This window comes from Engystomops pustulosus, chromosome 7, assembly GCF_040894005.1.
Source record: "Engystomops pustulosus chromosome 7, aEngPut4.maternal, whole genome shotgun sequence".
NCBI lineage: Eukaryota > Metazoa > Chordata > Amphibia > Anura > Leptodactylidae > Engystomops > Engystomops pustulosus.
Window position 1 is genome coordinate 111,064,491 of NC_092417.1, and position 50,975 is coordinate 111,115,465.

General features: G+C 42.4%; 1 protein-coding gene across 1 annotated transcript; it reads right to left on the reverse strand.

Annotated features, from left to right (window-relative positions):
• Nucleotides 1-4,102: 4,102 nt before the first annotated feature.
• On the reverse strand, nt 4,103-50,392 carry GAN (gigaxonin). Its single transcript, XM_072117550.1, has 11 exons — nt 49,699-50,392; nt 32,972-33,086; nt 32,047-32,397; nt 23,801-24,018; nt 23,591-23,712; nt 17,940-18,052; nt 13,904-14,053; nt 12,351-12,487; nt 12,148-12,276; nt 9,834-9,943; nt 4,103-4,412 (listed from the first exon to the last, which is right to left on the reverse strand). Exons 1-11 carry the CDS (start codon nt 49,872-49,874, stop codon nt 4,231-4,233), a joined length of 1,803 nt encoding a protein of 600 aa, XP_071973651.1. The 5' UTR covers nt 49,875-50,392; the 3' UTR covers nt 4,103-4,230.
• Between the last annotated feature and the right edge of the window lie 583 nt (nt 50,393-50,975).

A 50,975-nucleotide genomic window follows, 5' to 3' on the forward strand; every position in this document is an offset into this window, starting at 1 on the left:
GATCTGTAAAATGCTGTATTTTTGTTAATAACAAATAAGAGAATGTGTATTTTTGTTATCCTTAGAACATTTTAGAAACTCTTCTTCGTGGAAATACCTTAAAAAAAAAAAAGGCTTAAACATTTTGCAAATGAGTCTGAGGGGCTCCAAAATCCATTAACAGCTATGGAACCCAAAGCCCCTCAGGCTCATTTGCATAATAATAAAAAAACAGGGTATAAGAAGATATAAGAAGAGCAGTTCCTGCTAGAAATACCTTTAAATTTCACTTAGAATTCTTCTGGTAAAGATCATGTTTTATGTTCTTTGTGATCTTGTTTATAAAAGACATATAAAAAATGTGTTAGTAAAAATTATTTAAAAAAACAAGCAAAGAAAAAAAAACTTTGACTGGGCCAGTACCAAAAGTTTCAATGACTGCCACGTGACCCACAGGAAATAAAATTTACAATTATCAGAATTGTTGGTTTTCCCCAAATTTAACAAATATTCCTTAAATCTTTTGCCAGGAGACAGAGATCACAAAAAAAAAAAAAAAAATCCTAAAAAACATAAATTACCTAGAAGTGTCTTCTTGCTTAGTAAATACACCCATGGAAGATACCTATACTGAATAAGTATAAGAGCTTAGATAGGTTTTTAGACTGAAGTATGTTATGTCCTCCGCAACAAGAACACATTTTCCACCATATGATGTGCAATTTATACTGTACCTACAGAAAATAGTTCTATCTACACAACATGTACAGTAAAAAACTAAATTACCCCCTAATGTTGTCCTAAAGTATAATGAAACAGCTATTGTTTGATTTCATTTTTTGCAGCTTGGCAAACATTACAAGATTCTCATTGACATTGTAATTCAATGAACGTTTAGTTTGGAAAAGCAAACAGAAAAATTACTCTGGCATATTAACCTAGTATCTTCCAGCTGGCATTTTATATGTTGGTTATGAGGATATTTGGAACAGAAAAAACTAAAAAATATAACTCGCTGATGCCCTAAGCGTCAGGCACCATGTAAACCTGTTTAACTTCTGCTCCAAGAAGATCCAAGAGTAAACCAAAAGGGGTAAAACAGCCTTTGAATTTACATAGAGGATCTGTAGGTTTGTTCTATTGCTGAATTTGTATGCAAGTCACAACTGGTATATTTGTAAATGTAACTCCAAACACAGTGGAGGAGATTTATCAATCTTTTAGTCTGTGCACCAGAAAATGCAATATTGTGGTGCAGTAAACTAGAGCAACTAATAGGAGGTGCAGAGTAGGACTCGCCAGTCTTATACTGCACCAGACTAATCATCCAGCATCAGACAAAGGGATTAATGTGGCGCAGCAGAGAACTGTCTACTTCTACACTCGGCTTGTCGCATAAAAAAAAAATCTCCCCCAGTAGGTAATTTGCCCAGTAACAATAGGATTTTCATAATCTTACAATGTTGCAGGAATTAGGATTAACAAGAAAGCTTCATTGCAGACACTTTTGAGAGGTCATAGTGGCCAGAGAGGTCCATTAGTCTATACAGTAAGCTTAATTATAGACACTTGTTAAATCTAATAGCAATTTCTATAAAGTGGTCACCAATATTTTACCACATTCATTATTACAACAGAATAACGGTCAAGCCTAGATACCTCTCCATAGACCTCTATGAGTCAGTTTAAGAATACTGCAGACATTAGAGCAAAAAGAAAATTGGTGACCCACTTTAAATAGGCTGCACCATGAACATCACTTATCCCCAATCCAGAGAATAGGTGATGTATGCGATTGGTAGGGTCCTATATATTCTAATTCACAAGAATGGGGATCCAGGTCCTTCCATTTTATTGGAAAGAGTTGTGGAATGATTCTCCATACATTTTCTCTGAAACAAGTTAAGTCCAAGGGGTAAAAAAAGGTGTTTACTAAAAGTAGAGATAGAGTAGGGATTTTTAGAAATGCAAAGGAGGGTAAAATAAGATAAGGGAATATATTTTACTTTTCTTTTTATGGGTGTTCAAAGAATTAACAATGATCACTCCTCCACATAATAGGTGATAAATATGTGGGGCCTGGGAAGGAAGGTTTCCAATTGTCCTAGACACACAGGAGGGCATGCCAAGTTTACTATAGCCTATGCCAGAATCCTAGTGGTTACAGCTGAAATCTACACCAAGAAGGCCCTGGTATAGATCTAATTTATGTGATGGAATTAATAAGAGGCTGGAACCTAAATAAATTTGTGCATCATTTAAGGGGTTGGCCACTTAGATGTAGATTTGTAAATTACCTAATATCCTATTAAAAGTTCTTCACCACTTTCTTGATATGTAAAGTGAAGCCTCCTGTCTTTTACCTCATCAGCCAGACATTTCTGACCATAAAATGGCTGCAGAAGGAGGGTCATGTGATCTCTATATGTCCATGAACAATCACCCTACCAGTACCTTATGACAGTATTCATGAAAATAAGACTAAGGTCCTGGCAGGTCAATTGTTCATGGACAGATGGAGATCGCATGACCCTCCACTTCTGGCCAATCAAAGCCATGGCTAGTTGTTAAGATCATTAATATGCCAGACTGGCTTTTCAGCAGCCAATCCAGCAATACCATTACCATTCAGAAAAGTGCCTAAAAATGTTACAAATCCCTCAATAAATGTGGCACAATACATTTCACGTTTTTTTTTCACTCAAGAATACATACCACTGCTGTGTTTCTAACAGTTGATAAAAATTTTCACTAACAATCCCTCCACGAATGTCATGTTTTATGGTTGACTTGTACAGGTGGGCAGCTAAATAAGTACTGCAATATTCTACACTTTTTTTCTTACATGTTTTATGTGAAGTAACAGATATGCAGGGAACCCCTTAAGCTATAGCAGAGGGATTATGGTCTTTGTTACGGAAGACCCTTCCCAAGTTTGATAATATTTTAAAATCTGAAACAGATTCTCTTGGCATGATATTATGGTGAATTTTCACAGAATATGATCATTATCAATTGCACCTTATATTGTCGGAGTGCATCAATGTGGTCCAGTGATCACAATGTGCAAAACCAACCATATTTCACAGAAAGCCATGTAAAAAATGTGTTCTGTAGACATGTTCTCCCCCTTCTACCTGCAAGATTTGTTGTCTCCAAAAGCGACAAACAACTAGATTCTAACTTGCGCGACAATGGATCGTGCCCCTTTTCTCAGATACATTCTTTACTATTGAGGATCACACAGACAGAAATGTGGAATTATATTGCTACACTTAACTTATTTGAGGACTACAAATATTTTACTTATCTGCAGCAAACTTGTAGAAAATGCAATTAAGTAAAAAGAAGTTAATATTAAAAAAAAAATAAAACATTTAAAAAAACCTTATAAACAATATGCAGAAGACGGAGTAACAATAGGATGCAAAGAAATCAAAGTTAAATTCCATTAAAAACAAGAAATAAAATCTAGTCCCTTACAACCAATTTACATTATTTATCGAGCTATGACACAAGTGTAATGCGATTAGGCGCCCATTGCTGTTGTTTGCAATTTATCAGCAATTGCTAGCCAGCCCTTGTGTTATAGCACCCATAATTGTTAAAAGAGAACTCCCATGCCTCCCCTCTGGAAAAAAATAAGCCCACCACCCCATTTTCTGCCCGCTTGTTTAGTTTCCTCAGAGATATCAGGGGTACAACATGTCTTGTATCAAACAACCAAGGTCATACTTTCCTTTTCTTCCATGTGCTAGAAGTATGAAAGAACAGATCTGGGTTGTACTTGGGCCCATTGAGAGATTTCCTTTAAAAACAGATTTAAGACAAAACATGATGCTCTTCTTTAAGGCAAACAATGTATGCATGACCCTAGCCTGATTGTCTTTTCGATTAGTGTCAGAGGCTTTCCTTGCCAGTGTTTTGCATATTAAAGCTTGTTATACTAGTACATTGCCTCATGCTCCAAACCTACTCACCAAACCACAGAAAGCATAGAGCAATGTGATATACAGATATTAATATAGACAGAATGAATACAGATCCCAACACCCCATCATTAGTAGTTTATCATGGAGTTTCTTAGTTTTGTTGTTCTCCAGGCCTACATACTAGCTGTATGTAAAGGCTGCATCATGGCAAGTACCTTTTTTTTTTTTTTTTTTTAACCGATATGTTTTAGTGTTTTTTCCCCATAATAAGGCATGTGGCTTGCCAGGGGTTGCTTGTCATGCAGTCTCTATCACCTGATCATGAAGGCGTGACTCTGATGCGAAAGAGCCCTTGCTGAAGTTGAAGTCGGAAGAGACGGCAGTTTGCAATCCGCAGGGCTGCACATCCTGTGCGTCGGAGGTCTGATGGGAATAATGGCTTGGTATGATGCCAGGTGCCGGTGCTCCTCTTAAATTCTCTTACATAGTCATAACTTGTACCTAACGAAAGAAAAAGCACATGGGTTGTATAGGGGCAGAATGTATTTAAAATGATTCTCTTTTACAGAAACACATTTATAAATCGATAACAATATCCATTGCCAGCTACTCTTTTGAATAGTCATGTTATAGTTTTCTATAGGTCCATATGTATATACCAGACTCTACTGTACTCTATAGACTATACAGGCACACAGCTCTGAATAACACTGTGTAACCTTCTGTTCTACAAAGCATTTTCCTGCTAAAGCTATTACAGTTAGGCTACATTCACACGACCGTTGGGGGGGGGGGGGGGCGTATATACGGCCGCAAGCTTGCGGCTATATAAACGTCCCTCATAGGCTGGCATTGGGCGCATGGAGCTGTACGGTGCAGCACACGTATTACGGCGCCAACGCTCACCCCCTCCTTCACTCCCGGTCACCGCCGTGCTACGGCATGACAGGCACATGTTTGTGTAAATGTAGCTTTAGTCATTGATACAAACCTGACAAAGTATTTGGAAAGAAGCAACTACTTTTCCCCCCAACACTTCATAAATCTGATAATGATAATCTTGATAAATTGATCTCCAATACAGCCTAAACATTGGTGTTTGAGCCACAATTATACTACAGAACTAAGCATAGCTTACAAAGAGTTCTATACAAATCCATAAAGGCTTCAGTGAAACACAGATCTAGCTTATATGGCCATATTACCGACACTAAAATACCGTGTCATAGAAGCCTTCTGAACAATATGGCTAGAGACGATAAATAGTCAATTAACTATACAGCACAGGTCTACAGAATTGTATACCACTAAGCATCTAGGAAAATTAATTTTTAAGCATAAAACACATAAGTAATTTATTTCAGTGCACTTGATGGTGGCCATTTGTGAAGTTGATAACATTCATTTAAATAGGTGGTTGCAATTGATGTGCATCACATGTTTAGGCTGAAAGAAAGAATAGTGTCTTGGGAAAACAGTGATACATAAGATTCTGTAAGTGTGGGCTGTCTGCGCACTCTCAGGTATACATATCCGATTCAATGGCAAGTTTGCTGCACGTTTCCATTTTAGTATAGAGTTTAGAGTTTGGAATTAATTCTTCAGGGATGACTTATAGAGCAGACCTGTACTCACTCAGTTACAGGTTTACATTCTGTATAATAAAAAGACGGAAACATTATTGCTGAAGAGCCAATTTCTTTGTGTATGTCTACATAAAGGGCATACAATTCTTGAAAGATCTACTCAAGTACAATTCCAGGTAAATGGAGGAAAGAACCAGCCCTTACAATGCAAATGAATGGAATAAATGGTTTTATGTGATGAAATGTTATGTATTTATTGTAAATCGTATGGATCATGTAATGCCATAATCCACAAGAAAAAAAAAACCAAAAAACTGTATATTGGTGAATTTATCAGACCCTGCATAAATGGGCCACATTTCACAATTACCGTAAATGATTGCTGATCTTATGTTCTTAAATTTGTTAAGCCTAAGCCTAGGGCTTGGTCAGGAAGGTGAAAACTGGCTTTGGATGAAAGGGGTTAAAGAGACATTATTCATATCATGGCAGCAGGACTCAGGACTTCCTGTGATGACCAGTGTCTTGCTAGCCTACAGAAGATGGCGGGCGGCTATCAAAACCACTCACATATCAGTGGTTGGAGGGGTGTGTGGATGCACTTGGCACATCCCTGCAACCACTGTTTCCCTTACATCCCTCACCCAATCCCTTCTCTTCCTTTGTGGAACTCGATGGCCCAAGGTTTATTTTCAACCATATTGACCATGACACTGACATGGGAGAAGTTATGATAGAGGGGGCATGCAGTAGAAAGCAAATCCACACACTTGAGGTTATATAGGATGCAAAAGAAAATATTATTAGCGACTCCAATTACCGTATATACTCGAGTTCAAGCCGATCCGAATACAAGTCTAGGTAACAAATTTTACCACCAAAAACTTGGAAAACCTATTGACTCAAGTATAAGCCTAGGGTGGGAAATGCATTTGTCACAGTCTCCTAGTATTTAGCCAGCCAACCCGCCCCCTGTAGTATATAGCCAGACAGCTCGCCCCCCGCCCCCTGGTATATAGCCAACCAGTGTACCTCAGCTCAGCTTTCCAACGCCCGACAGACATCATAGTTTGTGCACCTGCCGGGCCGTGCGGACGGACCGGTTGCTGACCTGGAGCTGGCTCACATGAAGTAAGAAGAGCACCTGCCCAGGGCATCGGAAAGGGAGTACTCAGTTGAAATTATTTATATACCCGAGTATATGCCGAGTGGGGAATTTTCAGCACAAAAATTGCTGGAAAACTCTGCTTATACTCTATACCGTAATGAAACATTTCGACCAAAGTGGTCTTCATCAGACACCAATGCCGCAAAAGAGGGATTTCAGGCAGATCTGGATGTTCAGCATTGTAAGAAGTAATAATTAGATTGTAATAGTTTACAATCTAATAAGTGGAGGGTATGTGGAGGCCCTAATGACTGTGCATCCCCCCCACCTCCATCCACCAGAAGATAGCAAGGCACAATTCGTCAGAGAAATTCCCAAGTCCTGCTGTCTTTATATTTGTTTCAAATAAAGTTAATAAACATATGGTACATCTTAACTGACAAAATTATCTACAAAATATAATTCTGCAAGAAGTGGATTAACCCCTCGGCTGCGGCTGTATGGAGAGGGCGCACGAGCCGACATAGAAAAACAACATATACCGTATATACTCGAGTATAAGCCGAGGCTCCTAATTTTACCACAAAAACCTGGGAAATCCTATTGACTTCAGTATAAGCTGAGGGTGGGAAATGCATTGGTCACCCTGCCCCATAGTATACAGCCAGCACCTGCCCCCCTGTATATAGCCTGACAGCCTATATCCCCCAGTATATAGCCAGCAGCAGGGGAAGCCGGAAAGGTGAGTTTTGATATATATTTTTTTACTCGAGTATAAGCAGAGTTTAGGTTTTCAGCAAATTTTTTTTGTGCTGCAAAACTAGGCTTATACTCGAGTATATATGGTATATTGCAACATATAAAAAAAATGTAATAAAGAGTGGTCGAAAAGTTGTACAGTGTGCAAAGTATATAGGTTTTATTGTGTTTAAATACATTAAAAAAGTCTAAGTGTAGTACCCTGTGATTGCACCAACCAAAAGAATGAAGGAGACCTTTCTTTTGGGGCACAGTAAAAGCTGTAAAAACCAAGCCCGCAAGAAAATGGTGCAAATCCGTTTTTTCACCAATTTCACTGCATTTGGCATTTTTTCTCATACAGCTCTTTTTGTGGAAAAAGTTATAATAAATAATAATTCTTTATTTATATAGCGCACACAGATTACGCAGTGCTGCACAAAGCATGTCAAAGCATATTATTATTATATTATAAGTTATAGATTTTTTTTAAAAGGTGGGGAGTTTAACCCCTCAACGCCGAAGCCACTTTTCACCTTCCTGACACGGCCCATTTTTTCAAATCTGCCCTATGTCATTTTAAATGGTTATAACTTTGAAACGCTTTAACATATCCAAGTGGTTTTAAAATTGTTTTCTCGTGACACATTGTACTTCATGTTAGTTGAAAAATTTTGGTGACAAGTTTTGCATTTATTTATGAGAAAATCAGATATCTGGTGAAAATTTTGAAAAAATTTCGAACTTCAAAATGTTCTACTTTTTCCATACATGGTCATAACCGCAAAAAAAACGTAATAACTAACATTCACCGAATGTCTATCCAAGACTGACTGTGCCCGCACCGTTTCTGTTTTTACTTCTGATCTTATTTTTGTAGGATGTTATGAGGCTTTGAACGTTAGGTGCGATTTTTCACATTTTCATAAAAACCGCAAAATCCTGCTATTGAGGGACCAGGTTTCAAATCACTTTGAGAGGCCTAAATAAAAGTAAAACCCCATAAATTATCCCATTATAGAAACTACTCCCCTCAACGTACGTAAAACAACTTTTATGACGTCTGCTAACCCTTTGAAAGTAAAATTTTTTTGGCTAAATGAATGTGTTTTTCGTAAAATGTACAAATTCTCAGTGGATAAAATACCAAAACGCTCCACAAAATTTGATACCCAGTCCCTCCCACGTATAACAATACGCCATATGTGGTGGTAACCTGATGTGTGGGCACACGCCAGGGAATTGAAGGAAAGCTGCGCCATTCAGAGCAGATTATGCATTGTCACTTTTTATTGGCTATACAATCTTTATGTATTTGGCAATTTGGACATATAAGGGCTTATTTTTTGCGACATGAGATGTACTTTACAAATACTTCATTTTAGTGGGTCATTAGCTTATTGATGAGATTTTATTAACTCTTGAATGTATGGAGGAAAAGAAAATTGTAAATTTTTTGGGGGTCATACACTGTACACTAAAATACTATATTATCTTTATTCTACAGATTACTACGATTACAGTGATACCTCATTTATATAGTTTTTCATTTATTTTTACAATTTTACTGGATAAAAACTAATATAGAGGAAATCTCATTTGTTTTTGCATCGCCATCTTTTTGAAGACGTAATTTTAATATTTTTTGGTTGACAGAGCTAGTTTAGGGCTTATTTTTTACATGTTGAGTTGTTTGTTTTTTTTACAGCGTTCACCGAGCGGGTCCAATATTATTTCTGAGTTATTGTACGGATTGTCACGGACGCAGCGATACCAAATATGTGGGTTTTTTTCAGCGATTTTGTTTTTTTTCACTTTATTGCATGTGTATAGGGAATATTTGTGTTTAGAGGACTTAACTTTAATTATTTTTATTACAAAATGTTTTTATTTAATGTTTTTAACTTTTTTTTATTTACTTTTACAGGTTAGCTTGAACAAGCGATCCACTGATCACTTATTCAAGCTCTTCTTCACCTTCATCACAGTGTTATACAGGTATAATGTAACACATGTAATGTAGCTCAGTGTAATGTAACACAGGACCCAGCTCCCGGAAGAGGATCACACAGCCCTGGGCACTGGCAGTCCCGGGGCTGCGATCGGAGCAGCGACCGCGGCCTGTTAGGGGTTAACACCCGCGATCGGAGATTTAGAGGTGTTAGAGGCGTGTGTCGGCTATAATATATAGCCGACACCCGCAGCTTCAGGCGCCGCCTCCGTTCAGGAGCCGGTGCCAGAAGCTTGACGTAATAGTATTATTGCAAATTGAGGGAACGCACCTCACGCGATGCAGTACTATTACGTCAAATGTCGGGAAGGGGTTAAAAAGGGCTTAAGTGGTTAAACTGTCTACCTGTATAGGAATCATGCAACCTTGAAACCTGAAGTGAACGGCAAATACCTTGTGTAAAAACAAATTTCTAAAAAAAAGAAAAATGAAGAAAAACAAAAACAGATGTTAAAACAGTGTTGCTCTTTAATTGTTACCTGTATCAAGATCACCGATGACATAGATACTAGCACCAATGGGCACAGCACCATATACAAAGGAAGAACTTGTTGGAATACACAAGTTCTGATCATTTAGGTAGATCCACCTGCAGACAGAAGCAGTAAAGTGAATACACAAATGTGTAAGTATATTCATGAACACAGACCAGCAAGAACAGACATTTGTTTTCATAAAGCTTAAAGCCTAATCTGTATTTCTCCAGCACTGTAAAAATATAGGCAACAAAACCACAAACCGGCCTGTAAGAGGCTCCATTATCTGTACAGGCAGTCCCCAGGTTACATACAAGTTAGGTTCTGCATGTTTGTTCTTAAGTTGAATTTGTATTTAAGTCGGAACTGTATATTTTATAATTGTATCCCCAGACAAATGTTTTTTGGTCTCTGTGACAATTGCATTTTAAAAATGTTGGGTTGTCATAAGAACCAGGATTGACAATAAAGCTTCATTACAGACACCTGTGATAACTGTTATAGCTGTTTATTGTAGCCTAAGGGCGATGACACACGTAGCGCGCTGTCTGCGTTTGAAAACAAACAAAGCCGCCCACCAGGGCGGGCCTCGGCCTGATCGCATCAGCGTTTCTATAGAAACGCCTGCGATCGGGAACGAGTCGCCGGTGTTTTGCATTAAATTAATGCAAAACACCGGTGGCTCATTCCCGATCGCAGGCGTTTCCATAGAAACGCTGATGCAATCGCACAAGGCCCGGCCCAGTGGGCGCGGCTTTGTCTGCATTTGCGTTTTCAGGCTAAAGTACAGTAAATTACCAACATCCAGAGGTCCGTTTGTAACTAGGGGTTGTCTGTAAGTCGGGTGTTCTTAAGTAGGGGACACACCCCTACTTAAGTATATTGTATAAGAGTGATCAGACCTCCTAGGGTTCAAGGTTTACAATTATTCCTTGCCATGAACTAGGGTTGCACAATGCATCACAATCATGGTACCTATATAACTTTCAATACCACGTTTCTGTTCAAGTGCGGTACTGAATGACATCGGGCAGGGAATCCTTTTGAGAGATGTGTCGGGAGAGCGGCGGAGCAGGGACAAAGTCATCAGGGTAATAATAATTCCTTTATTTATATAGCGCACACAGATTACACAGCGCTGCACAGAGCTTGCCATACAAACTCTTTGCAGATGTTGATCTCTATTTTATTCCATTAAATATTATTTTGCCCAACCCAGGATTTGAACCCACAACCTCCACACTCCACCTGCCATAGAGAGAAAGAGCCTCTATCCACTAAGCTATGGGCTTAGTGGTTGTCTATGGGAGGATTTAATGTAACCAAGAGCTTCACTTTTATTATTATTGAGATTATTATTAAGATTATTATTGAGATGATGATGATTATAATATTTTAATCGTATAATACAGTTAAATTAATTGACAAAAAGACAAAAAATAAGGGGTCATTTAAAAGAGCGTGTCCGCTGCTCATCTGCAAAAATACACATACAGCATCTGGTTTTTCTTCACATATGCAAAAAAAACATCTACTTCTTGTCATGCCCAGTTGATTGCCTAGCAACATACTTTCAAAGGAAAAGCAAATGCAATGAGGCAGAGCCCCGCCCCTGGATGTTTGCATTGCATTTCTAAAAGCGCCCCATGTGACCGCACCCCGAACATTCAGATAACACTTTTTTTCTTTTATTGAAAGTATAGTATCAGTATCGAGTATCACAGTACTTTTCTGGGTATTGGATCGCACTCAAAATTATGGCATCAGTGCAACCCTACCGTGAACTATATAAATTTGGCATCCCCACATTTGTACCTACCTAAAGAAAAAAGGGGAAGGGGTTACCCGAGTAGCACAATGAAAGCACATTAGAAAATGGTGCAAATGTTTTTTCTGCTCATATTAAAGCCCTCATAAACGCTTACAAATGGAAAAAAGATAAAGTGATATGGATTTAGGAAGAGAGGAGTGAAAAATGGAAATGCAAAAAAAAACAAAAAAAAACATCGCCTTGAAGGAGTTAAGGGTACATAAACAGACTGCACATGAGGAACCCATTGACGTTACTGACTTTACATTGACTTTCCGATATTTATTTGCAGCTGGCAAGCCTAACATATTATATGGAACAGGTTTCTAACAGGTAACACTAGATGGCGATATACCACCATTACAAATACTCCCACCTAGTAACTCATAGACCAAATAATACACAACTTAATATGATTGTGTTACTAAATTGTTTGAATAATATCAAGCAAAAATTATGTCACATTACAATACATAAAGAGACGAATAAAACCATATAAAGCCATACCGTTTAAAGTCATCATGGTAGAACTCAGACTTACAGGCCACCATCTCACTGTTCTGTTCATTTTCACGACTTCTAACCCCACCAAAGACATAAAGCTCCATACCCACTCCACACGCAACTGCGCCAAACCTGCAGAGAGAGTTTTGTGTGAGACAGAACACATGCGGAAGTCTGGCACAAAAATCTTTTCAGGACAACCTCACCTTCTCTCTTTCAAGGGGCAGATTGCTGTCCACTGCTGAGTTTTGGGGTCATAGCATTCTACAGACTCAAAAAGTTTCCCATAAGAACCACCTCCCATGGCGTAGATTTTCTTCTTCATTGTTGCATAGCAGCCGATCTGCAATAATCCACAAAGCCCAGGAAAGTCAAAAAGATTGGTGGCTACAAACAAAATACATGTTTATTTCAGATTTTCAATTTCCCAGAAAACTGGAGTTTCTGCAGCATTTCTAGTGCCAGGGCAGATATGGCAAATGTTGAACCAACACTGATGGCAAAAGAATAAGATAGGACGTAATTGTGTGTATTCTTGTGAGATTGGAGTCAGTAGGCAGTGCAGGGAAAAGAATACATAAAATGCAACTAAGCTGAATCAAGTTTAAAGAGAACCTGTCATCAGGATACCTAAAGACAGGTTCCAATAGTCTTTGGCATGTTCATTTAAAAACTGCCTTAGTCAGCATTATGAATAAATTCTGTGCTTTTTAGTTGAGCACAATATATACTCAAGTAGAAGCAGAGTTTTTCAGCACAAAAATTAAGAGTACTCGCTTTCCAACACCCCCCGCATGTCCTCTTCAGGTCCCTGTCCTATGATGCGGCTATGCAGCGGCCAGTGTTGATGCGGGCTGGCATTCTACATAGCGGGGGATACAGGCTGGCATTTTACATAGCGGGGGATACAGGCTGGCATTCTACATAGCGGGGGATACAGGCTGGCATTCTACATAGCGGGGGATACAGGCTGGCATTCTACATAGCGGGGGATATGGGCAGGGGCTTGCTATATACTAGGGGAGCAGGGGCCGGCAGGCTATGGGTTGAGTTGATCAGCCATTTACTGGCTGGAGGCTGTGACCAATGTATATCCCACCCTAGACTTATACTCAAGTTAATAGGTTTTCCCAGTGTTAAAATCAGGTACCTTGTCTTATACTGGGGTCGGCTTATACTTGAGTATATACTTTACATTACATAGCTCCCTGCCAGGAGCTTGTGGCGAGTCTCGTGTAGGGGGTGTGCATATATTATCAGGTGACGGAGCCAAGAAGCGCTCCGGTGCCTTAGGCGGGTGCGTCTCTAGGTCATATGACTATTTTTAAAAAGTCTTTTTAGGAGAATCTAGGAAAACCAATGCCATCCCCTAAACCAGTGGTTCTCAACCTTCCGTTGATGACTATATTGGCTTACTTTAACTGTCAAAGAAGGAAACCATTTATCCAAATGGTGGCCATATTACACTAGCATGAAAAGAGCCCTGTAAACCTCTCGGTCACGGTAAGAAGTAGAAATCCACATTTGAAGGACATTGCTGATATGTGTGCAGTGCCCGGAGCTCTCTGCACTAAATGCTCCCCAATTTCCAATGATGGCTCTGCTTCCATTTAATTCACTGGTCAAAGTATAAACTGGACATTGAATCTGGAATTAATCATCATCCAGAATATGTTTAGGCAGCTTTCTCCATCTTCTATAAAGCATTATAAGCAGACTTAAGGGGTTAAACATTCTGGCCCAATGTCTGGGCACATACCTTTCTGACCATGGTCATGTTCTGTTGCTTGCACCAGGTTTTTGTGCAGATGTCATATGATTCCATGGAAATCAATTCATGATCCTCATCCTCTCCTCCCAGAACATAGATGACACCATCAATTTCCACCACACCAAAACTATGTCTTGCCTAATGGAAAGATATAAAAATGTAAAGAATGTTTAATACTGTATATACTTGAGTATACTCGAGTAAAACCCTAACTCGGCTTATACTCAAGGCTATAAATATATTTTAAAAAAAGTGTACTCACCTTCAGACACCACCCTGGGAGGTCCTCTTCTGTCCAACAATGTTCGGGCTGAGGCTCCCTCTCTCTGTGCGCTGCTGTTGCTCGAGCTGTGACGTCAGCGGCTCACTGACATCACAGTGTGCCGTTGGCTTCGCACAGACTAGAACATCCGCGAGCCGCTGACGTCACAGCTCGAGCAGCGACACCGCACTGAGAGAAGGAGCCGAAGCATCGTTGGACAGAAGAGGACCTCCCGGGGAGGCGTCGGAAGGAGAGTACACTTTTTTTTTCCTTATAGGCTGGGCAGGGGCTGTATACTGGGAGGATCGGGGCGAGCGGACTGTGTGCGACGGGGACCAGGGCGGGCGGGTTGTATACTGGGGATGAGGCTAGGACCAATGCATTTCCTACCCTCGGCTTATACTCAAGTCAATAGTTTTTTTTTTCCCTTTTTTTGTGTTAAAATAGGGTACCTCAGCTTATACTCGGGTCGGCTTATACTCGAGTATATATGGCAAGTCAAAAGTCTTCCCAGATCAAAAAGCTATATACTTCGATCTACGTTTGCTTTAACTTAAGGATACAGCCATTTTATTCAGACCCATTTATTTTTAACCGCGGTAACATGACACTTCATATGGCCATAAATTTTAAACACCAAGTACCTATAATGATTTTGAGATTGTTTTTTTTATCACATGTTGTACTTCACGTTAGTGGTAAATTTTGGTTGATATGTTTTGCATTTATTTACTTGACCATTTAAATTTCAGTTATCGAATTTTCAGACAGACAGTAACTGACATTAACCATAAGTCTGCTTCATCTTTTCATATATTTTTTAAATGTCTTGATACTTTATTTTGAGGTCATGTGGCTTACAAATCGAATATTAGTTTTGTTTTTTCAAAAAGATTTCAGAATTGGGGATCATTTTTGTTTTGAAATATATAAAATATTAGAAACCACCTTTGAATCAAGTTTTTAAATCTGCGCACCTCATCCATTTGTGGATGCACAGTGGGGCGCAGTAGGGAAGGAGAGACATGCAGAAGTCAGTTTTGCCCTACCCCAAGTTATATGTAATCTATGTTATATGGGTCAGAATGATTATGACAATAGAAAATTTCCATTTTTTTTCTTGCATTTTACTAATTTTGTAGAATTAAACCTATGGGGAAAAAAAAAATCTATAACTTTTGCATCACCATTTTCACTTATTATTGCATTTTATTTGGAAAAAATAGCTACAAATAGAATATTTGGCAAAAATATTTTTTTACGCCATTTATTGTGCTGGTTCAATAATGATTTTGTTTTATTGTATGGGCTAAAACAGAGCTCAGAGAAGGGAGAAATAAGATAAATGACCCCTTGTGCGCTTCCCGCAATTTTTGCAGTTTTGTGTAAATCTCTTTAACCCCTTAAGGATTTTCTCTCATTTCTTCCTCTCCACCTTCAAAAATCCATAAAAGTTTTTAATTTTTCTGTGTACAGAGCTGTGTGAGGGATTAAATTTTACTTCTCCGTCACATTATTTAGTATTCCATGCCATGTACTGGGAAGCTGGAAAAAAATTCCAAATGTGGAAAAAAAAAAAAAACATGTTCGCGTCACATTCTTGTGGGCTCAGTTTTTAGGACTTTCGAAGTGTGCTCAAAAATAACAACCCTGCTTTATTCTTTGGTTCGGTATGATCATGATACCAAATTTTTTAGAGGTTTTATTGCATTTTCACAAGTTTTCAAAACTTTAAACAATTGTGTATGAAAAAAGAAAAATTTCGCAATGTTCTGACGCTAATAACTTTTTCATACATTGGTGTACAGAGCGTTAGGTGTCATTTTTTGCTAAATGAGCCGACGTTTTCATTGCTAGCATTTTGAGGTCTGTGCGACATTTTAGTCACTTTTTATGTGATGTAAAATGGTGTAAAAGTGCCGTCTCAGACATTTGGGTGCTATTTTCCGTTATGTGGTTCACCAACGGCAATAACCGTTTTTATAGTTTGATAGATCGGACATTTTGGGACACGTCAATACCTATTGGGACCCCTAATAAATAAGCCCCATTGTGTCTGATTTTTACTGTTTATTAGATTTTAAATCAGTTCTAGGGAAAGGGGGGCGATTTGAACTTTGAGGTTTTTTACTTTTTAATTATTTTTGAAACTTTTTTTTTTTTAACTATTTTTTAGACCCTCTAGGGTACATTAACCCTAGATGGTATGATCGTTCCTACCATATATTGCAATACTACTTTATTTTTTGTCAGTCCCATAAAGATAAATGGAAAAAAAATTGAAAGATTGAGAAAGAATATCTGCTGTTTTCTTCAACCTGAGAGAAACACTACAGACATGGGATACATTTATAAATGGGACAACCTATTTAAAATGTACCATCTGATTCATACCTTATAAAACAGCAACTCTCACTGAAACCACTATGCATTCAGAGGCAGAATTTGGAGTATAATGGGTTTTTAATAGTCTCCTTTTCCTAAAAATACTGCTCCAGGGGGCGTGTTATTGCCTGTGCAGCAGGTAGCTCTGGTGATGTACTTATAGCTTATTAGCATATTTTAAAGACATTGTGTTTACAAATAGGAGACCATAAAAAAAAAAAAAAAAAAAAAAAAAAAAAAGATTTCAAGGCAGATAAGGGTGCAAAGAGGAGTCTGTCAATGATGAAGCTTCATAAAGTATGAATCAGATGGTATACTCCCTTAAACGACGAGCACCATAATAGTACGGCGCATGTCGGGTGCATGGAGAGGGCTCACAGAGCCCTCTCCATAGCCGGTAAGTCTTTGCTCTATATTGCAGAAAAGACTTACCGGTAACACCCGCAACTGGTGCTAGCACCGATCGCAGATGTTATCCTGTCTATCGCTGCCGGGGGCTTCAAAAAGATGGAGGTGCATGGGCACCGCCATCTTGGTGACAATCGTTGGTCCCCGTGAGGAGGAAAATCCCCATAAACTGCCATAATGTAGTATGACAGTATATGGAAGAATCAGACAACCTAGTGTTAAAGTACCATAGGAGCTCTGAAAAATTGTAAAAGTAAAAATTAAAAAAAAGGTCAAAAAAATTATTAATACAAAAACCTAAAAATTTAAATCACCCCCCTTTCCCTAGAACGAATATAAATAAAACAGTAAAAATCATAAACATATTCTGTATCGCCACATCCGAAAAGGGCCGATCTATCAAAATTTTATGTTTTTTTCGGAATGTAGCACCCAAAGTTGAAAATAACACATTTTTGCTATTTTGAATAAAATGCGATCAAAAGTCGCAAAAAAAAATGACAACACCCACAGCACCAAACTATAAAAAAAAGTTATCAGCGCCAGAAGATGGCAAAATCCCCCAGAATTTTTTGTACAGGTTTTAATTTTTGTAAATGTATGAAAACATTATACCTATACAAACTTGTTATCCCTGTGATCGCACCAACCCAAAAAATAAAGTAGACATGTCATTTGGGGCGCACAGTGAAAGCCGTAAAATCCAAGCCCACAAGAAAACGCGTAAATGTGTTTTTTCACCAATTTCACTGCATTAGGATTTTTCTTCCTGCTTCCCAGTGCACGGCATGGAATATTAAATACAGTCACTATGAAGTTTAATTTGTTACGCAGAAAACAAGCCCTCACAGAGCTCTTTATGTGTAAAAATTTAAAAGTTATAGATTTTTGAAGGTGGGGAGTAAAAAATGGAAATGAAAACACAAAAAGCCCAGGTCGTTAAAAAAAAAAAAAAAAAAAAAAGTTTACCTGAAGCATAGGTGGTAGAGGGCTCCATGAGTTGGCATCAGGATCATACTGCTCAGCAGAACTCAACGTCTCACTATTATCATTCTGCCCTCCAAGTACAAACAGGAAGCCCTCTGCAAACATAGAATCGGACTAAATTATAAACAATACATTTTGTTGTCCCAGGGAAGAAACATCTTTAAAATTGCTATTTACATTATCCTACACAGTATAGGAAATAACTCTAGGATTGTTAAGGAATGGGGCATCTACCAATCCTGAACATGGAGGTCACTACCAGAGATCGCATTAACGCATAGACGCATGATGAGGCGCCATTACTCCCCAGAATAATTGCCATGCGTAAAAGTACGCTTGGCAATTATCCCTGGCTGTAGTGTGTGGGCTGAGCGGTCCGGAGCGCACAGCATTAGTGTGCAGGACATGACAATGGCAGCGCGCGGCCCGGCACTGCTCAGCTCACACTACAGCGCTGGTAGCCTCTAGCATGGAGCTGCTCCGAGTAGCCGTGATGTCACGGGAGGGGGTGGAGCCTCCGGGAAAGGGGTGTGGCTTACCACGCAGTCTCCTCACAGGAAGTAGAGCTGTAATGGCTGCCTGCAAGTAGAAGGTGTACAGGTACTGTGTGCATACATGTGTATGGAGGTGAGGGGGCTTGACAGGAGTGGATGTGATAAGGGCAGGGAAGACCTGTATGTTACATGGGACTGCATGGCTTGCAGGTGCTGAGTTGGCATGAGGTGTATTTTACATAGGACTGCATGTCTGACAGGTGCTGAGGTGGCAGGTGTATTTTACATAGGACTGCATGTCTGGCGGGTGCTGAGGTGGCAGGTGTGTGTTACGTGGGACTGCATGTCTGGCGCTGAGGTGGCAGGTGTGTGTTACGTGGGACTGCATGTCTGGTGCTGAGGTGGCATGAGGTATATGTTACATGGGACTGCATGTCTGGTGCTGAGGTGGCATGAGGTATATGTTACGTGGGACTGCGTGTCTGGTGAGTGCTGAGGTGGCATGAGGTGTATGTGAAACAGAACTGCTTAAACAGTAAAAACATGTAAAAAATGACAGACACAAATTCAATTAATAAAAAACCTAAAAAAACGCCTCCCCCCAACACAGACACCAAAAAAAAGAAAACAAAATTTATTTTTAAAAAAAGCATTTTACAAAGCAACCGAATTTGCAGTGTTGGCTGCAGTCTGGCCAATGGGGCTCGGCGGCGGCTGCCACAGTCTGGTCACATGGGGAGAGGGATACAGTGTGTGTTAGCCGCAGTGTGGTGGTGGGAGGTCTCGGCGGGCCGCAGTGTGGTGGTGGGAGGTCTCGGCGGGCCGCAGTGTGGTGGTGGGAGGTCTCGGCGGGCCGCAGTGTGGTGGTGGGAGGTCTCGGCGGGCCGCAGTGTGGTGGTGGGAGGTCTCGGCGGGCCGCAGTGTGGTGGTGGGAGGTCTCGGCGGGCCGCAGTGTGGTGGTGGGAGGTCTCGGCGGGCCGCAGTGTGGTGGTGGGAGGTCTCGGCGGGCCGCAGTGTGGTGGTGGGAGGTCTCGGCGGGCCGCAGTGTGGTGGTGGGAGGTCTCGGCGGGCCGCAGTGTGGTGGTGGGAGGTCTCGGCGGGCCGCAGTGTGGTGGTGGGAGGTCTCGGCGGGCCGCAGTGTGGTGGTGGGAGGTCTCGGCGGGCCGCAGTGTGGTGGTGGGAGGTCTCGGCGGGCCGCAGTGTGGTGGTGGGAGGTCTCGGCGGGCCGCAGTGTGGTGGTGGGAGGTCTCGGCGGGCCGCAGTGTGGTGGTGGGAGGTCTCGGCGGGCCGCAGTGTGGTGGTGGGAGGTCTCGGCGGGCCGCAGTGTGGTGGTGGGAGGTCTCGGCGGGCCGCAGTGTGGTGGTGGGAGGTCTCGGCGGGCCGCAGTGTGGTGGTGGGAGGTCTCGGCGGGCCGCAGTGTGGTGGTGGGAGGTCTCGGCGGGCCGCAGTGTGGTGGTGGGAGGTCTCGGCGGGCCGCAGTGTGGTGGTGGGAGGTCTCGGCGGGCCGCAGTGTGGTGGTGGGAGGTCTCGGCGGGCCGCAGTGTGGTGGTGGGAGGTTTCGGCGGGCCGCAGTGTGGTGGTGGAAGCTCTCTGCGGGTCGCAGTGTGGTGGTGGGAGGTTTCGGCGGGCCGCGGTGTGGTGGTAGAAGCTCTCTGCGGGCCGCAGTGTAGTGGTGGGAGGTTTCGGCGGGCCGCAGTGTGGTGGTGGAAGCTCTCTGCGGGTCGCAGTGTGGTGGTGGGAGGTTTCGGCGGGCCACGGTGTGGTGGTAGAAGCTCTCTGCGGGCCGCAGTGTGGTGGTGGGAGGTCTCGGTGGCCGCAGTGTGGTGGTGGGAGGTTTCGGCGGGCCACAGTCGGGTGGTGGGAGGTTTTCGGCGACTGTGGTTGGGGGGTTGGTGGTGTCAGCTCCAGTCTGGGCAATGCATGATGTAACATCACTATAACTGCCTCAATTTGCTATTTAAACACAGAAGATACTGACACATGATTGTATAAATAGCGTCTATCAACATTATATACAGCTATGAGTTATATACTTGTATTACTAAAAATTTCATACTCCTTCCCGGCTAAAAATACTCCTCAAAAATAGTAAGAGGAGTATTATTACCCTTCTAGAAATATCTTAGTGCGACCTCTGGTCACTACTAAGAACCCCTCTATCTATAAAATCTACTACTCTTATTACAGTCATGACCAAAAGTTTTGAGAATGATACAAATGTTAATTTTTACAAAGTCTACTGCATCAGGTTTTATAATGGCAATTTGCATATACTCCAGAATGTTATAAAGAGTGGTCAGCTTAACAGCAATTAATTGCAAAGTCAGTATTTGCCTAGAAAATGAACTTTTCCCCCCAAAACTTCATTGCAGGCCTGCCTTAAAAAAGGAGCAGCTAACATTGTTTCAGTGATTGCTCCCGTAAGACAGGTGTGGGCGTTGCTGAGGACAAGGCTGGAGATCAATCTGTCATGATTAAGAATCACACCACTGGACACTTTAACCCCTTAGCACTCCGCCGTAGCTTTACGGCACTGGGTCCTGCAAACAGCGTTCAGCGCAGTACAGCTACTGCGCGGAGACGATGCCTGTTCAGCTCTGCACAGGAGCAGAGCCAGCATGGGGGGGGGGGGTCGTGGGATGTCAGCGGTAATCTACCGCTGACATCCCCGGCTAACACCCGCGGTCGAGTGGGCTCCAGCTCCCAGGGGTCTTTCCCCCACGATTGCCCCCCCCCCCCGCGTGCTGTTTTCGGGGGCGCCGATCGTTGCTATGGCATCTATGGCGTCCGATCGGGACCCCAGAGATGCCTGAAGGCAGTGCCTTTAAGATGGCATCTGTGACGTCATCTTAAAGGCACAGTGTCAGATGACACTGCTAATACCCTGGAATACATAAGTATTGTAGAGTGTTACCATGAACAAGCAATCAGATGATTGCTTGTTCATGTCCCATGGTAGAACAAGTTAAAAAAAAAAAAAAAAAAAAAATTCAATAAAAAATAAAAGTTTATATATCACAAAAAATGCCCATAAGCCAAAAAACATATAGAGACATATAACGCTCAAAAAAGTCTAAATCATAACACAAACCCCCCATATATAGTATCACCGCGTCCGTAACAATCCGTAGAATAAAATTAAACTATTGAGCCCGTACGATGCAATAAAAAGTGATCAACAAAACATATGTTCTCCATGATACTGTTGCAAAGTACAACATGTCCCGCAAAAAACAAGCCATCAACCAGCTCCGTAGCCAAAAAAGTAACAATGTTATGCCACTTGGAAGACAACGATGCAAAAATGATACATTTCCCCCCACATTAGTGTTTTATTTGCCAAATTTAGTAAAACATAAGAAAAAAATATTCATGTCTGATATCCCCGTAATCGTATTGAGCCATAGAATAAACATAACATGATTATTAGGCTATACAGTGAACACAAAAAAAAAAAAGTTAAAAATCCAGTACAGAATTGATGCTTTTCTACTCGTGACCAACCCCAAAATGGTAACACTGGAAAAAGCATCTTGTCTAGCAAAAAAAATGCCATCACATGGCCCCAATAACGAAAAAGCTAAAATTTTATAGCCTGCAAAATGGGCCAACGTGGAAACTAAAATCCTGGCAGCTGCAGGTGCCTCCTTCCTTTCTTCGGCTCGCTCCCATAAAACAAGTCACAGACACACGTGGGGGGTCTCTGAAATCGGGAGAAATTTCCTAACAAATTGTATGGTGGGTTTCGATTTTATATGTTTTGGAAATGTATAAATTTTTAGGGCTAAATGAACGTATAACCGACAAAATTTGACCATTCTAGATTTCAGTCATTTTGATTCAATTATTATGAAGATCTCAAGGGGTTAACGATCTTCCTAAAAGCTGTTTCTGATAGTTTGAGGGGTGCAGATTTGAAAATGGGTTGATTATGTGGGTGGTTTTAATGCCAAATATGTAAAATTTCATTCAAAACAGTATTTATTGCCAAAATAATGGAAAATCTATATTCAATTTGTAAGCCGCACGACATCAAAATAAATTATCCAGACATTTAAAAAATGATGAAAATATGAAGTAGACATATGGGAAATGTTATTGAGCAGATTATTTAGGTGGTAAATCTATCTGCCTGAAAATGCAATGATTTCGAATTTCAAAAATGGAATTTTTTTTTTAAAAAAAATCATAATTTTTTTTGGTAAATAAACCCAAAACTTATCAGCCAACGTTTACCACTAAATTAAAGTACAACATGTGAAGAAAAAAAAACACTCTTAACCGATTTGATAAGTAACAGTGTTCAAAAGTTATAATCATATAAAGTGACGCAAGTCAGAATACAAAAAATGGGCTGAGCCTTAAGCTACAAAATGGCTGCGTCCTTAAGGGGTTAAAAATGCCTTTGTCAGCATTCTGAATCATTTCAGTAGTTTATATAAGTTTATTACACATTACCTGGCTCCTCTGTCAGCTGCACCTCCCCAGGGAGGGTCAGCTGCAGCCTCTGTGCCTGTGTCAGTTTTCTCCACACTTATGTTACTCCCTCCCCCTCCCTGTCATGTGGGAGGGAGGAGAATGGGGTGAAGTAGAGGAAGAATGCATGAGGAGACACAGGGGCACAATGCTGCAGCTGCCCTTCCCCCGGGACTCACCACATGCTGCTGGCAGGGAGCTAGGTAATGTAAATTAAACTTGTATAAAATTATTCAGAATGCGTTTTAAATTTAGCATAAGATATACCTGATGCTACAAATGCTATTCCTGGTGACAGGTTCTCTTAGAGTCAGGATAAGGCAATACAAAGAATAAGGATTTTTTAAAGAAAGTTTTCCTTTTTTTAACATAACTAAGTTTATAAATTTGGAATCTCTGTTACTAACCCGAAAAATAACCGAAATGATATAATGAATGAAATCCCTTTTCATCCAATTTCCATTTTTTTATGTCCCCCACATTTTAATAGTAAATATTTACAAGCTTTGATGGCCATTCTGGAGGCCACCAAATCCTGGCCAATCTTTCCAAGAAACCATATAAGCATAATTTACTTTGTCTTTCATTTCCATGTTCACTCTCATGGAGCAAATTGTTATACCTGGTCTAAGATAGTTTTCATCACGTGCATTTATGTCTTACCAGCTGATAAAACTCCATGATTGATCCGTGGTGTGCTGAGTGGTGCCAGTTCAATCCACAGCTGCCTATTTCTGTCATAAAGTGGACACATACAACGAACGTTGGCCAATGGCTTCCTGGACCTATAGAAATATTTTCATTTATTTTACTGAAGGGTTATACAAAAGCTATACTTTCTTATTGCATAGGGATGTTCCAGGCAGGACTTACGCTCTCTCCTCTCCTCCTGCTGTCACAATGCATTCAGAGTAGCCCCTCGGTTTAAAGGATGCCAGGACAGCCTCCCCTTGCTGTGGCTGGCTGAGGGGTATGTTGTTACATTCTCTGACCATCTCTCGTACCAATGGCTCATTTAACATTTGTTCTCGCAGGTAACTGGAATCCAGGCCAGTTACCCACAAGGCTGAAGTTACATCCTTCATATGAACCTGGGGAAAGAAGACTGACATCAGTAATCAATAAGCTTATTTTTATGCCTTTGTGTTTAGTTTTCTTCCAGTGCTTGTTTTGATAACTGTAAATCTATTGAAAAAGATTTCAAACAATGTAATACATGTTTATGAATAAAAGTATATATTAATACACTAAGCAAATGACGCCATTCGGCGCTCCTGGTCCCCTGACACAGGGCCCCTGCGCTTGGTCACTTTCATAACAACGAACGCGCCTTGCGTGCTTGAAACTTCTCCCCCCACCCTTCCTCCTGTGAGCCAATGACATCAACAAGCTCTTGGAAAGCACTGGTGCACGCGCACTGTATCTTCATTTTGCACGGCCGCACTACAAAGTGAACGGCAATGCGTAATGAAGATAAAGTGCACATGTGCCAGTGCTTTCCAAGAGCTCAGTGACGTCACCGGCTCCCAGGAATGAGGGAGGGGGGAGAAGAATAAGTTTCAAGTAAGCAAGGCTCGTGCATTGTTATGATCACGACCAAGCACTGAGCGCCCTATGTCATGGGCCCAGGAGCGCCAAATGGCGTCATCTGCTTAGTGTAAAAATTGATTTTTTGGGGGGGGCGAAACTGCGGACTTATGTGCCTTATCAAGACCACCTCCAGCATCAGCTTACCTACCCCAAGGTAAAGATAGGTTTAGTTCAAAACGACCATTTTGAAATGGTATGTTTCCTTTAACACAATGCTGTTTTTCATCATTCTCCACTGTGAAAAATTTGCTCTTTGCATCTTTTCGGATGATTTAGGAAAATGACAGAAGGTTAAACTATATAAAGAGCTTCTATTCAGTAAATAGATGTGAGGCACATGATCATAACTTGGGCTACAGGCTCAGACATGACTGGGAGAGAGGTAAGCTGCTATTGTGAGTCATACCAGAGAAATGCCGCCCCAGAAGGACTATCCCTTGTGCAGAAATGTTCCAAATGATATAAAGCACTTTAAAGGGACCTTTAAAAACTGTAAAGTATTCTTTCTTTTTGGTGTTGTCTCTGTCTGGATAAGTTTTGAGAATCATTCTGGCTACCACCGATTGGTCTAGATCTATTTTTCTTGAGACATGTAGAATTGTAATATAGGATCCTGTGAGAAGTCACCACCCTAGTGGGTTTTATTGTTGGAGCTTTATTGCTTATTACCCAGCGTTTCCAGAAGAATGCAAAGAGCATTAAAGGACATCTACCACCAGGATCAAGCATTGTAAACCAAGCACACTGACATATTGGCATGTACCACTTCTGGCAGGATCTTCACTTCCCTTATTCCCTGTTTTTGACAAAGGCCTATTGAGGTAGATTGGGTGGTATGTGCCTCTATTGTACGTATTTTTAAGAGCTAATCCTCATGTCCACTGTATCTTTTTACCCCCCTAATATGCTAGTTTTCTAAAGGGGCTACTGGGGGGTGGAGTAGCCGGAACTGAGGCTATACGGCACAGCTACTCCACGCCCCAGCAGCCTCTTTGATCCTCCTGCCAGATATCTTCAGTGCGCAGCTACGAGGAGCAACGCGCACTCGTTCTCGAAGCTGGCGTTCTGCGCATGCGTAGTAGCTCCGGCCTCAAAGCAGTGACCGTGCAGCCACAAGCCTGCTTTCTGCGCAGAATGCTGGCTTCGCGGACAAGGACGTGCAGCTACGAGGCCGAAGATATCTGGTAGGAGGATAAGCCGAAGATATCTAGTAGGAGGATCAAAGAGGCTACTGGGGCATGGAGTAGCCGCGCCATGTAGCCTCATCTCTGGCTACTCCACGTCACAGTAGCCTCTTTAGAAATTTAGCATATTAGGCGAATAAAAGTTATAAAAAGATACAGGGGACGTGAGGATTAGCCATTAAAAGGGCTATCCTCACGTACAATAGAGTTACCTACCACCCAAATCTACCTTAATAGGTAATTCGTGGGGGTAGGTTTCCTTTAAAATGATACAAATGAGCCTGAGGTGCTCCAGGCTCCATAGGGGTTAATGGAGGGGTTAATAGGAGCCCCTCAGTCTCATTGTATCATTTTGAAAGCCTTTTTGTCTTAATAACAAGGGCATAGCAAGCAAAGAAGAGCGGATCTTGCCAGAGGCACACATCAGCAAGCACCTGTTCTTGGCTTACAATGCTTGATGCCGGTGTTCTTGCTAGTCTTGACATGCTGGGATTGCCTAGAAAAAAAGAGCACAGGGACAAATGTCTAGTGTTTCGGGGCTGCTCTCGCACCTCTGCCAAGCTAGGAGGGAGGTGACTAGTATATAAATTCAGAGGTAGTTGGTGGTGCTCGGTAGGATTCTCAGTCCAATTTGACAAGGTATAGGGAACACGGCACAACACCCCTCTTGTGCGATGTCACCTCGTTCTCCAATGCTCCTAGCATTGAAGAGGGGGGTGTGGGGTGCAAAATTAGCAGCCCAGAGCACCGGATATCTTGTCCCCACATTCCGGCCGGGTAATTATTAGTCTTTTTTTTATAGCCAATCCTGGCGGGGCAAAATTAGCGAAGAACACCGCCGAGATGAGGAAAAGAGGAGTGGAGGCGAGTATTTTATAGGTATTTTTTTTAACTGGTTAATTTCCTTTCAATCTATCATTTTGAATGGGTTTTCTGCACCAAAGGACATCAGTCTGTAAATTATCTGTGACATATGAGGTCAGAGTCCGACTGGCCTGCCGGGGTACCAGGGAAATCAACGGGGGGGCCTTAACACCTGTTCATTCTGCTCCCGTCCGGGTCCGCGCTGTGCAGCTTCATCCTGAAGATCGCACAGACACACATTCTCCAGCACTTGTAAGCTGAAGCTGCTGAAGTTTCCTCCCCTCCCAGGCTCCCGCAGACCAGGAAGTGATAGAAATGCAGGGACGGAGCTCATGGAGGAGGAGGTGAGCAGTGAATGTGTAATGACTGTGCTTGCAGCTGCTGCTGCTTTGATGCTCTCCCCTTCAGTTACTGTCCTGTAAGTGTAGTATATTTATGTAAAGTACACAGTGTGATGTACTGTATGCATGTTTATATAGTGTATACTGTAAGTGTATTGTGTGCTGCACTGTGTAAATGTATATATAAAGTATGTTGCATGTGTTCATGTCTATATTTTGTTTCCAGCATGTATTCATGTTTATATAATGTGTATACTGTAAGTGTATTGTGTGCTGTACCATGTATACTATGCATGTGTTAATGTATAAATAGAGTATGCTGCACGTAGTCATGTTTATATAGCGTGTACTGTAAACATTTGTATGAAGGTGTACTTGCATGTAAATAGACTATGATATGTATATACATACGCTATATGTAGATAGAGTGTCAGTGGTGTAATAATCAGGCCTCAGGACAGAAAGGCCCCCCCCCCTTTCAATTGATTATTAGAGTGCGCATGCAGGGGCCCGTCTATACACTCTGCCTCTACACATCGTGTGCCATTATATAGTATGCACCAGGATAGCGCACAGACGTGTATATATACCGCTACTGCATGGGACACCATGAAGAGACTACCAATGGACATGTTAATAGCGAGGCGAGGCCACTGGTGGGACATGTTATTAGTGAGGGGAGGCCACTGGTGGGACATGTTATTAGTGAGGGGAGGCCACTGCTGGGACATGTTATTAGTCAGAGGAGGCCACTGCTGGGACATGTTATTAGTCAGAGGAGGCCACTGCTGGGACATGTTATTAGTGAGGGGAGGCCACTGCTGGGACATGTTATTAGTGAGGGGAGGCCACTGCTGGGACATGTTATTAGTGAGGGGAGGCCACTGCTGGGACATGTTATTAGTGAGGGGAGGCCACTGCTGGGACATGTTATTAGTGAGGGGAGGCCACTGCTGGGACATGTTATTAGTGAGGGGAGGCTGCTGCTGGGACATTTTATTAGTGAGAGGAGGCCACTGTTGGGACATGTTATTAGTGAGGGGAGGCCACTGCCGGGACATGTTATTAATGAGTGGATGGAAGTGCAATTTTAGATGTATGGGGTACCCAATCCAAAGTTCACATCAGGGTTTACTGGTGTCTTGTTAACCAACTGTATGGTGTATAATTAAAACAAAATTTAGTAATGGCAAAAGTAGCTCCAAAAAGACTCCAGTTTAACAATAAAAAAGCAGCACAGTCCAAGTTTGGTCAATGAAAAACATTTTCCATCAGATTTCAATCAGTTTCTGTCAGAGTTTGTTCAGTGTGTCAGTTTTTTTTTTTTTTTTACACACATCCATAATCATTTTAATTTGTGTGGGGGAAAAAAAAAACTGATTTAACCCCTTAAAGACCAGGACCTTTTAGTTTTCGTTTTTTTAACTCCCCACCTGCAAAAAATCCATAAGTTTTTTTTTTTATTTTTACATGTACAGAGCTGTGTGAGGGCTTGTTTTCTACATAACAAATTGCACTTCATAGTGACAATATTTAATATTCCATGCCATGTTCTAAGAAACGGGAAAAAAATTCCAAATGCATTTGCACCATTTTCTTGTTGGCTTGGATTTTACCACTTTCACTGTGTTCCCCAAATGATATGTTTACTTCATTCTTTGGGTCGATGTGATCACGGGGATACCAAATATATATACCGTATTTTCCGGACTATAAGGCGCACTTAAAAGCCTTGGATTTCCTTGGAAATCCAAAGTGCGCCTTATAGTCCGGTGCGCCCTATATGAGGCAGCGGACCCTACTTACATAGGTCCCCGCTACCGGAGACAGCAGATCTCCAGCGGGAACTGCAGACCACGCGGCACGAACAACTTCTGTCGCGTGGTCTGCAGTTCCCGCTGGAGATCTGCTGTCTCCGGTAGCGGGAATCTATGTAAGTATTCTATTCTTTACCTCACCTTCCCCGCTCACCGTTCCGCGTATCGTCTTGGCGTCGCGTCTCGTCCCGTCGGGTCTCCGCCACGCCCCCGGACCCTGCGCCTTATAGTCCGATGCGCCTTATATATGGAATTATTACATATATAAGGCGCATCGGACTAATGCGCCTTATATTCCGGTGCGCCTAATGGCCCGGAAAATACGGTAGGTTTTATAATGTTTTAATAAATTTACAAAAATTAAATCCTCCTGTACAAAAAAAAATAAAAAATTCTTCGTTTTGCCGCCTTCTGGCGCTAATAGTAGTAGTGAAAGGGGGGGGGGGTGTGATTTTAATTTTTATGGCTTAATTTATTAGCTATATGCCATATTTGGAGGTCGTGTGTGAGCCTTATTTTGTACATGCAATACTTGTAGCAGTAGTTGCGCCCCCAGAATCAACTTCACTGGTGGGCCCTATGCCCCAGTCTGACCCTGTATGAGGTCCACATGTAAATTCTAGAGCAGTGCACATGTTTAACACTTCCAGAAAATAAATCCTCATGGAAGTGAATAGCGCTATAGTTCATTTACAAGAGACTTTCATGCTGCTTCTTAATTCAGTTACTTCTGAGTAACTACTCACCAGAGTTACTTCATGAGAAAACACAAATCATCATTAAAAGTGAGGGCAACTTAACGAGCTTAAGGATAAGTTCTCATTGGTGTCTCATGTGTGCTCCGCCTTCATGCCGTTTTGTCACAGATTTGTCTATGCGCCCACCAAAAAAACTGAAGGTTTAACATTGCTTTGAAAACATAACACAAAGCCTCACCAGTGAAAAAAAACCTGAGATTTCATCAGTCATTTTTGTGCACCCATAGACATGTTTCATGATTGTTTCACGGGCAATGGATCAGTGAAAAAAATAAGCCAATGTGAAAACACCAATTGAAAACAATGGCTTTGTAAAGAATCCATAGAAAACACCGAATCACGGATGTGAAACACAAAGCCAAAGTGATAGAGGCCTCAGGGTGAAGATATGAAGAGGTCATTTGGCTATTTCTAACAAGCAGCTTCAGAACAAAAAATGCCATAATTCTGGAAAGAAAAGGGTGAGGAGAACAATATGGATATTGTTCTCTTTGTTATGAAATGGTGAATGACATGAGAACGTAAATGACAATTTGGTAAAAATTATTTTGAAATCGGAGTTACACTTTAACCGGTTAAGGACCGTGCCCTTTCCTGTTTTTTCATGTCCATTTTTCACTCCCCACCTTCAAAAATCTATAACTTTTTTATTTTTACACATAAAGAGCTGTGTGACGGCTTGTTTTCTGCGTAACAAATTGCACTTCATAATGATGGTATTAAATATTCCATGCCATGTACTCGGAAGCGGGAAAAAAATTCCAAATGCAATGAAAATGGTGAAAAAACACATTTGCGCCATTTTCTTGTGGGCTTGGATATTACGTCTTTCACTGAGCGCCCCAAATGACATGTCTATTTTATTCTTTGGGTCGGTACGATTAAGGGGATACCAAATTTGTATAGGTTTTATAATGTTTTCATACATTTACAAAAATTAAAACCTCCTGTACAAAAAAATTTTTTTTGATTTTGCCAACTTCTGGCGCTAATAACTTGTTTATACTTTGGTGTACGGAGCTATGTGTGGTGTCATTTTTTGCAAAATTTGATAATATTTTCAATGATATCATTTTTAGGACTGTAAGACCTTTTGTTCACTTTTTATAGATTTTTTTAGATTTTTCAAAATGGCAAAAAAGTGCCATTTTCGACTTTGGGCGCTATTTTCCGTTACGGGGTTAAACGCATTGAAAAACCGTTATCATATTTTGATAGATCGGGCATTTTCGGACGCGTCGATACCTGATGTGTTTATGATTTTTACTGTTTATTTATATTTATGTCAGTTCTAGGGAAAGGGGGGTGATTTGAAATTTTAGGGGTTTTTTTTATAATTTTTTTTTTTTAAACTTTTTTTTATTTTTATTTATACTATTTTTCAGACTCCCTAGGGTACTTTAACCCTAGGTTGTCTGATCGATCCTATCATATACTGCCATACTACAGTATGGCAGTATATGGGGATTTTCTTCCTCATTCATTACAATGTGCTATCAGCACATTGTAATGAAGGGGTTAAAATGAAATAGCCTCGGGTCTTCGGAAGACCCGAGGCTACCATGGAGACGGATCGCCGCCCCCCGATGACGTCACGGGGAGCGGCGATCCCAGGTAAGATGGCGGCGCCCATGCGCCGCTATCTGTTTGAGGCTGCCGGCAGCTTTGCCGGCAGCCCATGCTGTAAAAACACCCGCGATCGGTGCTAGCACCGATCGCGGATGTTACCGGTAAGCCTTTGCTGCAATATGCAGCAAAGACTTACCGGCTATGGAGAGGGCTCAGCCCGTGAGCCCTCTCCATGCAGCGCGACGCGACCGCCGCCGTGAATACACGGCGGGCGGTCGCGAACCGGTTAAAGGAACCCATCCCTGTAGATGCAGGCTTTTTGTTGAAAACTATCCCCATCCATTGAGCTAATACTTTCTTACAATGCCACAAAATGGGTAAGCAAAATACTGTACCTTTCTATGAAGCTTCTCCCCCTTACCCAGCAATGTGCAAAAGTGTACAAAGTAATTGACACATGTAATAAATGGCGTATGCAAGAATTCTCGCCATGTGGTTTAATAAATCTTGAAAATGGTGAAGAAAAAAAAACAAACAAACAAACAATATATACTCAAGTGTAAGCCGACACAAGAATAAGTTGAGGCACCTAGTTTTAACACAAAAAACTGGGAAAACCAATTTCCCACTTAGTGTAAGCTTAGGGTGGGAAATGCATTGGTTACGGGCTCCCCTGTACATAGCCGGCAGCCGCCTGCCCCCTTATTATATCGCTGCCAGTTGCCTGTCCCCCTTGTGTATATTTTTTCAGTCTTGATTTTTGCTGCATTTACCCGTTTTTTGGGGTTTTTTTTTTTTTTTTTTTTTTTTTTTACAGATTTTACTTTTCTCTCTATACTCCTGTAACGCCTCCTCGCCACCTTCACGGTTTTGCACCTTAAACGCCTTCTCTTTCTTGCTTATAGCTTGCCTTCTGGAAAACTATACACTATAAAGATTTAACCCATAGACAGTGTCTGATTCTAAAGTTCATTTTTATGCAAGTGAACCACATACCTTCCTCATTTCGGGGTCATGGGAAATCCACCTTAGCACAGCTTCAAACACATATTTTTCATTGCCAACATTAAGCTTCTCCAGAGAAAGGACCTCTTTAAGTTTAGTTGGACCCAGCTCTAAGAACTCCTCTGTGCTGCTGACATCTCTGAAGTGTGTCTCGAGATACTCCGTGGCCAAATAATACACATGGTTTAGACAATAATGAAGTGCAAAATCTCGAATGCCAATGCAGTTCTCAGCTGTAATACAGCCCTCCAGGAACTCGCAGCACAAGGTCTTTAATTCGGTAAGGAGTAAAAGGTCGGCAGCCTGCACCACATCTTGGATGGTTTCTTCACTGAGCCTGATCTACTCAGACAAAAAAGATAAAAATAAAATTAAATGCATTGGCAGAAGTGAAAAAGCAAAAACCCAAATTAGACATCCAATGTTGGTACAGAGGGAAACATAAATAGAGGGGATCCAAAGTAACAAAGGCACTTTTTAAAAAGCTATAAATAGAGGGGAACCTGGGCACATAAGTTGAAGACTGTGGTGATACTTTACTTACAGACTGGGACTAGCTGGGAAAAGACACTAGAGATGAGTATTAACTGGAGAGCTTTGCAAGAGCTAGGAGGAAGGGGGGGGGAACAAGAGGGAGCTCACTACACAAAGCCTGCTGTGCAAGGTTTAATGGGAACTGTTGTCTCAGCATACAAACAAAAACAGAAGAAAAAAGGGCAATTATTTTTTTCAAGAATGGGTATAACACGTGTTCTATGGAAAATTAGTATATACTGTCAGTGTCTCCCTCAGGAAACAACCTCGGTGCACACCGGAGTAAATATTTAATATAAAGAACTAAGACATATGTATAACTATTTTTGCACTTTAATCCTATTAAGAAAAATCTAGACAAACCCTTTAACCAGTAAAATACCTGTCCACTGAATATGTAGTCAAGAATTTCTTTTATGACTGTCACAGAAATTCCTTCCATCTCAATTTTGTATGGGGAGCCGTCATATTTTGGAGGGTTATAGTTCAACTTCGCTCTGAAGAGAAAATAAAATAAACAGAGATGAAACAAATTTCCACTGTACAAAGAAAACTATTCTTAAAATTGAACAGGAGTGTCCAGCTCAAATAAAAATGTTATTCTATGCAGAAGATTGTGTAAATAAATAAGCTATATTATCATTTACAGGTCTTTAACTCATTTGCGGCTGTCCGATCCGCCTAATCCTAATGCTAATTTCTAGCAGTGCACATATGGTTAAGTGGGTCTAAAGACTGTCCCTTGATGTCAGATTCCGAAGGAAACAGACGTCAGGATTCAGAGGTAGTGGACCCACTGTACTACCACGAGCGATGACGTAAGCAGACACCTGGGAGTCTAAGAGGCACCCGGATTTCACCAGAGCCTTCCGCAAAGCAGGTTGGACTTGCTGCAGCTGGATACCACCAGGTCGCTCCACAGGTGGGACTTTGCTCGCGATGGCTGTCTAAGCGAGGTACAGAATTGTGATGCAGAATTGTGGTCAAGGACAGGCAGGAGGTCAGGACAGGCACTATGGGATCTAAGTCATTGGCAGAGCAGAAGGTCAGGGTTGGCAGCGGAGGAACCTAGCTGACTAGGAACGGGATCTCGATGGGAAATCAGGATAAATGCACAGGGAATCAAATACAGCTTTTCACTAAGACACCCGTGTCCGGTAGGGGACACTGGAAGAGGCTGGGAATTTAACTGGGAAGGCGGCCAGCCAGTGCCAATCATTGGCGCGCTGGCCCTTTAAATCTTAGAAAGCCGACATGTGCACGCCCTAGGTGGCAGGGACACTGAGCGGAGAGGAGAGTGCACCTGCCATAGCGCCCACGGCACCAGCAAAGAGAGCGGTACAGCTCCTGAAGACATCCAGGGATGAGTCTTTGGGGAGTAAACCGCCCCGGAATACAGTACACGGGGAACAGGGTCAGGCAGTGCAGCCACAGACAGACCAGCAGCAGGCGCGGGGGAAGAGTGGCTCCCCCTCCCTGCATGTGGAGACAGAGAGCAGCAGCGCTAAGGGGAATCTCCCCTGCTCAGGGAACTTACAGCCACACAGCGCGGCAAGTGCTGAGAAGCCCCGAGGACCCCAAAAGAGCACCCACACCCCTGCTGCTGACCCAGCTCCCCCATCCTGGACAGATCCTACGTCCCCTCACCTCCCTAAGCCCCAAAGACAGCAGTCCTGCCAGCATGAGCAGACGCCAACACCCCTCTGTTGGGGTTTTGAAGATATAAAGATGATGACATAGGGGCCACCCCAACATTTACGAGATACCAAGAACCCTCCCCAGTGTGGGCATCTTCACCAGAATCGAATTTGGCTACACAACTGAATGGGAATCCCCTGAAGGAGCTTGTCCCCATTCAATCTTTTTTGCAGAATCCCCCCACTAAGGAGGATTTCAAACTACTGATAACAGAAGTGAAAGATGCATTTAAGACCGAGATAGCAGAAATGCGCAACGACTTCCACACTATGGCGGGCAGAGTTGACACTCTGGAGTCAGCTGCAGACGAAACTAGAAGCACTCTATCACAAGTTCAAATGGTAGTTGCCTCCCAAACGGATGCTCTGAGAGAAATGTCCAGGCACTTAGAAGACTTAGACAACAGAGGGAGGCGAAATAACATTAGAGTGCGGGGGATCCCGGAGGATGTAAAAGCCACCTTGACCTCCTTGTTCATAACAATTCTACGAGATAACACTGTCCGGATAAAGTTCGACAGAGCTCATAGGGCACTGCGCCCAAAGTCTTCAGCTGCGAACCCCAGAGACATTATATGTCGCCTACAAGACTTTAAACTGAAAGAGAGAATTATGATAGCAGCAAGGAAAAGTGGGGATATCGATTACAAGGGGGCCAAAGTCCAGCTATTTCAAGATTTGTCCTGGCTGACGCTACAAAAGAGAAAACATCTGCGCCCCCTAGTGGACATCCTCCAGCAACATGGTATTACATATAGATGGGGCTTTCCATTTGCCCTCTCTGCTATTAAAGACAGCAGATCAGCTACGCTACGCTCCCTCTGGGACCTTGAATCCTTTTGCAATACCTGGGAGATCCCGATTCCGCCCATACATGATTGGGAGCTGGATTACCCTCCTCCCACTTTGCCTCCTATTCGACCTACACCCCAGAAGAAGAGGGGACGGGAACCACCCAGAAGTCTCTCCAAGGACTCCCAGCCTTGAAAATACCCTCTCATGGAGGGATATATCCTTTTACTCCTACCTCCATTATTATTATCCTAAATACGTTATGCTGCAGTTTAGATTTAAGCCTGAGCTGGTTCATGATCCTATGTGGCACTAGGGATCGAAGTTATATGTTTTTTTTGTTAGTAGATAATTTCCTTTTCTGTGATTGGTTAATATCGCTCTTGGACGGTGTTTGGTTCACGTATTGCCCCAATCCTGGGGTCCTAATTGGGCTCATTCTAAGGTGAGCTCAAGGCAACCGGTTCTCTCTCTCTAGTTTGGAGGGAAAGTTGGTTGATCTTTACCCCACCCAGAGAGAGGTGAATTGGACCTCCTTACTTGGGTAATACTACTGAGATAGTAGAATAGTATTTGTATTGTGTTACCTTACCTCCCCCACTACCCCTTGTCTTCCCTCTCCCTCCTCAATCCCTACCTTTTTGCTAAAAGAATCACAGAGATTTAGATAGCGCCTAGTCCACAGTGCTATCTTCCTAGCCCCATACCGGTAGTGCAAGAAGGGACCTAGAGACGCACAGAAGCTCCATACTCATCTCTCCACACAATGGTTAAAATACTCACACTCAACGTTAAGGGATTGAACTCCCCAGTAAAAAGATAGCTAGCATTAAGGGAACTTAAGCAGAGTAGAGCAGATGTGGTCTTCATTCAGGAAACGCACTATGACTCCAGAGGTACCTTTGCTTTTGCCAGCCAGTTATATCCAACAGCGTATGTAGCCTCACATGATAGTAAAAAAGCTGGCGTAGCGATTTTGCTCTCTGCCACTTGCCCCATGAAGGTGTCATCAGTAGTATCTAGACTCCTGCTCTCTCCCCCGACTAACGAGGGAAGCCGCTGAACGCCTTAATGAGCCAATAACCTCGGAGGAGGTGGAAGAGGTGGTTGGGGACCTCCCAAACGGAAAATCGCCAGGCCCTGATGGCCTACTTATATTACCAAACATTTCTACAAGTATTGATGCCACATATGGTGAAATTATTTAATGCTTTTCTAGACGGTGAGATACCCCCAGCCACCCTCACGCACTCCTATCTGACCCTTGTCCCTAAAGCGGGCAAAGACTCTACGGACTGTGCCAGCTACAGACCGATAGCATTATTAAACGCCGATTTAAAAATATACACAAAAATTTTAGCCAATAGGTTAATTCAGTGGCTCCCCCAGTTGATCCATAAAGATCAAGTCGGTTTTATCCCTGCCCGCCAAGGGGGGGATAACACGAGAAGGACGATTGACATTATTGACGCACTAAATAAAATGGATAACCAGGCCCTCATCCTTAGTTTGGATGCTGAAAAGGCCTTTGACAGGCTGAACTGGTCCTTTATGCTACAGGTACTAAAACATGCAGGAATCAACGGGCCGTTCCTAACTGCGATTTGTGGTCTATATTCCAACCCGATGGCCACGATTAAGCTCCCACACGCAGCTTCACCCCAATTCCCGATAAAAAATGGGACTCGGCAGGGCTGTCCGCTTTCCCCCCTCCTTTTTGTCATGTGCATCGAGCCCCTGGCGGCTATAATCCGACAGGACGCTAACATAAAGGGAGTGCAAATCCGTGGTAAAGAATTTAAACTTTCCCTTTTTGCTGATGACGTACTCCTGACCTTGTCCCAACCGCTAACAACACTTCCCAACCTTCTGGCTAGGCTGAAACAGTTTGGGTCCCTGTCGGGCTATAAAGTCAACGCGTCTAAAACAGAAGCGTTACCGATAAATATCCCTGATGACACAGTGAGGCACTTAAAAGCAAACTATAAATTTGGGGGGCCCCAATCACACAAGATACTTGGCAACAAATCTGGAAATACGCAGCGCAAACGTCAACATGCACAACACATTAAGAAAACCAGTATAAATTACTATTCCATTGGTATCATACGCCGGCTACACTACACCGTCTCTTCCCAGATACACCAGACACTTGCTGGCGATGCGGGCTGCCAGGGGGAACTCTGAAACATATTTTCTGGTCCTGTGCACACATCCGACCGTTCTGGGAGGAAGTGATGAGGTTACTTCAGGCAGTGCTTTCATTAAATGTTCCCTTAAACCCATTATTCTATCTCCTGAATGTAACTGAAGTACCCATGGCTAAAACTGTCAGGAAGCTCAGCCTCCACATTACCACGGCAGCACGTTGCTTGATTGCGCAATCATGGAAGAAGCCGAATCCCCCCTCGCGATCGCAACTAATGGCTAGGATAAGGTAAGATAAGTACGCAGCATGGAAACTCTGAAGGCTTCCCTTAATAATCAATCAGACCTTTTCATCAAGGTATGGGAACCATGGGACACGTACTAGGGATCGGCCACGTGAAGAGTCAGCCTTCACCACCTCAGAGACAAACAGAAGTCCTCCCCCCTCCCCTCTTGTGTCTGTCTAAATGTCTTTAGTGACTTCATAGTACACTTGGCTATTTGTCTGCCTACCCAATCCAGATAAGGGATACAGGGTAGGGATCAAGACCATTTTGTTAATGGTGACTTTAATGTACTTTTTTATGCCTGACAAATGTATGTATAATTTGTTAAAAAATTGTGAAAATAAATAAAAACACAGTTAATTATAAAAAAGAAATTATAAAAAAGAAACAAACAGAAAAAATGTTATTCAGTTGCTGTGAAACATTTTTTACTTTCTGGACCTTTAATCTGCAGGATCAATTACTGCTGCAGGTTGAAGGGAAGATTTGCTTTGCAAAGGATGAAATCCAGGTCACAAAACACAAATTGGATAAATTGAGGGTAAAAAATAAATAAATTTATCAGAGGGGACCATAGGAAAGTAATGAGCTATATCATTCAGCATTCTATACTTCATGTCATATACTCTCTAAAGGGTAACCCATCATCAGCTTAAAGGGCACCTACCACCACAAATCTACCTATAAAGGTAGATTGGGTGGTAGGTGGATCAATGGGACGTGAGGATAGCCCTTTTAAGGGCTAATCCTCACGTCCCTGCACTTTTTTGATAACTTTTATTTGATATTTATTCAAATTTACTTATGCGGCTACTGGGGCGTGGAGTAGCCGCATCTGAGATTACACGAGGCGGCTACTCCACGCCCTGGTAGCCACTTTACCCCTCCTACACACCCATCTTCGGGGTGCAGCTCCGCGTAGCTGCGCGCCCTCGTCCGGCGATCCTGCCGTCTGCGCATGCGCAGAAGAGCAGGCCCGCGCCTGCGCGGTCACTACTCCGAAACAGGCGCGGGCCTGCTCTTCTGCGCATGCGCAGACGGCAGGATCGCCGGACGAGGGCGCGCAGCTACGCGGAGCTGCGCGCCGAAGATGGGTGAGTAGGAGGGGTAAAGTGGCTACCGGGGCGTGGAGTAGCCGCCTCGTGTAACCTCAGATGCGGCTACTCCACGCCCCAGTAGCCACATAACTTTTATTTGATATTTATTCAAATTTACTTATCAAAAAAGTGCAGGGACGTGAGGATTAGCCCTTAAAAGGGCTATCCTCACGTCCCATTGATCCACCTACCACCCAATCTACCTTTATAGGTAGATTTGTGGTGGTAGGTTCCCTTTAAGGCACCCTTAAACTAGGATCCTAGTCCTGATTTTTACAAAATCCCTTTCTACATCCTGGCGTGGTGCCCTGGCCCATACTAGGCAGCAAGGTATATTCCACTCACACTCCTTATCTGTATTCTGGAGGCACAGAATTGGACTCCTACTCCAACATCTCAGAGCAATAAATTCTGGGACTCCGTTTTGATGCAAGGCGAATCAATTTTATTGCACTCTTCCTCTGCCACGGCTGTGCTTTTCATTCTCCGCCTGATCCCTCAGCATGCAGCGGTGTTTGATAAAAGATGCGGTCCAGACGCAAACGTTCAAGATTTCTGTTAAATGCCGCAATAAAATTGATTCACCTTGCCTCAATACTGGAGTGACAGAACTTATTATTTTAAACATGGCAGGAAACAAAGATCAGTATACTTTGGCTTCACTGTGCATGTACTGGAAGTGCAAATACACATCCAAAGTTTGACCAAAGTTTTAATGTAGTAAAGTATGGTTGAAAAAAAAAAAAGACATCTGTCCATCAGAAAGGGACTGGATGAGAAAGGGAACACTGTTTTAGGTTATAATATATCCATCAATGTTATTTTGATGTATGAAGGCCTTTTGAAGCTCTCTGCTGTTCCTACTCTGACCAGATCCTGAGCTCCTCTAGCCTACAGATTGACCGTTCTTATAGTAAAGAAGCCTTGTCACCTCTGAAGATTTAACCCCTTCCCCCTCTGTGACGGATATATCAGTCACTGAGCTGATTAAGCTCATCACCAGAGCTGAACTGGCATCACTAAGCACGGGGTGTCAGCTGTAACTGACACCCCAGTGTAACACCCCCGGTCAGAGTAAGCATTTATAGCAGGTGTTAACTGCGGCATTTAAATGCCTTCATGGGAATTCATTCCCCACGACACTCTGGGGGCCAGCAATCGTTATGCCGCTAAGCTGCTTTGGCAGCCCTGGGGTCTGATCAGGACTACGGACAGCCTAGGGGTCTTGACTCCTGAATATTACTACACAAGCAAACTTACAGTGCTCATGTCAGCCTATGCATAGGCACAGGCAGAATCTTACAGTGCCCATGTCACCCTATGCATACAGATGCAGATCTAATACCCTGCAAAACAATAGTACTGCAGTGTATTATCATGAACAAGTTATCCGATGATTGAATCATTATTGAACATACACAATAAACACTGCAAAAGAAAAAAACAACAAAAAGTATAATTTTTTACCTATGTCATTCCACAAAAAATGCAATAAAAATGTTAGCGATGTAAGGTAAACGTCCCGCCAAAAAAAAAAAAAACTCAATCAGCTCTGTAAAAATAATTAAACAAGTGTTATACCTCTTCTAAGAATTTGTGTTTTTCCTACCCCCCCCCCCCCAGACAGATCGCAAAAACGAGGGGTCCCCTTACTGCTCTATTAGACCAATGGAGCAGACGGCTGCGCATGACCGTTCTGCTCCATTAAGCTCTATGGAGCTGACAGAGATTGGTGAGCGCAGCCCTCAGCAATTTCTGTGGATAGGGTCCAACTTTAGTTTGTGGGAAAACCCCTTCAAGAAGTTAAAGGGTTTATCCGGATTTAAGAAATTACTTCGTGCCGGGCTGGGGCGGGATATTTAAAAATAGTAAACCTGCATTTACCTCTTCCGGCTCTGCCGATGTACCGCATAGAAGCTGCGCACAGGGAGCATCCGTGGCTCCTCCCATTCGTCCCTATCTCTCAGAATTTAAACCCTGGGAGATGGTGTTGGATGGGAGCTTCTGGCCGATTGGGAGCTCTCTGTGCACTCTTGTAAGCAAACTGGCGCACAGATCAGGTGGACCGCAGCTCGGGATATCAGCAGCGCCGGAGGAGGTAAGTACAGGTTTATTATTTTTAAATAGCCCGCCCCAGCCGGCCCTAAATAATTCCTAATATTGTATAACCCCTTTAATGCAGTGTGTCTGAGCCTCAAGTCAATATGCATCTCCGCCCTGAATGAGTTAATGCAATTTAATCTGGAACAACTTTCCACAGCATATCACACTGCTGTGTGAACAAACCCATACTTTTCTATTTGATGGTTTGTTCACAAAGCAGTGTTTAACTCAGATTTTCCCTTGGAAAAACTGTGCCAAATACTGGATCAAAATCCTCTGTCTGGCTTTCTAGGATGTATATAGGCTGGCATGCCCTATACCTCAAGCGGGGCTCACTGTGATTCTTCGCTTTATAGGACAAGTTGCTACTGCTTTTCCCCCCATGAAACCTGCAGAATTGCATTGATTTCAATGGGAAAGTGAGTTTTCCATGAATTTACCCGACAGCAGATACCTTAAAGGAAATCTACCATTTGTTTTTATGAATTATGAACCTAACATACCTTGAGAATGCTGTAGTTACACTAATGCAGAAACATTTCTTGTTTAATTTCTGAACAGAGTGGTTTTGCTCAAAAAACAATTATGAAATTCAAGACCTTGGGAAAGCTGGGTGCAGACTGGCTTCCGTACATAAAAGAGCTTCCTGAACTGTCCAGACACGACTAATAAACTTCAGTTGGATGACTCATACACAGCAACTGGGGGACGGTGCAGCGATTGATAACTTCTGCCTGTCAGGGACAACACAGTGATTACGTATTCTTGGCTTATGCTGGGCGGGACAAGGCTGAAGCAGTCCATAATTAGGGTGAGGAGAATCACCGAGGCAGCCACAGGAGCGACAGAGCATCATTATTATAATTTTATAATTGCTTTTGCAGCATAACCACTCAAATCAAGGATTAAACAAGATATGTTTCTGCATCAGTGTAGCTACAGTATTCTCAAGGTATGTTTGGTTCATAATGCATAAAAACTAATGGTAGATTTCCTTTAACCCCTTAAGGACGCAGCCATTTTACAGCTTAAGGCTCAGTCCCATTTTTTGGATTCTGACCTGCGTCTCTTTATATGGTTATAACTTTTGAACACTGTTACTTATCAAAGCGATTCTGAGATTGTTTTTTCCCCACATGTTGTACTTCATTTTAGTGGTAAATTTTGGCTGATAAGTTTTGCGTTTATTTACAAAAAAAGGGAAAAAAATTATGAATTTTTAGAAAAATTTGCCATTTTCGAAATTCAAAATCACCGCGTTTTCAGGCAGATCGATTTACCACCTAAATAACTTGCAGAATAACATTTCCCATGTCTACTTTACATTTTCATAATTTTTGAAATGTTTGGATAATTTATTTTGACGTCACGCGGCCTACAAATCGAATAGTGATTTTCCGTATTTTCGGAATTGACTATTTTGGGGATAAATACTGTTTGAAATTAAATTTTACATATTTAGCATCAAAAACCCCCTATATAACCAACCCATTTTCAAATCTGCACCCCTCAAACTATCAGAGACAGCATTTACAAAGATTGTTAACCCCTTGAGATCTTCATAGTAATTGAATCAAAATGGCGGTGAAATTTTGTCGGTTATACGTTCAGTTCATTTAGCCCTAAAATTTACACATTTCCAAAAGATAAAAAGAGAAAACCCACCATAAAATTTGTTCTACAATTTCTCCTGAGTGCAGCGACCCCCCACATCTGGACATTACTTGTGTTATGGGGGCACAGCTAGGCGCAGAAGGGAAGGAGCACCCTGCAGCTGCCAGGATTTTAGTTTCCTCGTTGCCCCCTTTTGAAGGCTATAAAATTTTCGCTTTTCCGTTATTTGGGTCATGTGATGGCATTTTTTTGCGGGACGAGATGCTTTTTCCAGTGTTACCATTTTGGGGTTGGTATCACCTATTGTTGAAAATTTAGGAACTTGTTTTTGAGGTCATGAGTAGAAAAGCATCAATTCTGTACTGGATTTTTTACTTTTTTTTTTTTCGTGTTCACCGTATAGCCTAATAATCCTGTTATCTTTATTCTATGGGTCGATACGGTTACGGGGATACCAGACATGAATATTTTTTCTTATGTTTTACTAAATTTGCCAAATAAAACCCTAATGTGGGGAAAAATCTATCATTTTTGCATCGCCGTCTTCCAAGTGGCATAACATTGTTACGTTTTTGGCTACAAAGCTGGTTGATGGCTTGTTTTTTGCGGGGCATGTTGTTCTTTGCAACAGTATCATTCTGGAGTACATACGTTTTGTTGATCACTTTTTATTGCATTTTTAGTGGGATATAATAGGTAAAAATCATAATTTTGGGTGGGTTTTTAAAGTTTTTTTTTTTTACAGCGTTCATCATATGGGTTCAATAGTTATTTAGTTTTATTCTATGGATTGTTACGGACGCGGTGATACTATATATGTGGGGTTTGTGTTATGATTTAGACTTTTTTGAGCGTTATATGCCTCTTTCTTTGTTTTGGGGCTTATGGGCATTTTCAGTGATTTATAAAGTTATTTTTTTAATGAAAAACATTTTTTTTTTACATTTTTTACTTGATCCACCATGGGATATGAACAAGCAATCATCTGATTGCTTGTTCATTATAATACTCTGCAATACTCATGTATTGCAGGGTATTAGCAGTGCCAGCCTATGCAGATGCATAGGCTGACACTTTGCCTTTAAGATGACGTCACAGACGCCATCTTAAAGGCACCGCCTTCAGGCTTCTCTGGAGTCCCGATCGGACCCCAGAGGTCACAAAACATCGATCAGCCCCCCCGAAAACGACGCGGGGGGGCCGATCGTGGGGTAAAGACCCCCGGAAGGCATGTTAAATGCCGCGGTCGCGTTGACCGCGGCATTTAACGGGTTAAACGCCCGCGATCGGAGCCCACTCCGACCGCGGGTGTTAGCCGGGGATGTCAATGGTAGATTACCGTTGAAATCCCGCGGCTAACGATGCTGGTTCGGCTGCTATGCAGCGCTGAATCGGCATCGTCTCTGCGCAGTAGCTATACTGCGCTGAGCGCTATTCGCGGGACTCAGCGCAGTATAGCTACGGCGCAGAGCGCTAAGGGGTTAAATAACTCTGAGAAGTGATGTGCTGTAAGTGTAAACTGTAGTTTCTGTGCCACCGATTTTTCTGGGCATATAATCCACATAAGATATAAGAGAGGCGAAATAAGTAAAGAGAAGAGACAAGATGTCTTGCCATAAGCACTGGTGTAGCTGCAGGTTCCTCTGATCCACTATATGTTATGGTACAAGTGCAAACTATTGGGGACTCCCATAAGAATCTTTAGGCCTTATATTAAAAGGGTTGGTTAGCCGACAGGGGACGGTTATGGTTAGATAGGCACATAATATTAAGACTTGGCAGGACCACTGAAAAATGCATCAAATTAAACAATTATTGGCTCTTATCCAATGATGACTTCAGGACTGAGAGAACAATGCAACAAATGAATTGTAAAACAAAACTGCAAACTATGCCCCAGTCAGATAAGCGAATACACACTGCAGCCTCAGCTTCACTCATCAGAAATAAGACAAATAAAGTTGTATTACATAGATACAATGTCTACTATATCATCTTACAATGGTTGATCAATAACTGATAGGTAGATTTCAGACCCAAGGCCTGGTAATAGATCCAGCTTATTCACATGGCAATGTGCTGGAGTCTGCTTTATTACCCAGCCTGGCCTTGGCTCCTGGAATTATAATATAGCAATCTGAACAAGGCCTCTTGACTTCTATGTACAACCCTGGATACATGCCACACTATACATGTATATTATCTATGGGAACACTCCTGAAATTTATTGTTAGCTTTCCTGTGACTGAAACCCTTTCAACATGCTCCACCTTGGATTAAGTATAATTGGTGTATCCGAGGCTGGGGTGTTGGCTGCTTGCTTGTTTCTACTGCCCTAGGAAAGGAGATGTTGAGATAAACACACACTTGATTCATATGTAAGGGCAGAGCACAACATATACAGAAAAACAAAATATAGAGGCAGAAATGCAATCTGAACCTTAGCATCACCAATGTGCAGAGTGCGCCAGATTATTAAAACCAATTCAAAGTCCTTAATAATCTGGCGCACTCTGCATGAGCAACAGTTTTTTTCCTTTGCTTTTGGTGCACTCAGTTCAACAGGCATGCGCTACATTTATTCAAAACTTTCAACATAAATGTGGCAACGGTGCAAATTGGCACAGTGCGGCTGCGACACATAACAAGCGCAAACACTTCATACATACCCGTGCAAGCACTTTGCACATGTACTTATGTGCAAACTATGGCAGAAGACTGGCACAACCAGATTAATAAATGTGTGAACCTACCGCTTGAAAAAGAGTATTTATCTGTACCAGAATTTTTTTTTCTATTCCCCATTTTTCGTCAAAGTATCTAAAACATGTAATAACAATGGTGTCCAGCATGCAAGTTTGGGGTAAATCTGTTTTGAGTAAATATGCCCTACATTGTTAATACTCATCTGAAAGTATAACATCTATCATGCTGAAAATGGGATATTCAGAAAATCACCATAAACATTAAAAAGCCTGTCCCAACTTTGGAAGTTTTCCCCAATCTCTAGGATGGTCGACAGCTGGTACCCCCACAACTTAAGATGCAGAGAGTCCCATGAGAGTGGGCAGTGAGAAGTGGGTTAGGCACATATGATGTCCTGAGGTGGGAAGCAAACGGTGGTAGGAGGGGAGAGGAGACAAGAGAGTTTTTTGTTTTTTTGTTTTTTTTTTTAATTTGAAATCGATGCATGACGGAGCAGTTTCCCAAGGATGGGGGTCGGGAAACCGCTCCTCAATGGCTGCTCCCATTGGACTAGGGACACAGCTCTACCTACAGAAAGGAAAACTTTGACGTAACTTATCTTTTTGATGGGGTTCTCATTCTCATGATCAGTGAGGTTCCCTCACAGATTAGGAAGATCACCTGTCCGAAGGCTAACTAAAAACTTTGCTGAATATCCCATATATTATGCTGCAGATTTTCCAAACAAAAATGAAGACCAACAAATCAGTAGGCAATGTGTAGGGGCCCTAAAAGGACTGCTGCGCCTGCGGTTATTTCTGAATTCAGCACGGACACCATAAAAACAACCTCTGTTTCACGTATCACTCCCCCTCAGGCTTTACACTAAACATATAAATACACAGAGTACACTTTACCTGAAGCATTTTAAGGACATCTTGATAAAATAAGTAATATAATGAATGAATAGGTGACTTTGCCCTGAGACGAGCCCATCCCCAAGTGCTTTCATATTGGACACTGCCATGAATAGAACACAGAACTCCTCTCATTTCAAGGGGCAAGAGTATCGCAAGATGACAATCACCCAAGACGCATTCAGCAATAACTATCATATATGGCAACAAAAATATTAACACAGGTTGCAATAAAGCAACATCAGGGTTAATAAAGAACTAGATATGAGGAACAAGAGCCGCACCTAATGGGTGAATCGCAGGTCTATATTGTAATCAGACACATTGTAACAGAAGCCAGCTGTACCTCTCCTGCAGAACATCATTGGTATGCCAGCAGCACATACACTCACCAGCCACTTTATTAGGTACACCATGCTAGTAACGGGTTGGACCCCCTTTTGCCTTCAGAACTGCCTCAATTCTTCGTGGCATAGATTCAACAAGGTGCTGGAAGCATTCCTCAGAGATTTTGGTCCATATTGACATGATGGCATCACACAGTTGCCGCAGATTTGTCGGCTGCACATCCATGATGCGAATCTCCCGTTCCACCACATCCCAAAGATGCTCTATTGGATTGAGATCTGGAGACTGTGGAGGCCATTTGAGTACAGTGAACTCATTGTCATGTTCAAGAAACCAGTCTGAGATTATTCCAGCTTTATGACATGGCGCATTATCCTGCTGAAAGTAGCCATCAGATGTTGGGTTCATTGTGGTTATAAAGGGATGGACATGGTCAGCAACAATACTCAGGTAGGCTGTGGCGTTGCATTGATGCTCAATTGGTACCAAGGGGCCCAAAGAGTGCCAAGAAAATATTCCCCACACCATGACACCACCACCACCAGCCTGAACCGTTGATACAATGCAGGATGGATCCATGCTTTCATGTTGTTGACGCCAAATTCTGACCCTACCATCCAAATGTCGCAGCAGATAAGACTCATCAGACCAGGCAACGTTTTTCCAATCTTCTACTGTCCAATTTCGATGAGCTTGTGCAAATTGTAGCCTCAGTTTCCTGTTCTTAGCTGAAAGGAGTGGCACCCGGTGTGGTCTTCTGCTGCTGTAGCCCATCTGCCTCAAAGTTCGACGTACTGTGCGTTCAGAGATGCTCTTCTGCCTACCTTGGTTGTAACGGGTGGCGATTTGAGTCACTGTTGCCTTTCTATCAGCTCGAACCAGTCTGCCCATTCTCCTCTGACCTCTGGCATCAACAAGGCATTTCCGCCCACAGAACTGCCGCTCACTGGATTTTTTTTCTTTTTCGGACCATTCTCTGTAAACCCTAGAGATGGTTGTTCGTGAAAATCCCAGTAGATCAGCAGTTTCTGAAATACTCAGACCAGCACTTCTGGCACCAACAACCATGCCACGTTCAAAGGCACTCAAATCACCTTTCTTCCCCATACTGATGCTCGGTTTGAACTGCAGGAGATTGTCTTGACCATGTCTACATGCCTTAATGCACTGAGTTGCCGCCATGTGATTGGCTGATTAGAAATTAAGTGTTAACGAGCAGTTGGACAGGTGTACCTAATAAAGTGGCCGGTGAGTGTATACATGCCATGTATTGCTAAAGGAATACAGACTGGTTGCTGGGACCCCACTGCGCTAGGGAAATAAAATATATGGAAACACTTTACATAGCTTCCTTCACTCCACCTGGGCCCCCATATTCTCAGTGACTGGCTCTACTGTATTTTTTTAATTAATGAGCCACTTTCTATCCAGCTTCTGGAAAAATTGCATTGTTCAGGATATAAATACTAATCTGTCCTTAGGAAACATCATCACTATCACATTGGTGGGGGTCCAACACGGGACTGGCACGTCCACCGATAAAGGTGTTAAGAGGCTGTGGTGCTCCTGGGGAAGTCTGTCTGTATCCCAGATCTGGGATGTCACACTCAGTGCATAGTGACTTCACAGAACAGACACAATTCAGCCCCATGGAGGAGAATTAAATTATACATGAGCTTCTGTAGCACAGGGGTGAGAATGCTTGGAATTGCTATACGTCCCAAGGCAAGCCCCGTGGGAACAGGATGGGTTCCTCCCTTTTGAATACTTGTGCTTGCAATGTCAGCCACTTTTACTCCCTAGCTTAACCACTTCACAACCACACCGATTCCATCCCCCAGCAGGATTACTCAGACTCCACACTTGATGAGTCACAGAAAAGGGAGGGAATCATGTTCTATTATAATGCAACATTAACCATTAAGCTGCAGAAAAAGGACAATGAGATGGCAGATCTAATAATACAAGGAAAAGCAAGATTAAGAGAACCGGTCAGAAAATATATCACAGTTTGTAAAGCATAATACCTTCCAGATCATGTTCCTTTCATTGCCCAGTGTGGTGGCATCATCCAGAAAATGAACTTTTTAAACTAAAGTCATGGAGACAGACAGATTAGTACTGAAGACCAGTCTGCCTTAGAACACTGCTCTGCTGTGATTGATGGTCATGCACCCCAGAACATAAGTAACTGCCTCTCCAGAAGTATGGTGAATTATGTCAATTACATCTGAGGGGGCATTCACAGGTAGGGAGAGCTTGACTTCAGAACTCTCTGCCTCAATGACTTTACACAACCAGTTTACATCTCACTTCAAGGTTGATTTTCCAGATAATGCCCCAACATCAGATAGGGAGGTAGGGTGAAGAGAGGGTTTATCAGATGCTGGAATATTTGGGAAGCCCGCTCCCCTGCTGAAGTAGACATATCACGAGGCTCCAGAGGTTAGCAGTGCTGCTGGACAATTCTCCACACCAACTGTCAACTCGGAACGGCTACCTTCACATCTATCCATGCTCACTTGGCTTGAGTAAATAGTCATAATTCCTGGCTTGTACACATGAAAAAACTTCTGACAGGTTCCCTTAAAGTAGTTTTAAAGGATATTTACCACCAAGATGAAAGACCATATACAAATGAGACTGAGGGGCCCCAAGTTCCATTAATATCTATAGAGCCTGGAGCCCCTCGGGCTCATTTGCATACAGTCCTTCATCCTGGTGGTAGATGCCTTTTAAGAGTGTTTGCGCCATTGCTTTCTTTCAGTTTTGGCCCTGACTGAAAAGATGGCAACATCCTACATGAATGTCATAACTGAAAAATTAAATAGTGATATCTGGGGATGCAGGGGCCTCTAGTACCATGATACCATCAGTTCAGGTAAATGGGCAGCCTACAGAATGTATTCAACATGTAAAGGGGGTTCACAATATTTTGTGCTGTTTTCTCTGTTAATTCTGCACGGAAATCATCACAATGCAAATAAATAGGGTTAAAACTTAACAAAACCATTCCAAAAACTGAAATCCACACCAGAAAGTTTCTGACATGTTAACCTGTAGGTGAGCCTTTTTACATATTCATTGAACAGTCAGAAAAACAGGTTGGTGTCCGGTTATTTATCATAGGATTCCACTGACGTAAAGACATCTAGCACCCTCATACATACAGACACAGGGTGGCCTCACTGGGGGATAACACTTCTACACAAAAATACTTAGCAAACCACTAAGTTTCAACAGGTAAAAACGCAGAACTTCAACATCCACATATTCAACTCATCAGCAGGTTTAGGAAATTCAATTCATCATAATCCTATTGTCTAATATATATATTTTTTTTTACATCAGCACTTTGGGGGAAACTATTCACAATATATGATTGATGGTGACCACTGTACAGATCAGCGCAGTGTCTTACCTTATATAGGGACTTGCAGCTGCTAAAATGTTCTTCTGCACTGGGATCTCCTGCTCCTCAACCACCAGGACTGCATCACAGAAGTCAGATTCTTCCCGAAAACATCCCAGCGCCCGGAGAAGTTTGACTGCATGCTGGGGATCTGACACCACAGTCATTGAGTTTGTGTCTGACATGTTGGATCGTGTGAAGGATATAACAAAGAATAAGCTATAGCAGCCTGAGAGGTAGCATATATGGAAGGAGTCTGCGGGAGGTCCTAGGACTGGTCGGGAAGGGCTGCATATGCAGGGATAGTGACAGGGCCAGATGTGACACAAGTGGCTGCACTATAGGTGATATGCATGGGCTGTAACCCTGCACTGTGCACAGGACTAGGTGACACGTAGTGATGTCACATGCAGGCTATGCTGCACAGGGCGCTGTGACATGGGAGCTGCTCTACATGGAGGACGGACGACTACTTCTCCCCACCGCTCAACGACTGCTCCTGCTGTGCCGGGCTCAGCCAACAACACTTGCTGATTAGCCCGCATGACGTCATCAGAAAGCGCCCAAACCACGTGTCCAAACAGACTGCAGGCGTGGAGCTAGGAAGAGAACGGGGACATGGAGGTCACGTAGTGTCTCTACATTCCAGCCCCAGCTCTTTCCCTTCACCACCCGGGGAGTGCCCCTTACACACTGCCGTCCATAGTAATGAGCTCACTGCACACCGTACATAGTCATACAGCTCTAGACAAGAAACTGCTGTGCTTATGGCTGGCTCCCCCTGCTGGTGCCTGCACTATGCATTGACTGTAGTTACTGCTGAGAGTCTAGTCAGTATATATAACTCCAGTATACTCCAGGACAGCTACATGGCCGGGGACGTGCTTCTCCCCTGAGGCTGGGTCACTGCCATAGCTGTACTCAGCCCTGAAGTCCTGTTCAACTGCATCGCGGTTTTTGTTTGAAATACTAATCTGTTTAGAGGTGTTTAACCCTTTCTGGTCCAAACCATTTTAAAGAGGACCTGTCACCAGGGGTGTACCAAGCCTGTCTGCTGCCTGAGGCGAGCCATAGAAAGACGCCCCCCCCGCCCATATATGATATATTGCAGGGAATATTGCAGGACCAGATCCATCATATTGGTTTGATGTAAAAATAAAGCAATGCAAAATGCATACAGCGTGCCGTCATGTAGTATAAGATAGATAAAGCATATCGTACCGCCATGTAGTATAAAATGCATACAGCATACCGCCATGCAGTATAAAATGCATACAGCATATCGC

What these genes read in the sequence shown, in the direction of transcription:
- GAN (XM_072117550.1), bottom strand. Translation starts at nt 49,874, where the DNA reads ATGTCAGACACAAACTCAATGACTGTGGTGTCAGATCCCCAGCATGCA. An exon ending in ATGACCCCGAAATGAGGAAG is followed by an intron (nt 24,019 to 32,046) that starts GTATGTGGTTCA and finishes TTCTTTCCCCAG; the next exon opens with GTTCATATGAAGGATGTAAC. An exon ending in TACCATGATGACTTTAAACG is followed by an intron (nt 9,944 to 12,147) that starts GTATGGCTTTAT and finishes TTCTGTCTGCAG; the next exon opens with GTGGATCTACCTAAATGATC.